Source organism: Pteronotus mesoamericanus, unplaced genomic scaffold (assembly GCF_021234165.1).
Source record: "Pteronotus mesoamericanus isolate MK-2021 breed Mesoamerican mustached bat unplaced genomic scaffold, CSHL_Meso_final scaffold_36, whole genome shotgun sequence".
Taxonomy (NCBI): domain Eukaryota; kingdom Metazoa; phylum Chordata; class Mammalia; order Chiroptera; family Mormoopidae; genus Pteronotus; species Pteronotus mesoamericanus.
The window spans coordinates 9,513,179-9,575,072 of record NW_026555313.1 but is presented as its reverse complement, the minus strand read 5'-3'; the positions used below and the strand labels follow the sequence as shown (position 1 = coordinate 9,575,072).

Here is a 61,894-nt window from a genome sequence, read left to right as displayed (position 1 = left end):
CCATTTAGGCAACGTGAACATGTAGAGTCCACTGAAAGAAGAAATAAGGTTGCTTTCATTTTCACTGCTTTTATTGCCCAGGAAACCGAAGTAGCGATGGCGGGTGAGTGGCTACTGTTTTTCCATTGTTTATGGCTGTGTTTTCGGGGGGTTACAGCTCAGGAGGGGTGACGGAGAGATAAAAAGGTCCATAGGAGGGACACTCACCAGACAAAATCATTTTACTCTAGTATGTGGGTGATGATAGGAGCTTGGGTCACTGTAATGACTATGCTAACACGAACTATTTCAGTCAATAAGTTATGGCTTTTTGGACAGAGGAGAAAGTGTAAAATATCTGTTCCTATGTTCTTAAACCTTTCCTGTGATTTTAGGCTTTTCTTGTACTAATACGGACACAAAATTCTCACCCATGTTATGAGTGTCCTCTTGTTCGGATGACAGGCCTTGCTGTGGAACAGAGTAACTTGCATTTCCTCCATATTTCTCTCTCTGACATTAGATTGCCACAGCAAGCAAACCAGCTATGGTTTGCACTCTCAGTCTCTGCTAACAGAGCTGCCCTCAGCCCTGTCCATGAAAACAAAATGCATTCTTTTACTGGTGTAATTTGTTTATGCTTTACTGTTATACATGTTGAATATAATGTGTTTTTAAGTTAAGCATTGATAAATGTGACAGGAAATGAATAGATAATGGGTGATACAAAGACTGAACACAGTCAGCTATCATTAACCTCCTTAGTGAAGTTGCTTCAAGTCTCTGAAACTGTTTTCCCATTTATAAAAAGGCACAGACTTGAATAAGAGAGGTGTTATTTTAAATGTGGTCTTTGGCATCATCTCAGGAATTGTTAGAAATGAAAATTAATGGAAATGAAATAGAATTAAATGCAAATTTGATAGATCCACCCTGATTTATCAAATCAATTTTTTGAGAGAGAGAGAGAGACAGGGAGAGAGAGAGATCTATTTGTTGTTCCATTTATACACTCATTGTTGCTCCTTGGAAATACCCTGACTGGAGATTGAACCCGCAACCTTGGTGTATCAGGAGGATGCTCTAACCAACTGAGCTACTCGGTCAGGGACTATCAAATCAGAATTTTTGTGAATGGGGTATCAAATCAGAATTTTTGTGATAGGCAGTTCTGCTAATCAAGCTTTTTCTCTGGCACAATGAAATTTGAGAACCACTGGCCTAGAACCAGATATAGAAGGTCCTGTCTACATGTAAAATCCTATCTTTCTCACAGAAAAGGGACCTCAAGAAGATCCTATCGACATGGTTAAGTCAGTTGCAAGGAACTTCCTGGATGGCATTTTTGATGATTTTATGGAAAAAAATGTGTTAAATAGGGATAAGTTACAAAGAATAGGGAAAGGAGTGAACCTCATCGTGAACAGTACTGAAAGCCTAGTTGAAGATCTCACTGAGAAAACTGAAGTGGCAGGCAAAATATTGATGAATCGGCTCTTCCAAACCAAGAAGCAGATAAAATTAGGTGAGTATCTCAGGCCAAAGGGCTAATAATTTGTTCTCCATCTACAATCTTTACACCCATTGTCTTCTTATTTCTAATTGCATGTGGAGAAAAAACTATCCACATCTCTAGTATCTTCTTTGCCTGACTTTCTCATTTAATACTTCAAAATGCCCTGATCTACTTTAGTCCCTGTTCCAACATCCCCAGTCAGTTTTCAATGATGCACATTTTCTTTTTTCCTTTTTTAAAGTGATTGTCACTTTCATTCATTCTATAACATTTACTTATTCTTTCTATTATATGTCTCCCGGCTAAAATGTAAGTTCCATGAGGCACGTATGTTTGCTTTGTTCAGGAATATACGCCAAACTGATAGAAATGGCACCTGATAGGTGCTGAGTAAATATTTGTCAAATGAATCAATGGTACTGGAGTTGTATAACATTTAATTAGAATTATCCAACCTGTGCTACTCTGGCTGTACACTGTGGACTTTAGAGTCATTCCCAAACATATAATATTCAGTACAAAAAAAAAATCCATTACCTTCTGCTTAGCATGGCTTATTACAGGGATAAATCTCTAAGAACCTGTATTTCTCCTTGTTAAAGGAGGACAGTAGGCAATTTCAGGCTAGAATACAAATGTGTCTTTCTAAAACATGGGTGACCACACTTTTTCTTATAAAGGATAGATAGTATCCTAAGCTTTTTGGACCATATGGTCTCTGTCACAATTACTCAAATCTTCTGCTGTAGCATGAAATCAGCAACATATTGTATAATAAGTACAAAATGAGTGTGGATGTGTTCCAATAAACCTTTATTTACAACAATAGGTCTTAGGTTGAGTTGAGCCCTCAGGCTATAGTTTGCTGACCCTTACTTTAAAGTAAAATATATACATGGGAAATATTCTAAATCTTTGGAACATCACTCCAGGATTATATCTTGGTTGTTGAAAGACTAATTTCTGTAAAAACATGTATTTTCCCTCCTCAGAATAAAAAAATGCTTTTGCAGAAAAGCCTTGATGAAAGAATGTATTCCTTGTAGTATATAAATAGGAAGATAATGAGCCCTTCCTTGTTCCTCAGAAAGTCTGCCCCTTTTTTCATTTGGCAGAATATTACAATTCTCTAAAAAAACTCAAAACCAAAAAAAAAAAAAACCCAAAACCCTTGGAGTTTAGAGAATGAGCGAATCTCCGTGCTTTATAAGGTAGCCCCACACTGAACATAGTCCTTTCCTTATTGGTGCAAGGAAAAACAGTTTGACGTGTGTAGGTTTGAGAAATTTACTTCTGCTAATAAATTTTTATTTTATTTTATTTTGTTTCAGAGTCTGATCCTGAAAGTGAGGATGATGAATCTAAGGACAGTAAATCTTCTATTTCAACAGGTAACTGCCCCCAAATCTTACATCACAGTCAGAAACTCTGGGACTTCTAGTATTGTCAGAATGTATTCTGATAAGATCGAGGACATGTGTGTTCTCGGTCAATGTTTATCTTTGGAAATAACCTTTGAAGTGAGCATTGATGCTTAAGTTTTTGTTCATTCCAACTCAGAATCTGAAAGTGAAAGTGAAGAAAGTACAGATAAGGAAGAAGCTGGATCACTGCAGGCATTGGCTCTCCCTCTAACAGGTAACTGCCATTAAAACCCAATGGCTTTTGGGAGTCCTTATACATCACTTAGGAGAAGGCAGCTATACAGGGACCCTGTGTTATAGTGAAAAGACCATGAAATTTAGGTTTAGGAAGTAAGGTATTTCTTCTTTCTGCCCCTAACAAAGTTTCTCAAAAGTAAGATTAACACACACATACCTGCTCTTTCATGCTCCTAAGAATCTGGAAGTGAAAATGAAGATGCTAAACTTGAGGAGCATGCTGGATTGTGCCAGGCATTTGTTCTACCTCTGACAGGTAATATCATGGGCACATAATGACATTATTTAAGTTAAAGCATGTAAGAAAGTCTCTATGGTGTAATGGAAAGAGAAATGGGATAAAGCACAAGAAATCTGTACATTAAGCTCATCTCCCATTGACTAACCATACTCTCTGGTACACACACACACACACACACACATACCACACATCACAGCTTTTCTGAAGTTCATATTTTTAAATGGGATTAATAATATCTTTAAAGGGATTTATAAAGTATCTAAGATATAAGCAACTACCAACCTCACAAAACTGAAAATGGATGTGATTAAGAAAAGCACATTAAAAAAATAGTATGAATCGTGTATTCTATATGGTAACCAAAGAAACTGATGAAATATTGGGTCACTTTAAAGAATGATAATGTCTAGAAAGGGAGTAGTGACAGTGTTGTCTTGTGAGTAGCATATCTTCAAAGTTCCTGAACAAAGGAATAAAAACTTTATAATCTTTATTCATTTTGATATCTATTTATATATTATATATGTGCATATATTAGTTGAAAACTTACTGTATGCTATCCTAACTACTGGGTTTATAGCAAAAAGAAATACAAAAATCCTGCTTATATGGAGTTTGCAGTGTAGTGAGGGCAGATATAAAATAAACATCCAAAAAAATAAATAGTGCAATTTCAAGGAACATTCAAGAGAAAAGGGGATTAAGCCATAGAAAGTGATGTTGTTGGGATTGGTGAATGGTGCAAGCATGAGCCAGGGTGGATAGTTTTGAGAAGTCTTTTGAAGTGATATTTCAGTATATACCTGAACAATAGGAAGGGAGTTGTGACAGGTTCTAAATCAAAAGCATTCCATGGAAAGGGGAAACAAAAACAAAAACAAAAGCTCTGGATTTAGAATGATCTTGTCATAGAAAAGGCCAATCTGACTGGAGAATTGGAAATTAAGGGAGGAACATGGTAGGAGGAGCTGCTAAAGAGCCAGACTGTCATTGATATACCATTTAAAGATTTTTAGAAAGTGGAGAAGGATTTTAATTTTATTTGCAATGGAAAACCTTTCAGAAGTTTTTAAGCAGAGGAGAAATATACAAGCATAGAGACAAAAAGTCTAGTTAAAAGCCTTTTGCATGTATCAGTTGAGATAATAGCTTTTAGATTAGAGTTGTAGTAATAGAGATAGTGATAAGACATTAAATTTGGGATCTATTTTGGAGGTAGGGTCAACAGAAACTACAGATGGATTGGGTATGGGTTAATAAAAGAAATGAAGGAATCAACTGTGATTCTAGGATTTTTTTGGTTTGGCAGCTAGGAACAAGTTACTGAGATACAGAAAACTTGTGATTGAGAGTAAACTCAGGAGAAACAGATTTGCAGCAGTGGACAAATGCCAGGAGTCCTTTGTACATGTTTAGTTTGAAACATGTGCTACAACCAAGGGTACATGTTGAATAAACAGATGGATGTTCAACTGAGGAATTCAAAGAGGAATCAGGGATGGAAATAAATTTTTGAACTCATCATGTAAACAGAATTTAAAATGATGGGACTGAAAGGGGTCCTAGGGAGAAATGTTGATAGATAATAACAGAGGTCCCAACATAGAAAAACCCAACTTTTGGACATATGGCAGAAGATGAAATGCCAGCAATGAAGACAGATTTATAAAGATTGGCTGGAAAATGCAGCATCACAGAAGACTAGAAAACATCTTTTTTCAAGAAGCAAGATGTGTCTAACCATGTTAAATGCAAAGAAAGCAAAAATTGGTGAGTGTTAACCTTGATATCAAGTACTTCACTTAAGTGGTAAGGATTAGAACCAGTCTACATTGCATCCAGAAGAAAAAATTGAGTTGAAAAAAATAAAAAATAGTGAAAGTAGACAAAGCCTTTAAGGAATTATGCTGAGAAGTGGTTTCTGCTCCACTCCTCAGCATAATTCCTCAGATGGAGAAGAAACAGGGTCAAGGCAATGGTGTTTTTAAAAGGTACCTTGATATGAAGGCATGTTGATATGCCAATGGGGAATAACACAGTTGGAAGAGCACGAGAAATTGATGAAGTAGAATGCACAGCTGAATAAATGCCTGACTAAAGTCCTTGTGGGTGAGAGGGAATGGAACTCAGAGCATAAGTAGAGGTATCACTCTTATATAGGAAGAAGATTGTGTTTTTCTTTGCAGTAGGAGGAAAAACTAGAGTAAGTGTGTATAGATGTAGGTAAACTGATGGATTTGTTGATTAAGGTGAAATCATTCTTATGAAAAAAAATTTAAAAGGAACAGCGGCTTGTTGACCTAAGAAAAAACAAAGAATCAGGAGATACTTGGTAGCTATTTTCAAATCGAAGGCAACTGTTCATTGACAAGCAGTTATAAACCATGCAAGGTAACATTAATCTGTGCCAGATATCATGCTAGATACTGATAATACAAAGATTAAAGACACCTTCCCTGTCTTAATTAGGCTTACAGTACAATAAACACAAAATACAATAATTGTTTATATGGGGCATGTATATAAAATAATGGGGACATGTATTTAATTCATAGAGGAATTCATGAACTTTCACAGGGAAAGAAAGTAGATTTCTTTTCTTTCTTTTTTTTTTTTTTTATGCTCTCAATGTGGGAAATACATACCAGGACTTATAAGGTCCTTCAGAATGGTTCAAAAATGCTTTAGAATATTTTAAGTTCCCTGTTAGTGGAGATCTTTCAGAGAGTGGTAATAATAAAGAAGGGGTATTGAAAATGGAGTTAAATATGTGAATAATGACTTAACTAGGCTAAATGAACATTAGACTTCCTTCTAAATCTTACATACTGTGTTTATGTGAGTTTAATATGTTGGGTTTGAAAGACTAGTCAATGTCGTGACCACTAACAAAAACAGAAATATATGGTAGGGCCAGTAAGAGACAGAAAGAAAAAAAGAGGAATACTCAGGCTTTTGTTTTAGTCATTTTATATATAAAATATTTTGGTGGGGTGGCAGTAAGCATTTCTAAAGAATGAAAACCCACTCAAAAGGGCTGCACAATTGCAAAGTAGTGGATGTTACTGCTTAGTGAGGTTTTTGTTTTATTTTATTTTTTTCTTTTTCTTTTAGCTCCTCTGGGTGCCCAGGCTTCCCAACCCATTCATAAGTTAAAGCTTTGTCCTCCTGAATATTTCCATAAACTGAAGACAACAAAGGCAGCTGAGGTATTTTGCTTTGGAACAGGGAGACACACAGATTTGTTCACTCAAATAAGATACTGGGGACATACTGGGAATTTTAGTTCTTGTTATAAGGGCCTTAAGATAAAGACAAATGGCATAGAATGTTATCTAATTAAGTAAGTGATCCTTACATTGGATTTCCTGTCTCTTCCATATCATCCTGGAACACACTTTGAACTCCTACCCACCACCTAACCAAAGCCAAGTTCCTACTACATGTTTTCAGTCTGTGGTCCTTTCTCTTTCCTCTTGAGGACACAGTTCCATTCCCAAGCTCTCCAGCCACCAACTCTATAATTGTAAAGGCCTGTTTTGTAAAGACTTTAGAGGCAAAAGGGAGGATCCCTGGGGCGACTCACTTTGTGTCTGCTAATTTCAGATATATCCAGTGATGGAGAAGGAAGGCCGAACACGCCTGGCCCTCATCATCTGCAACAAAGAATTTGATCACCTTAGTAACCGATATGGTTCTGAAGTTGATCTTTCAGGGATGCAAGACCTACTTGAAAGCCTTGGATACTCAGTGGTTGTAAAAATGAATCTTACAGCTCTGGTAATGACTCAGCAGAGTGGGACAAGCTTCCTACCACCATAAACAGTTTTGAACTTTTTTCTTAACAGCTATAAGAACAAAATATATAAGAATTACATTTGCTCCAGAGTAGGATCTCCAGAATTTCAGTCTCCTCGAATGCACAGTCTCATATCAAATATTTAGATCACCTTTATGTACTAGTATTTCACTAAAAATGTAGGATCTTTCTAAAGGCCTCAGTCCAGGTGACATCTATTATTTTTAGTACAGGTGAGATGGAGGGCCTGGGCCCTGACATTGTCTGATACCTACATAAGGAGCTCATGAGACTTTTATAATGTCGATATCATGTGTCTAAATGTAAAACCGGATATGTAGTAAAAAAAAATTATACTCATACACAAAGTCATGATTCGGGCTCTCCCTAAAATACCTTGCATGATTTTAGACAAGCCATTTTAAACCTAACTTTCTGCTGTTCCATTTTAAAGAAACTTGTTAAGCGTTTATAGTTTTTGTCAGTAGAAAACTATTATCTCTTTTGGAATGAAAATTTATAGGAACTCCAACATGTAAAACGGATGAAAGCTAAGCCTTCCTACTGGAGACTCGTCATGTCACTTGCCCCTCATTATACTTTACCCCCCAGCAGCTTCCTAAATCCAAACCACCTGATTCTTTGGTGCCTGCAGCTTTTTTGTTAACGCCATCTGTTGTATTATTTGAGTACAAAGTATATATGGAGAGTGCCTTCATAATAATTATGGAGTCTCTTTTAGGAAATGGAAACAGCGTTATTACAGTTTGCTGCCCGGCAAGAACACCGATCTTCGGACAGTACATTCTTGGTGTTTATGTCTCATGGCATCCTGGAAGGAATCTGTGGGACAAAGCACACAGAACGAGAGCCAGATATACTTCACGATGATACAATCTTCCAGATTTTCAACAACCGTAACTGCCAGAGTCTAAGAGACAAACCCAAAATCATCATCATGCAAGCATGCAGAGGCAGTGAGTCTGAGTTGGGGAAACCCAGGGAGTGACCTTACCCTTTACTCTCTTAGCCTGATGTCAAGCCTTCATTTTCCTAAAGATGGGTGAGAAAAACAGCATTTTAGTACTACTCTTAGTCCAGTCCAGAAAATGTGTTAAGTCTATACCATTCCTAAAGAAATGATAAGTAGCCTAGAATAATTATGAATGCCCCGACCATTTGCAACCAGAAGTTCAACAAGTTTATTCCAAACTTAAGTGGTCTCTGTGTGGTTCATAGTCAGTGAGGTAGTTTTTCTAGTACTAAGATATTTTCATTTTTAATAAATTTTATGTTAAGACATACTGAAGTAATGGTAAAAAAAAAGATTGTGTGTGTGTGTGTGTGTGTGTGTGTGTGTGTACGTGTTTAAATATAACATCTTTCATATGACATGAATGTCTCCTCAGGAGGTGATGGGACTGTTTGGGTGGCTGACATGGGAAGATCCTTCGCGTATAGAGATGACCATACCTTTCAGTGTCACATCTGGAGTGATGCAGTTACAAAGACCCATGTGGAGAAGGACTTCATTGCGTTCAAATCTTCAACTCCACGTAAGTGAATTCAGAGAGAAAAATTTCTCAATTAGTTCCTAGATTACAGGCTAAAGTATGATCATATCTTATCACTAATAGAAGAACATTTCCTCTCTAATGAGATATTTTTCGTGGTAAATACATTTAAAATATTGAATTCATAAGTAAAAATTTAAGTCTTTATTTTGAAGGAAACTTTCAAACTAAACAGAAGTTCAGTGAAGATCCTGACTTCAAATAGCCTACCTACAAATAAAGTAAGAGGGTTTTTTTTTTCCTTTTTAAATATACCCAGGCACATAAATATATCACATTCTCATGGTTTGGTCCACCTGATCCTCTACTGGCAATTAAATGAGCCAGGAAAACTGTAATACTTGTTCCACATACTCTAGAACATATTGGCCTCTTATCTGAATATAGTCTCAGGAAATTAGTTAACATTCAAGTTCCTGCTTTCAGGATAATTTGCCAATGACCGAAAATCGTTCTTTGGTACAAAAGGCATAATAGAAGAGTAGAAGGTAAAAAAACAAAAAACAAAGAAACAAAAAACTATTCCTGACTCTTCATGGTCTAGTCTGTAGAAAATCTGCTTAACAGCCATCCACAACATTGTTTCAGCAACCATTTCGGTAATAAAGGCAGTTTTTAAAACCTGGTTTATACAGGTCACAGCTTTAAGTGCTCTAGGGTAGTAATTGCAAACTTTAATGTGCATAGAAATTATGTGGGCTTCTTATTAAAATGTAGATTTCTGATTCATCAGATCTGGGGCAGGGCCTGAGAGTCTACCTTTCAGAAAATCTCCATGGTGATGCCAGTGCTGTTGGTCCATGACCATAAGTGAGTAGCAAGGAACTAGAGGATCCTGAGAGTTTAGCCTGATGAAATAGGAAAAAAGTCCATGCACACCCCTGCACATCTGGAATAGTTCTACTTCAGTGTATTTTATACTTTGGAAACTATATATTTAAAAGAGGAGTTCCACATTAAAGTCACATACTCTAAGAGACTGTTTAATTTAGTTGAGAGAATAAAGCCTAATATATAAAATTCTTGCATTCATTTCTAATACACATAACTATGTGCTAGCACTGGGCTGGGTGCAGCACATATCATATACAACTATAACAGACATGGTTACTGCACCTCACAAAATGTACAGTCAAACCAGAGAGGGAGAAATTAATTGGGCGTGGGAGGATATACATGTAACATAACAGAAATAAATAATCACTGCCAACTGTGATAAGCGTTTCAAAGAAAAATCTGTGCTCACATTTGAAAGATGAAGGAGTTAACCACGCCAAGGGTAAGAGAGGAACATTCCGGACAGAAAAAGCAATGTGTACAGAGGACCTGAGAAAGAAAGGAGCTTGGAAAACAGGACCAGTGAGGCTGGTGCATGTAGCCAAGGGAGAGTGACCAAGGGGAAGTTTGGAGAGGTACCAGAAGCCATGTAACCTGAGGCCTCATAGGTCAGGGAAGGATTTGGTATGTTATACTAACATACTTTATTACTAATATTATTGTACACTAATAATTATTAGGAAATTTTGGTGAAATTTAAGCAAGGAAGTGATATTTTTATTTTTAAATGATCACTTTGGGGATTCTGTGGAGATTGGATTACAGCCTGGTAAAAGCAAATATAAGGAGACAGGTTTAAGTGCTATGGCAATATTACAAGGTAATAACAATAGTCCAGGAATGAGGTAAGTTGTTAGATCAAAGAAACAATTAGTAGATACGAATTAATATGACTTAGTGGTTTAATGGATATAACAGGTTAGGAAGAAGGGATAATAGAGGTGACTTGAGTTTATGAAGAGATGATTGTGATGCATTCATTGAAATAAGATGCTCTGGGCATATTTTAAGGTGAAATGAAGAGTAAAGAGTTATGCAGCTGTACTTTTCAGAGGAGAGATCTGTGGTAGAATTTTTGGAAATGCTTACTAAAGGATGATACTTGATATTCTAAAAATAGATATCATTGTTTGGAAACAGAGAACAGAGAAGAGACCCTACATGTGGGGCTTGAAGATCTCCTGAGTTCAAGATTAGAGATAGAAGTATTAATCATCAAACTAGACTCAGAAGTTATGGTCAGAGAATGAAAAAGAAAACTAAGAGTATGTGCTGTCAGAGTTACCAAGAAAAAATTCATTGGAGATAAAATAGTTTCTGATGTGAATAAAAGATCAGGTAAAGGTAAAGTCATCAGATTTAATGACTTGGAGGGCAGGGATGGCCTTGCAGAAAGTCATTTGGTAAATATAGTGTGGGAAGGAGAAGCTCGACAGGCGTGAACAAATGAGGAGAAAAATGAAGTTAGTGAGTAGAATATATTTGAGAAATTGAACTATTAAAGGGAAGGATAAATAGGATGGTAGCTGCAGATAAACTGATAATTAGAATATTTACTTTTTTATGATAGAAGATATTTGATCACATTGCAATGGTAAGGAGAAATAGTAATTCAAAAGATATTCACAAAACAAAAAGTATACTAGGAAATGGTATGGATGAAGAGAATACCCAGAATCAAAGAATGTTGAGTGCTGAATTTATATATATATTTATATATATATATATATATATATATATATATATATATAAAATAAGTTCTGAAAAAAAAGTTTTTTGTTCTTTTCTACTACTTGCAATCCAAAGGGTCATAACTTTGGCTGTGCTGGTAAGGAAATCAAGGGGATTGTGGTTGAGAGTCCAGGATGTTTTTCTTTGGGCTGCTATATAAACCTGTAGTCCCAGCTTTATCCAGATTTGACCTTCCTCTCTATCTCCTCCAAAACATCAAAATCAAACTTCATCCAACAGCTATGGGTTTAGGTGTCTTCCATACTTAAACAAAGGCCACCTCCCTCAATATTTTTATATTCTTTATTTGCAGATAATAGTTCTTGGAGAATGAGCACAAGTGGTTCGCTCTTCATTTCCCAAATTATCTACCACTTCAAAGAATATTCTCAGCATCATCATTTGGAGGAGATTTTTCGAAAGGTAAGGATCTTTTTGTCCTTTTAAACTATTTCCCTGAGAACTTTGTAGAAACATCTGCAAAACACTTTTAGAGTCCTGAAGCTTTAGGTCCTCTTGATGTTCCTTCCTATAGCCTACGTTTATTTAAAGAGGAAGTTTTATGAAGTACTACAAAGATCCAGTGTTTCTCCAATCCTGATAGCCTTGCTCATTCAGGAAACACTTATGTTCATACTAGTTCCCAGTGTATGCACTATATCCAAGGAAAAGCTAAAAATTTCTTTGTTCATACTATCTGGCAACAACCTTAATACATACAATAAATTTTAACATTTCTAAGTGAGAATGTCAGATTTCCTTTTTAGAAAATCTCTAAAGGCTTTCTTTATTATTTTAGGTTCAACGTGCATTTGAGACACCAAATATAGTGGCTCAGATGCCCACGATTGAAAGAGTATCTATGACACGGTATTTCTACCTCTTCCCCGGCAACTAAGACTATTATGAAGCTTCTCAGGTAAATGTACCCAAGAAGTGGATTTGGGTGTTTCCCGCTTCTATACATATAGTCCAGATAGAATGGAGGTCAACGATAGAGTGCGGCTGCACATTCATCACTAAGTTTCTCCTTGTCTGCCTTTTTTAATGGCCCTAGGGAAAACGCTGGCTCTGTTCACCTTTGACCATAATATAATGATTGCATAAGAAATTATAAGTCCAGATAGAAAACATTTCACCCCTTGTTTTTCCCAAAAACCTACTCAGTGAATAGAAAATATTTAGTTCTGATGCATACCCAAAAGAAAATAATTGGACAGGTTTTGTACAGCTGGTTTTTGGCTTCCTTCTCAAGAAGGCAGCTTTGCTGAGTCACATCCGTATTCTGTGAGCAGGCCTGTAGTACCATGGTGTAACTGACTACTGACGAATCTGAGCTGAGGATGTGAGGCCCTAGTACAGATCTTCCCATTTGAACATGATGGCCATACACACAGCCCTTTTGTGAAGATATATCTCACAGTGGAGATTAGCTCTATTTATATCTTATTTCCAGTTACTAATATTCATATTATTTTCTTACTTTTTCCAGGAAAAATGGAGGTATTATGGTCTCTACTATTTTACTAAAGAACTTACTACTTTAAAAAGTTAATTTTTGAACAAGGGTATTTTTGTATGGAGACTTGACTTGCGGTGCTGAACACAAAGTACAGTGTACAGATGATGTATTGTGAAATTGTTCACTGAAAACTGTATAATTTTGTTAACCAGTGTTACCCAATAAATTTCGGGAAAATAGAAGAAAAAGAATGCTTTTGTACCAAATTTCCAACTCCCCCCCTTCCCCAAATACCAGGCTAAAGTCACTATCATACTGTTGTTGAGTTAATGCTCAATAAAATTTTATTAAAAGTATTCTTGGCTTCTCATTTTATCATAAAGGTAAAACATACTCATTGAAAAACACATTTTAAGTACAGAGAAACATAAAAAGATGTTTAATGAAGAAATGACACTTCTTAATCTTTTTGTAACTCTATTTGTTAAAAAAATTCAACTTATTTTTATAAAAGTTCCTTAATTTGGAGCAATCAATTCTGCTTCTGTTTTCAGGACAACCTTCACTAATCACAGTAAAAAAAATTGCCCTAAATATTATTTTAAATTTTGTAACATTCCATCAGGCACTATAACATATATTGTTCAAACTTTACTTATTTTTTTAAAACTCTTCACAGGATATGTTTATTGATTTTAGAGAGGAAGCAAGAGGGGAGGGAAGAGTGAGAGAAGAAGAGAGAGAGAAACATCATCAATGTGAGAAACACCCATTAACCAATTGCCCCATTCACACCCCAACTGGGGATCAAACGCGCTGTCTTTTGGTACACCAGAAAAGGTTCCAAGCAACGGAGCCACTCAGCCAGGAATAAACTTTACTTACTTTTAATGTCTTTTTAAATATTTATTTTCTACACAGTGTGTGATGATATTTTTACACCTTTACTTTGTCTAGGTATAAGTTTATTTTCTTATAATGTATTTCTAAAGGTAGAATTTCTAGATGCAAGTATAAAATATTTTTACCTGTTTTATTGTCAAAATTTTATTCCAAACTATATGCACATAAGAAATCTAAGATAATGACTGACAAAAAATTAAAAAGTTTTTAATAGTTATTAATTTAATAAATAAAATAGTGAAATAGTCAATTTGACTCTTTTGTTATTATAATTGGATTTTTAACATTTTTATTATTTTTATGTGAATCATTAACTTATGTTATCTTTATTTTGTTATAAGTTTTCTGTGTTTTTTTTACTAATTTCTGTAAGGACTTTATAATAACATTACAGCTAATGGTCATATATTAGCAAACATTTTTCCGTTAGTTGTTTGGTAATAAATTTCATGTATGATACATGTAAAACACTCAAATTTTTAGTAATTCATTTACATTTCTTTTTGTTTTTGTTTGCTTCTATTTTTCAAACTTAAGTATGGTACTACTTCATCTATAATTTTTAATTGTTTTTTAAGATTTGTTTAATCCTCTAAAATATATAAGTTCTTTGCTGTGAACTATGGATTTTTATTACTGAGGATATTATTGAATTTCTTTCAATGAATGTAATACATACACAAGAATCATGCTTCATTTTCTAACGAATTGTCTTTAACATTACTGGGCTATTTGTTTTTGGAGGATATAAATACAGACACTAGATTTTGGTTTGTATGTTAAGGAATCTTTTGACTATAAGGGATTAAAATCCACTCAAATGAGCTTTAAAAAGTAAAATAAAACAATAGCCTTAATGTAAGCATACAATTGGTAATCTGACATTCCTTTAGAGAGAACACAAAAATAGGCAGGTGTCTGGAAATCTGGTTTAGAAAACAGAAACAAAAAAATCATTCTCTCTGATTAGCATCCTCAATATAGTACAAGTCTTTTTATATCCTGCATTTGTGAAATATTAATTGTGGCATTTTTAGAATAAATTAGTTAACCTCTCAGATGACAGTTTCCAGGTACAAAGTGTGTACACCAACACTTGATTCGTACAGAGCAGGTGTGATGGTTTGTGTATGTTTTGGCTCCCTGCTGTCCTGCCTGTCACATAATGAGCAACTGTTTATGGCAGAAGTCATACTGTTACATGAACTGATTTAACTATTAGGGCTCTACCGTGTTTTATAACTGTTAATCAGTGCGGTTTTATAATCTTCACTATTCTTCCTTTATTCACTTTTCTTATTTATGTTTGTACATGCTTCCAGGTGAAGTTTAGAAAGATATATACATTTTCTGGCAATTAAAATAGGATTTGAATGTGATGTGAAGATGAACATTTGGATACCTAGTGCTATGTTTTATGTAATCATTAAGCCATATATTATTTTTCATCTTTTTATAAAATTTTTATTCCTCATTTGAGGATATATTTATTGATTTTAGAGAGAAAGGAAGTAGGGGGAGAGAGAGAGATGTAAGAATGAAACATTGATTGGTTGTCTCCTCTACGTGTCCAGACAGGGGATAGAACCAACAACCCAGTACAGATTGATGCTGCAACAAAGTGAACCACCTGCCACGGCTTTTTATTATCTTTAAGAAATGGTTTGTATTTTTCTTTATATAACCTCCTCAAATTTTTAGATAAGAATATTCTTAGACAAATGTTATTTCCTTACTATTTTGAATGAAAATTTTTTTCTCTATAGTTTCAAACTAATTCATTGCTGTGAGTGTTAAAAGTAAATGACGGCCATTATTAATTCTTAAATATATATAGTTTAATTCATGATCTGAACTGACAATTCACTGATTTACAGAATTTTTCACTTAGTTTTCTCTAAAAAAAATCCATCAGTAAATGAGTGGATCATAAAACTGTGATGCATTTACACAATACCATACCACACAGCAAAAAGAAAGAAGGAGCTCCTACCCTGCACAAAAGCATGGATGGAACTGAAGAGTATGATGCTAAGTGAAAGGAGCTAGTCGATGAAAGACAAATACCATATGACCTCACCTGTGAGGTATCTATGAACAAGATAAACTAACAAACAAAATAAAACCACAGACATGGAAACATGCAACAGACTGCAAGGGACCTGAGGGGAGGGGGACAGGTGATAATCGTAGAAAGAAGAGAAAAGAACTAGTTATAGAACATGTATAAATGGCTCATGGGCATGAACAACAGTGTAGGGATTGACTGTGAGAGTCAGGGATGGGATGGGCAGAGGAGAGTAACGGGGGAAGAACCGAAACAACTGTAATATAATAACAATGAAAATGATTTAATAAAAATAAATAAATGAGATTAAAATTTAAAAAAACCTACATATAAAATTTCATCAACTGCAGATCTAGACTTGTCTCCACCTTGTCAATATTCACAGCTTTTATTTTACATTCATGAAGTTCTATATTTATTGTTTACTTTTAGATAAAATAAAATAATTAAAATAGTGATACTGGGCATCCTTAATTATTATTTTAATGGAAAGGCTTCCAGTAATTAATAACTAACTATAATACCTCTTGTTAATCTAAACTAATTTTTATAGTATATATTTGCCTTGTTATATTCATATAGTTTGTCTTCCTCTCAGTGGTGAATGCTATTTTGGGCCATTAAATGAAGGACCAAATAAAGTAAATAGAAAGAAAATATTATCTTTCTATTTGAACAACTGATATTACATTAATTAATAGGTATCCTGATATTAAGCAATGATTATATTCTTAGGATAAAATTTTCTTTGTCACCTAGAATCATTTATTGGCTCTCTAGTTGAAATATTACTAATATTTGATTTAGAATATCCATATTTATAAGTAAAGATTGAGCTCTCATTTATTTTAATTTTGATTTATAATAATTTATTTCTAACTTAGCCATAGGCTATTCTTAATATTTTTTCAATGAACTATGAGTCATTTTTAATGAACCTTAGAATATCTGAAAATGTTTATTTGTGAGCTCACTTATAGGCTCACCTAAAAACACATCTAAAAGCCAACCTGATTCCTCAGTAGTTGCTTTTAAAAATTATCAAAGTGTAAAAATTTAAAATATTACCAATATATTATGTCTGCATGCAAGTATTCATTATTTTAATTTTTAATCTGTAGATGAAAGCCAATTTATACAAGCACTGAAAATGCTTTACTTTGTTTTAATCTAAGGAACATTAAGACTATGTAAAATACACAATTATATTTGTAAGCTTTAAACAGAAAGTGAAAATCTGTGTTCTACAGAATGGTTTATTTTCTCTTTCTTTTTCATCTTGGTATCTCTCTCTCTCTCTCTCTCTCTCTCTCTCTCTCTCTCTCTCTCTTTCCATGTATACAGACTCTCACATAGATTTAGAAACATACTGTACAAGCTTTCCTATGGCATTTTTATTTTAAATGATTGCCTAGGATTAAAGTGAGTAGCAGAGACATAAAATATCAGTAATGGAAGCAACATAAGCTTAAAACTCTGGAGGAAAACATTCTAGGGCTGATTTGGTGGTGGTAAGGTGGTGCGGTCTGCATTGTGTGCCCTCACTCCTGGCCATCCACTCTACCACTTTTCAATGAGAGCCTTGATTTCAAAGTTCACTTCTTGGTTCAGTGAGGCTGCTGCAGCTACAGTCTTTCCTCTTATTAAAGCCCAGCACTCCAGTGAGTAAGAAAGAGGAAGAGATGGAAAAACACATGAACCCTCCCTTTCAGAAAACTGCTTCTTCCTATAGCCATTAACCATAACATAGTCACAAAGTAACTCATAGCTGCAATGAAAGCTGAGAAATGAAGAGTTTATTGCATGTTATCTCATGCCTAATTTTTAAAAAAAAGTGTTTCTATTAGAAAAAAAGACATTAGATCTCAAATATCTCTATCTGCCATAGATTATTCCCATAGTTAATGGCTGCCTAATAGACTATTAGTGGATGCATAGAATATATTTTAAATTAGGTAATTTCAAAATTTTGTTCTTAAGCAATTTTATATTAAATTTTTTCTTGTAAATGTATATTTAAGTTTCTTTCTGATAGCATTATTGTACTAAACTCTGAGAACTTAAAGTGACAGGGCCAAATGCATTAAAATTTACATTTTCCATGTAAGATATTGTTCAAAAAATTGTCCAAATGTGCACTTTCTATGAGTCAAATGTGCTATGGCCCATTTTATCACACTTTCACCAACATGATGCATCATCAATCTTATTAACTTGTCAAGGCCAAGACAGAATAAATAAATCTCATTTTTACTTATTTGCCTTATAAACTGGTTAAGCGTACTTTCCTAAGCTTGTTGGTCACTGTATAAAAGTGCCCCTTCTGGCCCACAAGTTCTACATAGATCTTCCTTAAATTCATGGGAACTGGCTCCTGTCTATGTCTCTGGCTTCAAGCCCTTCCAGGACTAATTCTCTTACTGGACGAGCACATTCTCAATTTAGAATTTAGATTGTTTCCAGTCTGAAACAATCTCCTCTCCTATTTCCTTATCAACAAGGCTTGCTACTGTAGCTGTGCTGCCTGGGGTCCAGTTACCTGTCACCATGTACAAACATAATATGAAGATTTGTGGGGAAGGAAAGAAATTTTTATTAATGGGGTTCCCAATTGGAGGGAGCTGGGAGATTCCTGCACTGAACCAACCTCTCCTGAAAAGCACAGAAATTACCTTGTTCTTAGAATGACTAAAGTCCAGCCCCATGCCCAGAAGTTTCCCATTATTGCTCATTTGCACTTTTGGAGACCCAAGACGGCTATACAAACGGGTCTCTATCCTCAGGCTGTCTCTCTTTGGTGCTCTCCTGCGGGTCTCAACATTGCCGTCACCTCCCACAGCATTCTCTCTCTCCTGGGATCTGGGATGCCCTGGCAGATCACTCCAGATGGCCATGGAGGGGAAGCTCCATCAGCAGGACCTTAGTGCCTGAGGCTGCCTGTGCCTCTGGAGCCAAGGAATATTTCCAGCCTATATCTCCATGTGCTGCTCTCAAGATAAGCCCAAGGGCTGGTGCCCCTTGAGGCATATCCTAGTGCAGGACTCAAACTCTGCTAGCTGTCTCTCGACCATGCAAAACCTAAGCCTCAAGCACTCCCACTTGCATGGGGCAAAGAAAGAGAGAGATGCTCCTGCCCACGTTGTGTTTTAAAGTCCCTTCCCAAAATTCCGCACACTGTGGGAATGTCCAGCTTTTCAACCAATGTGGGCCAATGTTGGTCATGTTTATTTTTGCTCATCTTCCAGCCTCCATGTTCCATAATGGGGCAGAATCCCTAGCCACATGAAAGACACAGTGTCTCAGGCTGCGGCGGGGTGTCTGGTGCCTACTGTGGCTGCTGACTTCCACCATACACGAATATATTAAGATTTTTGGCTGGCACATCCTCAGGTAAGCTCCCATTGGCTGGGTCACAAGCTGCTCAGTTGTCAAGGCAATGCACACTGATTTGTTTACAGTTAACTCGAGGCAACCTTCTCCTGCCACCCTTCTCTTCATAGAAGTCAAGCTCTCATAGTCTGCTGTTTTAATCTGCCTCCTCAGCATTTATCCCCGCCCTAGTCTTTTCCTTGTGTGGAAGCGGTGACAGATCGTGGTCCCCCCTGTTCCCCTACAATATGGCCCAACCTCCTTGTTGTACCGCTGCTCTTCTTTGAGTCTTTGTTAAATTAACATGTTATCAGTGAGGCTTTTCCCTACCACTCTAAGTAAAACAGCATGCCTTCTCCTGCCTCTGATATACCCTACATCCTTACCTGCTTCATTATTTTTCCACAGTACCGAATACCTTATGACACATCAAATAATTAGTTGCTTACTGATTATATGTCTGTAGCATAAGTGGAGGCAGTCTGGCTTCCTCACCCAGGTGCTTGGGTAACTAAGGGGAGCAGTTTCTCACAACCTTGAAGGAGTCTGATAAAACTGTGTTCTCATAGCTTTGAGCCTGAAACTCAGGCTGGGTGCAATAAACTGCCCTGTAGCCTTGAGTAGGCTCGCATGCACACTCATGCTAGGTTACTTCACTTTTTGGCCTGAAGCTGGCTTTGTTTGTGCTAGTACCTAAAGAGGTAGGGACTTCTCACAGAGAGAGTGAGTCGGGGTGCCAACATAGACATGGGCTTGTGGCCTGTGTGACACCTGGGGGTAAGGGGCACTGACAGATGTGGGCTTGTGGTCTGTGTGACTTCCCCAAATGAAGGCATGTCAAGCATTCCCACGGCTCCATGGATCTTCTTCTGTCCACCTGAATCTTGAGTGGACCTGCTCAGCTTAGGAAGGCTGTAAAACAATGCTTATCTTGACCATGAAAATATTAACCTCCATCAGGGCAATGACTTTGCTTTATTTGGTCTTTACAGATCTTAGAACAGTGCCTGGCACAGAAGCATTTATTTATTTATTTATTTATTTTTTGACTAGATGAATGAATCCATCTAGAAAATATCATTTTGTGGAACTATAGAGACAAAATATGTAATACACTTTGCAAATAGCTTTGCAATACAAACTTTTTTTTTACAATTCAAAACTTAGTTTTTGTTTTAGTTGAGGATTTTTCCCCTATTTTATCAAACCTACTCCATTTTTTCTAAGTTCTTCTTTGGGAACATCTATTATTTGTTAGAAATTCATAATACATTCTTTCACTCACAACCAAACATCATTCATTCCATAAATACGTTTTGTATGACTGTTTTCTCTCTGATTCAATAGTAGTTGTTGAGGATGTAACCATAAAAAGTCTTTCTACTTATATAGAGCTTATTTAATAATTATCTAAAACACCTAGCTATTAGCTAAATGTTTGAGTCTGCCCCCATTCATATGTTGAAATCTTAATGCCCAATAAGATGGTATTAGAACATGAGGCATTTGGTAAGTAATTAGGTTATGGGGTGGAGCCCTCAAGAATGGGATTAGTACCTTATGAAAGGGGCTCCAAAGAGCTCCCTTGCTTCTTTCCCTGTGTATAGATACAAGGAGAAATCTGTGACCCAGAAGATGACCTTCACTTGACCATCAGTTTACTATTCTTGATGCCCATTTACCATAAGTGGCCAAGTTCCAAGGTCCTCCAATTAAAGCTTGTCCACCAGAACTTCTGCATACCTGTTGTCCCTAACCCCTTAAAAGTTTTTACCCATATCCAGAGAGGAAGATGGATTTGAGGCACCATTAGTTCTCTCATCTTTTATGTTAGTGCCTTCTTTGTCAATAAACATTCCTTACTATAAACTCTGATGTTTTGAGTTTTTGTTTTTTGAAACATTGGACACAGAAACTTGGATTTGGTAAGAGAGTCATACTCCCACAGTAATAAGTAAGGACACAAATAATTAGAGGAGGAATAGATGTGAATTGTTTTGGAGACGGCAGAAAGTAATAGGAGTTTTAGAACATAGAATGCTGTCCTTCCACTTTTCCTTATCTTCTCCTTAGAGCCACATGGCTCTCATATAACTCTAACTCTTGTGCGGGTGTCTTGTGTGACCACAGCTTCTCTTCTGATGACACTTTTTGACTATGATCACATTTCTTCCAAATGAAAAATTGCAAATTTCTTCACTATGCCACTATTCAATGGCTTGTTGAGATTTATATTCTCCATTTTCTAATTTCTCCTCACCCTAAAGCTATTGTAATCTGACTCCTTTCACAACTATTTCACAAAAAATGTTCTTGTCAGAGTCACCAATTACACCTAAGCCCAAATTTAAAATGTTTAATTAATTGACTTCTCTCCAGCAAATTTCTTGGCTGTCTTTTAATCTATATATTTTGGATTCTGTGGCACTTTGCTCATGATTTCCCTAAAGGCAGACTCTTCTGCAACTCATTTTATATTCAGTGTTGCCAGCTCTTTTTTTCTAGGATTACTTGTTTTACACTTTACTAAGAATATCTTATTCACTTCTAAGGATTCAATGGTCATATATGTAGGCATAGCTCCAAAATCCATATTTCCTCAGCTCTAACCTCAAAATTCCAACTGTTTATTGAATATCTCCAGTGAATGTTGGCAAAAACAAGTTCAAATGTTGATGTCATCATAACCCTGAATAACTAAACTGCTGTACATTTTTATTTTTCTTTTTTTAAATTTTTTTATTTTAATTTATTTTTTCAAATACATTTGTCTCTGCCTACCCCCCACCACTTTCCCTTGCCCCCTCCCTCCTTCCCTCCCTCAGCTCTTCCCCTTTGGTTTTGTCCATGAGTCCTTGCTATATGTTCCTTGACTTTTTCTGTTGAAGTTAATGGTATGGGCATGAAGACCAGAAACAAGAAATCCTCCTTGTCTTTTTCCTCTTTCTCTCCATCCATATCAAATCAATCTTCAGATCCTATGTCTCTCAAAGTTGTCCATTATTTCCATCCTCATTGCCAGGATTTTCATTACGGACAATATTATCTCCCATAAACTTTTTTCATATCTCTTTACTAGACTCCTTGACTCTGTGATATTATTCTTTCTTTGAATTCTCCAATATTTTTCCAGAGTCCTTAGAATAAAATCTACCAGACATGATATAAGATCAATCATAGTCAAGCCCTGTCTTACCAAGCCTCCAGCTATTTTCTGCCTTCTACTGTAAGACCCAGTTGCAACCAATACTTTTTATCCCTTCATTATTCTTGCTTTCCCATAGACAAGCACCACAGTCTGCATGTGATAGTCGCCTGACATGCTTCTCTGATCCCCTTTGTTTTTATAACTTCTTACCATCATTTCAGTCATAATAGCAATCTATTTTCTAGTAAAAGCTTTTTATGATTCTCCTACTTTACCTATAGGACCTTTGGTTGTGAGCACTGTCAGAGCATTTATTATTCTCTACTTTAATTGTTGTTTAATGGCATAGCTCTCTATTAGATTAAAAGTGTTGGATTTGTCAAAAGTTAGTTCATTTTTTAAGTAAAAATAAAAGACACATTTTTTTTATTTTCACAAATAACTTTATTAGACAACAGTATCCACCATTCTGTTCCACTATCTTCTGCTATCTATCAGGCAAATCCATAATTCCATCTTGCCAAAACTTTTTATCTTTTTGAGCAAAGAACTCTTCCAGGTGCTTTTTGTAGTCTTTTAGGTAATTGAAAATTGTTTTCCATTAAGAAAATTTTGTTAAGACTGAAATAACTGGAAATTCATTGGTGCAATGTCTAGTAAATGCAGCAGATGAACCAGAATTTCCCAGCCAATCTGTAGCAGTTATTGCCTGGTCCTCAAAGAAACATGTGGTCTTGTATTATCCTGATGGAAGATTGTGTGTTTTCTGTTGACTAATTTTGGACACTTTTTGTAGAGTGCTTCTTTCCATTGGTCTAATTGAAAACATTTCTATTGCATATAAGTAGAGAATCACTTGCAGAAATATGGTTAAGAACATCAAAATGATTAATATAACCAAGCTGGTACAAATGATTTTCACTGCTTGCTTTGGGCATTTTGAGTATGTCAGTCATCTCCAATATTGTATAATGTTGATTGTTCTCAGTAATTGTCTCAATTTGATCGCTATCAACTTCACCTGGTTTTCCCAACCATGAAGTGTCATAAAGTGAGAAATCTTCAACACAAAACTTCACAAACCATTTATGACATGTTCAATCAGTCACAGCACCTTCTCTATACACTGCACACATCTTTTTGTTTTTTGCATTTCAGTTGCATTTTTACTTTTCTTGAAATAATAAAGCATAATATGACAAAATATTGCTTATTTTCTTTCATCTTCAATATTAAAATGACTATACAAAACTTCACCCATTTGATTTTTTTAAAAAATGTACAATGATATAACAGCTGTCACAATACAATCTAACGAAATTGTCTCAAATGAAATTAAAGAAAAGTAAGCACTACTAGAGCCATTTTACAGAAAAAAACTGAATGAAAGTTTTGGCCAACAAGAAAAACACTGTATACCTCTGATTACTAGCATAATACTTGAAACAGAATATTGGTTCAATAAGCAGTGAACAGATAGATACATTCATTAGTAAAAACTAAATGAATATTTTCTTTAACATGCAGAATGAAACAAAGTATACACATATGAATATATATGCCAATAGTGTAAAAATATATTGATTTATTCATTAAAATTTAAGTGGAAGCCTTGCATATTTGAGATATTCTGCTATGTGCTTCAAAAAAAAGAACAAAAAAAAAAAAAAAAACCGAAGTTTGTCCAGAAAGTATCCAGCCATGCGCTATGAAAAAGAGAGACATTTATTGAAGAAAATACAAGATATAAGAAACGTACATAGGAAAATTGTGCCTCAGTCCCCTTCAAGGTAGACACCTTGGGACTGCACATAATTCTTCCAATTCCAGCACAATGTTACTTCTGTTCTGGAGCAGAAATGGGGAACAAATTTTTCTACTACGTTTCATGCTAAGGTTTTGCGTCAAAATCTCAGACACAGTTTTTGGAATCTCCCCATCAGCTTCTAGTTCTTGCACTGTGAGCCACTGACCTCTGTTGACTGCAGCCCATATACATTTAATATTCTCAGGTGTTCTGCTTGTTGAAGGCCTTCCAGAAAATGGATCACTTTTAACAGATTCTCAACCGTCTCTGAAGCATTTGTGCCGCACTTTTATTTGCACTGCACTCATTGCATTGTCCCTGAAGGCCTTCTGAATCATCCAAATAGTTTCCATGAGGAATGTTCAAGCTTTATGCAAAATTTGATGCAGATTCGTTGCTCTACTTGCTCAGTCATTTTGAATGTGACAGCCACACAGTGCACATGCTCACTCAACGGCACCTACCACCCCGCTAACAAGTACAGTGACATCAACATTGTTCACTCATGTACATTCCAGTCCATTCCCCCTGGCTGCCAGGTTATATCAAGGTCACATAAACTGTTCTTGCTGTGTTAACAATGGCTAGACTTTTTCCAGACAGACCTCATAGAACCTTCCCTCAGAATATAAAGTCCAATTGATAAATGCTGCTCAAAAAATGTGATTATAAGATAATAACAATCACTATTTTATATTTAAGTGTAGTTACATCTACTCTCTGTTACAGCAGCACTATTTTTACCGAAAGTTAGCCTTCAGGCAGGAAAAAGCCTTTCTTGGCATTCGCCAAGAAAATATATACCGTAAATATTAGTGGAGTAAGGTATTGATAAATATTTTCTCTCTTTTAAGAGAGATAGAAGAAAAGTTTATTTTTATAAATCACAAACCATTCACTCCACATATTACCACTGAATATTTATTAACTAGTCTATCTTTTAGTTTTGAGTTTTTTATTCCTTGAAAATTCAATATTCTTCCTGCGTGCTCTCACCAAAACAATTCAGCAATGTGTCAGCTCATTCAGAGCTACATTCTCTGATTTTCAGAGTATGCTATTTAAGAAGAAACCAAAAAAATATAAGTATTCACAAATATTAATATATCTAAGACCACTGCCACTGTCATATGTCCAACCTGTCATAAGCAAAGACCTATGTTAAGCCCTTGATACACTCTCTTCAGAGGAGCATGACAAGGCACTTGCTGGAATGTTGGGTACACTAAATCCCTTTTGCTCTGAATGGAACAGTGAGTCATCATACGGGAATAAATAGATTTTCTTGGTTAAGTTTACATATATTTCCTATCCACAGAACCTAAAAAGAACACTATCTCAGGGACTATATACCCCTACCAGCCTATGATTCACACATAATACTGCATATGTCCAGGAACAAATTTTATAGCAAACGAAATGTAGAAATGGGTTTATGTGATCATAAAATCTGCCAGTTTTAAAACACGCTGCAATAAGCAAAAGCTGCCAATCTGAAAGAACAATAAAAGGGAGTTTTAAAGGTGCAGCAGAAGTACCAGTTGGGATATCATACTCTGTAAAAAGAGCACACCACCAGGCTGTAGACTATACCCTAAATCAAAAAAACAGTTTATAGTGCTATGTCCCCAAAAGGTAAAACATGTGAATCTTGGAATTACTGAGAAAGGTACGAGTAGCTCCATTTCCCAATATTCTTAATGACTCAATAGGAGAGGTTTTTCTTCCTGTTTCTACAGTTCAAATATATTTGGTTCTAGAAGTCTCCAAAAGAGAAATGCTTCTCCCAGAGCACCCAGCATCTCATTAAGTTTTAGCTATGACTACTCTATTGCTGGCTATTTTGTGCTCTCTATGCCAAAAGACTAGCAGACAAGGAATAGAGTCACCTTCTGCCACCTACTAGGTATGGGTAAATGACCTTGATACTCATAAGATACGGCTGATATCATACATCGGTAAAAGAGGACAGGGGAAATACATTTCGTATCTCTAGGGTCCATTTGGGCACCTTTTGGTACTCCTTTCTTCAATTTAGATAAAAAATAAAATACAGTATAAAAGTACAACAGCCAGAGCCTTAGAAGGATATTGGCGAATGGAACCTTGAATCCCTTAATGATGTGGGTCTGGGTCATGTCATCAGATAATTCTCCAAAACTAGTAGAGAAAATGTTTTAAATGATTTTAAAAGCCTGTCTCTAGAGCTTAACCTAATGTCAAAAAGACATGTAATCACCTCACTAATTGAGCAAAACAGAATATTATTAGGCATAAAAAGAATTCTGTAGTGTAAAAATAGTATGGAAAATAGAAACATAATATTTTTATTTCTTCTAGATTGATAGTTGAAGGTGATTAAAAACTGTAAAATATTTAGATCACTGCATGAACAATTTAACATATAGAAGAACTATGAATATGCATGCCCACATATAGAGAAAATATACTATTTAAACTCAATGTAACGTAAGGTCCATATTTACATTTATATCAGATTTGGCTGGCTGAACTACATTGAAATCTGCGAATTTCAAATGAGTTGACCAACTTGAATTTTTTGTGGTTGTGAAAGTCTGGTTTCTAATAGCAGATGCATTAAAACTGTTAAGTTACTTTGGGGGTATAGAAACAGTCCCAAAATAAAGTTCTTGTTTGAGAATATGGCAACATATTTTTTTTTCTTTTTATTTGACCCTTCCCCTTCCCCTCCTTGCTACCATCTTCCCTCCCTCCCATCCCTGTTGGTTTCTTCTTTCTTTCAATATTGCTGGTCGTATTTTCCTCGCTTGTTTGTTTTGTTGATTAGGTTCCACTTATAGGTGAGATCCTATGGTGTTTGTCTTTTACCCCCTGGCTTATTTCACTTAGTGTAATGCTCTCCAGTTCCATCCATGCTGTCGCAAAGCGTAGTAGCTTTTTCTTTCTTTCTGCTGCATAGTATTCCACTGTGTAAATGTACCATAGTTTTTTTGATCCACTCATTTACTGATGGGCTCTTAAGTTGCTTTCAGCACTTGGCTATTGTAAATTGTGCTGCTATGAACATTGTGCTGCTTTTGAATTGGTGTTTTGGGATTCCTAGAGTATAATCCTAGCAGTGGAATCACTGGATCAAAAGGCAGTTCCATTTTTAGCTTTTTGAGGAAATTTCAAGCTGTTTTCCACATTGGCTGCACCAGTCTGCATTCCCACCAACAGTGTACTAGGGTTCCCTTTTCTCCACAGCCTAGCCAGCACTTGTTGTTTGTTGATTTGCTTATGATGGCCATTCTGGCTGTTGTGAAATGGTATCTCATTGTGGTTTTACTTTGCATTTCTCTGATGGCTAGTGGTGATGAGCGTCCTTTCATATGTCTCTGGGCCCTGTGTATGTCTGCAAAATAATTTTTAAGTCAACTTTTTTCTCACCTTTTTCTTCCATTCTTTTCACTATAGCAAGTAGGCAGATGCCTTGCTTTATACATGCTTATAAAGTTTGTGGCAGGGTTTCTTGGCTATTTTCCAAGCACTGGAGAAAATCTACAAAGGAAGAGGGATTTGTAACATTAAAATCAAATTCCCTGAAATGGGAATACAGAGATACGTCTGTAGACCAGTAAGAAGCAAAGAAGAGAGACTGTTCCTTTCCGAGCCTGCAGGATGTGGGAGGATTACAGAGAAGAGGACAGTGTGGTGTGGTGTGCCAGGGCCCCTGGTTGCAGGCGTGGGACTCCCGTCCCTGTGTCTCCATAGGACAGAGCTGCAGAAGAGTCGCGGCTCTGAAGTGACTAAATAGGTCAGACAGGACAATGGGACTTCTAACAACAATTGGTGTCATCAGAGACCAGTCTCCAAGACAGAGCCAACAGCTCGGCTCCAAGTAAGACCCCCGAATTTAAGCAAACCTCATAAGCTGGGACAGAGCGGTGCAGTCCAAATAGTAACTAAAGGTGGATTTTCTTTCTGTTTAGGGGAAGGTGCTCAGAGTAGAAAATAAGTTAATTTACAAGAAATAAAAAATAATGTGGAAATAAATGTTCACCTGAGTTTGCAGATCAAAACTCATGTCTGCAACAGGTACATGGAAGTAATTGAACAATTATTGATGTATTTTCATTCCTAAATCAAAGAGGTCAAATTTTAAAATCATAAAATATATAGTTATAAAATATAAAATTTATGAATTTCATAAATTCATAATGCATTTCTAATACTGTTGACTCAATTAGGCTGATGTCCCTAAGTAATTTCCATGGTCCTTTGAAAGAATTATCTTCATACTGTTTTTTGGAAAAAAAACTAAAATTTTATATCTAAGTAGGTCAATGAGACACCTTTGAAATCAATTTGGAATTCAATTCTGCAATAAGGTACTAGCTGTTTTCAGTTCAGAGAAGACCCTTTTATTTTTCTGCAGATTTTTTCCATTTCCATGATTTTCCATAAGTCAATTCTCTCTGTTTTCATGGTTCAGTCACCAGCCATTTACTCTTCACTTCCTGAACAGAAACAGCTCACTTTGGTGGTCTGCTTAAATATTAATTTTCTAGTTTTTAATCTAGGTCATATTTTGATACATCCTATTCTCTGTCATTTTAAAAAGTATTAGAAATTGTTTGAAGCTTTTCAGTTTTATATAGTCTGAATCATTTATTTTTGCTTTAATTCCCTTGCCTTTAATGTCAAATTCATAAAATCCTCTCTAAGACCAAGGTCCATAAGTTTAGTACCTATGTTTTCTTTCATGTATTTTATTTTCTCAGGTCTTATACCTACATCTGTGATTCATTTTAAGTTAATTTTTAGGTACACTGATAAATAGCCGTCTAGTTTCATTCTTTTGCACGTGGCTTTCAAAATTTTGCCACATCATTTATTGAAAAGACTTTCTTTTCTCCATTGTATGTCTTTAGCTCCTTTGTCAAAAATATTTGTCCATATATATGTGGGTTATTTCTGGGTTCTCAATATGTTCCAATGGTCCTTGTGTCTTCTGCTGATACCATGCCATTTTGATTATTGTCATTGTGTACTGTAATGAAGCCAGAGCATGTGATATCTTCAACACTGGTGTTTTTTTCTTTTTTCAGTTTTTTTTGTTTTGTTTTTGCTAAGATTGTTTTAGTTTTTTAAGGTATTTTGTGATTCCATAAAACTCAGATGGTTTTTTGCTCTATTTTTTTTAAATGCCAGTGGGATTTTTGATTGGGACTGCATTAAATCTTTATATTGCTTTGGGTAATGTGGTTATTTAAACTATGTTTATTCTTTCAGTCCAAGTCTCTGCACAGCAAGAAACCATCAATGAAGCAAAACATCAAGCAACTAAAATGTAGAAGATATTTGCAAACAACACCTCTGATAAGAAGCTAATATCCAAAGTATATAAATAACTCATACAATTCAACAGCAAAAAGGCATACAATCCCATTTAAAAAGAAACAGAGGATATTATGACCAGTGTGCCTCAGTTGATAGGGCATCATCATGTAAAGCAAAAGGTTGCTAGTTTGATTCTGGGTCAGAACATGTACATGCCTGGCTTGTGGGTTTGGTCCCTGGCAGGGGTGCACATGAGAGGCAGCCAATCAAATTTTCTCTCCTATGTCAATATTTTTTCCCTCTCTTTCTTCCTCCCATCCCCTCTATATAAAGATAAATAAATAAAACCTATAAATCTAGAAAGAAAGAAAGAAAGAAAGAAAGAAAGAAAGAAAGAAAGAAAGAAAGAAAGAAAGAAAGAAAGAAAGAAGAAATGAAATGAAAAGAAAAAGTAGGGGACCTCAGAAGAAACTTTTCTCAAGAAGACACACTAATGACCAACAGATATATGAAAAGATGCTCAACTTCACTAGTTCTCAAGGAAATGCAAATCAAAAGCACAGTGAGATATTACCTCAACACTTGTTAGAATGGCTATTCTCAACAAGACAATCAATAACATGTGTTGGATCAAATTAAAAAAAAAGGAACATCCATACACTGCTGTTAAAAATGTAAACTGGAATAGACACTGTGGAAAAAGAGTAGTTTTCTAACAAAATTAAGAATAAAGTGACCATATACCTATCAATCCCTTTTCTGGGTATATACCCCAAATCTTTATTTATAAAGATATACAGACTCCTCTGTATATTGTAGCATTAGTCATGGTGAAAAAGATGTGAAAACAACTAGTGTCCTTTGATAGACAGTTTAAAGAATATATGTATACAATGGATTTCTAATCAGCTGTAAAAAATTATAAAATACTGCCGTTTTTGACAACATGGATAGAGATTGAGAATATTATGCTATGTGAAATATCAGACAGAAAAAGTCAAGAATCATATGATTTCACTCATATGTGATATAAAGCTGAAAATAACAATTGAACAAATAAAACAAATAACAAACAAAACTTATAGACAACAGTATGGTGGTTACCAGAGGGTAGGGGAGGGAAGGAAGTAGAGAAGGGTAAAGAAGGGCAAATACGTGGTGATGAAAGACTTGACTTTGGGTGGTCAACACACAATACAATATATAGATGATATATTATAGAATTGTGCACTTAAAACCTGTATGATTTTATTAATCAATACACCAAATAAATTTAGTAAAATTGAAAGTGGAAAAAAAGTAAAGAAATTCTCTGAGCTTGCTGAATATTTCACATTCTAAGAAACTTTTCTTTAAAATTAAAGACGACATGCATATTTTAATAGTGTTTCGTTAAAACTCTCTAACTCATCTTCATTGTGCTTACACAGGAGGTTCACCTTGAATAGTAGTTGATAGATTTCTACTTTCATTTTGCTCTGTTTGTTCATGAAAATTCAATAATTTCTTAAAATCAAGTTTGTTTGTTTTTTAAATATACAAGTCCATATCTCAAGGAGAGCTCTCTAATGTAGGCATTATCACATTTCTCACCAGTCTTACTTTGAGGAGGATTGTCCTTTTTTTAATGACAAACTTATTCTGTTGTGATCTGTATCCCAAATCCTATCATCAAAGGAGAAAACTGGGTACTTTCTCCCATTTTGTTTGAGTTTTTCCCAGGACTTCTCAGAGTGATTTTCTTGTACTCATTTACATGACTTTCTCACTAAACTTTGAATTGCAGGAGAGAAGAGTCATTTCCTATTAATTTGTATGGCTTCTTGTCATATCGTTATTGAATGTATGACTTGAAAAATACTTATTTGTATTTGCAAACATAAAATTTGCTACTTTGTTTTGTGACTTTAGACAAGATATGTAATCATATTAAACTGCACTTTCCTCATTGTAAACTAAAAACAATAATACTTCCTTAGTATACCTCAAAAAGTTTCTTGAATAACATAAAACATGGGGAAACACTTTGTAAATAGTAAAATATTATATAGATGTGAGTAGTATAAGAATTAGACCATCATAGAAATAAACTCAGATTACCTATATTGATATTGATCTTTTCGTTGCCAGAATATTTTTTCAGCTAAAGTACTAAAGTTAAATATGAAAAGTTTAACTGAGATTATATAGCAATACATAATTTTAAAAAGTATTAAAAGCCTAAAAGCAAATAGATATATTATGATTCTATTTATTTTAAATTGTGTACATTTAGAGGAACATGGAAAGATGATCAAATGTGTCAGTGGAACTTCAGATGAAGTTTTCATTAATTTTACAATGTTTTTGGATTTTTTAATCATTTACATTTATAATTTTACATACATGCAAAATTTTTACTAAAAATATATAGTATGTTAGGCAGTGAAAGTGCTATGAGAGAAAAAAAATAAGCCAGCAATAAAGCTAAGACGTATGTGTTTTTGAGAGGGTAGAATATAGCTGCTATTTTAAATGGGTGCTTAGTCTTTAGTGTGAAGGAAACATCTGAGCAGAGAGAAGGAGGCAAGACAAGCAGACTTCTGGGGGATTAGCTTTTCAGATAGAGAGAATGGTAGGAGCAAAGGCCCTGAAAAAGGAGTAGGCTTTACTTGCTATTTGAATAACAAGGCAGTTAGTGTGGCTGGTACCCTGTACCTATGGAAGAGAATAAAAGGACATGAGATGGAGAAATAATAGAGAACCCTAACAGGCCATATAAGGTCTTATAGTGAAATATGAAAAACCACTGAAGAGAAGTGATGTGGTAACTTTTAAAATGATCAGGGAGAAGATGGAGGAGGAGTGAATGGAAGTCATGCGGACCTCCTCCCAAGACCAAACTAGAATTGTGACTAAATTGTGGAGAAATCACCTGATAAACAATGGAAGGACAGAATGAGAGGAGCCTTGGAGTCGCAGACAGACAGTGGAATCAACTTTCACACATCCGAACTGGTGAGAAGTGCTGTGGAGGCTCGAGAGGGTGGGCCCACGGGAACCAGCACCAGAGAGACATTGAGACAGCCAGTTGGATCCCCCTGAGAAGAACAGGGTCTGAATCATAAGCAGGGACCCCCAGACTACAGTATCTAAAACCAGAAAAGCACACAGACAAAATGCAACCGTGAAAAGCTTAGGTGCACTCTCTGCCAGAGACAGGCGGCTGGAGATGCGGAGATGTTTAAAGGGCCAACACAAAAATTTACAGTGGCAGCTGCCTTCCTTAATCTCTGGGTAGAGGCAGCAACAGAGTGGGCTGGTGCCTGAGGAAAGATGGGTGAGGAAAACTTTGTGAAGAGAACTGAAACAGTGGCCAGCGGAGCCTCGGTGATAACGCACCTCCCACTCTGCAGCTACCATCTCGCTCAGGCATAAGGGAATCAATAAACTTGACTTCTGTGCGCTCTGCCCAAAGCTTGTGCATGTGTAGGCTGGGGTGCTGAGTGCAGCGTGGCCAGCAGAAATAGTGGATCCCTGGCCAAAGGGGACACAGAGCTGCACAGAGACCCTCGAGGAGAGACTGGAGACAGGTGTTAGGGAAAGAACTGGAGGAGTGGCCAGGGAGTCCTGGAGCTGACTCCTTCACCTTTCCGCAGTCTCCATTTTGCCTGGGCAGGCCATGCCCCAAAAGGCAGCAGAGGAAAAGGAAATAATAGCCCTGCCTGCAGTACAGTCCATCCTGGACAGTAGCTGCATGCAGGCCTTGGTGCTGAGTGCAGAGCTGCCTGCAGAGATAGTAGACCTCAGGCTAAAGGGGACACAGAGCTGCCTAGAGACTCTTGAGGAGAGACTGGAGGCAAAGGCTTTGGGGAGAGAACTAAGCGAGTAGCTGGGGTGGGGGGAGATTCTGGTGCTGACTCTTTCCCCATTCCATGTTCTCAATCTTGTGCAGGTGGACCACTTCCCTGAGTGAAAACAGCCTTTAAGGACATGATAGTCCCACACTCAGGAGGCACTGCCCCCTCCTGTAGTACCCAAGCCTGAGAGATGAGGGCAGAGTGACTAGATTAACAATTGCAAGAGACAGACACAGACAGTAGATTCCCCGAAGGCTCAAACAAATGGCCTAAGGGCAGACAGGGTCAAAACTAACATCATCAGAGGCAGATGAAAGAAAAGAAAAAAAGAAAGAAAGAAAGAAAGAAAGAAAGAAAGAAAGAAAGAAAGAAAGAAAGAAAGAAAGAAAGAAAGAAAGAAAGAAAGAAAGAAAGAAAGAAAGAAAGAAAGAAAGAAAGAAAGAAAGAAAGAAAGAAAGAAAGGAAGAAAGAAAAGAAAGAAAGAAAGAAAAGGAAAGAAGGAAAGAAAGAGAGAGAGAGAAAGAAAGAAAGAAAGAAAGAGAGAGAGAGAGAAAGAAAGAAAGAAAGAAAGGAAGGAAGGAAGGAAGGAAGGAAGGAAGGAAGGAAGGAAGGAAGGAAGGGAAGGAAGGAAGAAATTCGCCTACTACCATAGAAGTTTAATCCACAAAGTCAGGGAATCTAGACATATCAACTAAAGTAGAAGCGAAAAAAAAAAAAAAAGACTCTCACAAAACATGGGAAGTGGAAGAAATACCCCCCAAATGTCAGGAAAGGAGGAATCGCCACAGAGAGAGCTAAATGAAATAGAGACAAGTGAACTATCAGATATTGAATTCAAACAATGACTCTAAGGAAGCTCAATGAGCTCAGTGAGCTTAAAGAGAACTATGAGAAACCACAGGAAAATTATCAGGAACTTACTTTACTGCAAACTATATCAACCTGGAAAAGGACATAGAAACTATCAAGAAGACACAAGAGAAAAAGAAGAATACAATTTCTGAATTGAAGAACACAGTAGAAGGAATCAAAAGCAGACTAGGTGAAGCAGAGGGTCGAATCAATGAGCTAGAGTACAAGGTAGAAAAAAGATCCCCAAAAGACCAAGAAATGGAAAAAAGACTCAAAAAGAATGAAGAGGCATTTAGGAAAATGCAGCACAACCTTAAATGCAATAATATCCACATAATAGGGATACCAGAAGGAGAAGAAGAGGGGCAAGGGACAGAGAACCTGTTTGAAAAAGTAATGATGGAAAATTTCCCCAGTTGGAGGAGAGAAAAAGTCTCATGGGTGCAGGAAGCACAGAGGGCCCCATTCAAGAGGAACCCAGTGAGGTAAATTCCAAGACACATCGTCATTAAAATGGCAAATATCACAAAGAAAGAAAGAATTTTTAAGGCAGGAAGGGAGAAACAGGTAATAGCATATAAAGGAGCACTGATATGGCTAGCAGGTGACTTCTCAACAGAAACACTACAATTCAGAAGGGAATGGCAAGAAATATTCCAAGTATTGAAGAGCAAAGGCCTACAAACAAGACTGCTCTACCCAGCAAGACTTTCAATTATAATAGAAGGTTAAATAAGGAATTTCCCAGACAAAAGAAGGCTAAAAGAATATGTCTCCACCAAACCAGCACTCTAAGATATGCTAAGGGGACTGGTTTAAGAAGATGAAGAAAACGAGGGAGAAAGAAAACAGGTACAAAGATAATAATGAATAAATTTCTATCAATAATAACTCTCAATGTAAATGGACTAAATGTCTCAATCAAAAGACACAGGATAGCTGAATGGATAAGAAAATATGACCCACACATATGCTGCCTAGAAGAGACCCACCTCAGAACAAAGGACCTACACAGATTGAAAGTAAAGAGATGGAAAAAAATATTCCAAGCAAATGGGCAAGAGAAGAAAGCAGGGGTAGCAATACTTATATCAGACAAAGTAGATTTCAAAACAAAGGCCATAAAAAGAGACCCAGAGGGACACTTTATAATACTCAAAGGAAGAATCCATCAAAGACATAAACATTGTAAAATTTTATTAACCCCACATAGGAGCACCCAAATATAAAAGGAAAATCTTGAAGGATTTCAAAAAAGATTTTGACAGCAACACTATGATAGTAGGGGATTTCAACACCCCACTGTCAAAAATGGACAGATCTTCCAAACAAAACGTCAGCAAGGATATTGTGGAGCTGAATGATGCATTAAATCAACTGGACTTAACTGACATATATAGAACCTTACATCCCAAAGAAGCAAAATACACATACTTTTCAAATGCGCATGGAACTTTTTCAAAGATAGACCACATGATAGGGCACAAAGCAAGCCTCAGCAAATTCAGGAAAATCGAAATAATACTAAGCATTTTCTCAGATCACAAGGGCTTGAAACTGGAAATCAACCTCAAAGAGAAACTTCAAAAACTTGCAAACTCATGGAGACTGAACAGTAGACTATTAAACAATGAATGGGTCAATAATGAGATCAGAGAAGAAATCAGAAAATTTTCAGAAACAAATGAAAATGAACAGAGAACAGTCCAAAACCTATGGGACATAGCAAAGGCAGTCCTGAGAGGGAAGTTCATAGCAATACAGGTCTACCTAAAAAAGACAGAAACATTGCAAATAAATGACCTAACCCTTCAACTGCAAGAACTGGAGAAACAACATCAAATAAATCTCAGAGCAAGTAGAAGGAAGGAAATAGTCAAGATCAGAGCAGAATTGAATGACCTAGAGACAAAAAGAACAATTTAAAAGATCAACCAATCCAGGGGCTGGTTCTTTGAAAAGATAAATAAAATTGACAAGCCTTTAAGCAGACTCATCAAGAAAAAAAGGGAGGGGACCCAAATAAATAATATCAGAAATGAAAGTGGAGAAATAACAACTGATACCACAGAAATACAAAGGATTATAAAAAACTACTATGAACAATTACCTGTCAAGAAATTTGAAAACCTCGATGAAATGGAAAATTTCTAAAAAAGTATAATCTTCTAACACCGAATGAAAAAGAAGCAGAAAGTCTGAACGGACTGAAAGCAGCTGGGGAAATTGAATCAGTAATCAAGACATTCTCTGCACACAAAAGCCCTGGGCCAGATGGTTCCACAGGAGAATTTTACAAAACATTTAAGGAAGAGCTAATCCCTGTCTTTCTCAGACTATTCCAAAAAATCCAAGAGGAAGGAAGACTCCCAGACTCTTTTTATAAGGCCAGCATCACCCTGATCCCAAAACCAGATAAAGACCCAACAAAGAAAGAAAACTACAGGCCAATATCGCTGATGAACACAGACGCTAAAATCTTCAAAATATTGGCAAACCGCATACAGCAATACATTAAAAAGATTATCCACCACGATAAAGTGGGATTCATCCCAGGGATGCAGGGATGGTTCAATATACGCAAGTCAATAAACGTAATGCATCACATACAAAAATGAAAATGACAATGAAACCACATGGTCATCTTGATAGATGTAGAAAAAGTATTTGATAAGGTACAGCACTCATTTATGATCAAAACACTCAGCAAAATGGGAATAAAGGGGGCATACCTCAAAATAATGAAGGTCATATATGAAAAACCTACAGCCAACATCATATTCAATGGGCAAAAACTAAAAGCTTTCCCGCTAAGATCAGGAACAAGACAAGGGTGTCCGCTTTCACCACTTCTATTCAACCTAGTATTGGAAGTCCTAGCCACAGCGGTCAGACAAGAAAAAGAAATAAAAGGCATCCAAATTGGAAAGGAGGAAGTAAACCTATCATTTTTTGGAGATGACATGATAGTGTACATAGAAAACCCTGTAGACTCCACCAAAAAACTACTCAATGTAATAAGTGAATTTGGCAAAACAGCAGGATACAAAGTCAATATTAAAAAAATCAAAGGCATTTTTGTACACCAGCAATGAAATAGAAGAAAAAGAAAACAGAAAAAAATACCATTTGCAATAGTAGTAAGAAAAATAAAGAACCTAGGAATAAATTTAACCAAGGAGGTAAAAGACCCTACACAGAAAACTATACAACACTGAAGAAAGAAATTAAGGAAGACACAAATAAATGGAAGCATATACCGTGCTCATGGATTGGAAGAATTAATATCATCAAAATGTCCATCCTACCCAAAACAATTTATAGATTCAACACAATCCCTATTAAAATACCAATGATGTATTTCACAGAATAGAACAACACTTAAAAAATTTACATGGAACCATAAATGACCCCGAATAGCCGCAGCAATTTTGAGAAAGAAAAACAAAGTAGGAGGGATCACAATAGCTGACATCAAAATATATTACAAAGCCATTATAATCAAAACAATGTGGTACTGGCACAAGAACAAACCCATAGACCAGTGGGACAGAATAGAAAGCCTGAAATAAGCCCATGTCTATATGGTCAACTAATATTTGACAAAAGAGGGCAGAAGCATAAATTGGAATAAAAATAGCCTCTTCAACAAATGTGTTGGGAGAACTGGACAGCTACATGCAGAAATTGAAATTGGATCATCAGCTGATACCATACACAAAAATAAACTCAAGATGGATAAAAGACTTAAATATAAGTCACAACACCATAAAAGTCCTAGAGGAGAATATTGGCAGGAAACTCTCAGATATCCCACGCAGCAATATTTTCACCAGTTATGTCTCCTACAGCAAGGAACATAAAGGAAAGAATAAATTGGGACCTCATCAAAATAAGAAGCTTCTGCACGGCTAAAGAAAACATCAGCAAAATGAAAAAGGGAGCCAACCATATGGGAAAATATATTTGCTAATGATACATTAGATAGAGGTTTGATCCCCAAAATATATAAAGAACTCACATGACTTGACTCCAAGACAAATGATCCAATCAAAAAATGAGCAAAGGACCTGGGCAAACACTTTTCCAAGGAAGAGGTACAGAAGGCCTAGAGAAATTTGAAAGGACTACCAGCATCACTAGCCATCAGAGAAATGCAAATTAAAACCACCTTGAGGTACCACTTCACACCGGTCAGAATGGCTATCATAAACAGATCAACAAACAACACGTGTTGGTGAGGCTGTGGAGAGAAGGGAACCCTAGCACACTGTTGGTGGGAATGCAGACTGGTGCAGCCATTATGGAAAACAGTGTATAATTTCCTCAAAAAGCTAAAAATGGAACTGCTTTTTGACCCAATGGTTCCCCTGCTGGGACTTTATCCTAAGAATCCCAAAACACCAGTTCAAAAGAACCTATGCACCTCAATGTTCATAGCAGCACAATTTACAATAGCGAAGTGTTGGAGACAACCTAAGTGTCCATCAGTAGATGATTGGATCAAAAAACTATGGTACATTTACATAATGGAATACTACACAGCAGAAAGTAAGAAAGAGCTACTATGCTTCGTGACAGCATGGATGGAACTAGAGAGCATTATGCTAAGCGAAATAAGTCAGAGGTTGAAAGACAAATACCATATGATCTCGCTTATATTTGGAACCTAACCAACAAAACAAAGATGCAAGGAAAATATGATCAGCAAGGTTGAAAGAAAAAAGAAACCAACAGAATCAAGAAGGAAGGAGGGAAGGGTGCGCAGGGAAAAGGAAGGGAAGTGTCAAGTCAAGGAACATATAGCAGGGACTCATTGACAAAGCCAAAGTGGGGCAGGACTGAGGGAAGGAGATGGAGGAGGGGTGCAGGAGAAAGTGGTGGTGGGAAGGTGGAGACAAATGTATTTGAATAAATAAATAAATAAATAAATAAATAAATAAAAAGTTTGATAAAAGACTATGTACTATCATTTCAAAGCATGACACTATCTTTGTACCACTTAAAAGTTATGAAAAGATTTAATTATTAATGCTAAATTGCAATTATGTTTTGTTATTATGTTATCTAAAATTAAGTTTGTTTTAAACATTGAAAAAAATAAAATGATTATTTTTCTATTTTTATAGTTATAGAAGAGAAAGATGTAGGATATAAATGCAGGAAATAAGTTGTCTTCTTTAACTACTTTCCTTTCTCACATTTTATTCGTTCTTCAAAATTCTGCATTGTACTTGATCACCCCACCACTTTAGGAAAATACTCTTGCAGGGACACTAATGGTTATTTGGCTGCCAAATGCAATAGACTATTTTAAGTATATTTTATTGATTATGCTATTACAGTAGTCCCATTTTTATCTCCCTTTTATCCCCCTCTGTCCGTTACCCCCATCCCCTGCTGTATTCCACAGCCCTGCTTAGTTCTTGTCTGTGGGTTATACATACAAGCCTTTTAGTTTTTCCATTTCCTATAAAATTCTTTACTTCCCCCTGTCTATTTTGTACCTACCATATGTGTTTCTTATTCCCTGTACCTCTTTCCCCATTCTCTCCCCTCCCTCCTCCCCACTGATAACCCTCCATGTGATCTCTACTTTTGGAATTCTGTTCCCATTCTAGTTTGCTTTGTTTGTTTTTAGGTTTCATTGTTGATAGTTGTAAGTTTGTTGTCATATTGCTGTTTATGGTTTTGATATTCTTCTTAGATAAGTCCCTTTAACGTTTCATGTACTAAGGGCTTGGTAATGATGACCTCCTTTAGCTTTACCTTATCTGGGAAGCACGTTATCTGCCCTTCCATTCTAAATGATAGTTTTGCTGGATAGAGTCATCTTGGATGGAGGTCCTTCCATTTCATGACTTTGAACACCTCTTTCCTGCCTCTTCTTACCTGTAAGTTTTCTTTTGATAAATCAGCTGATTGTCTTATGGGAACTGCTTTGTAGGTAACTCTTTCCTTTTCTCTTGCTGTTTTTTAAGATTCTCTCCTTTTCTTTAATCTTGGGTAATTTAATTATGATGTGTCTTGGTGTGCTCCCCTTTGGGTCCAACTTCTCTAGAACTCTCTGAGATTCCTGGACTTGTACATTTATTTTCTTTATCAGATTGAGGAATTTCTCCTTCTTTTTTTTCAAATAAGTTTTCGATTTCTTTCTCTTCCTCTTCTTATTATGGTACCCCTACGGTTCAGATGTTGGAACATTCAAAATTATCCCAATGTTCTTAAGCCTCTCCCCATTTTTTGAATACTTGTTTCTTCATTCTGTTCCTGTTGAATGTTTATTTCTTCCTTTTATTCCAAATCACTGATTTGGGTCCACATTTCCTTCCTTTCACTGTGGTTCCCTGTATATCTTTCTTTATTTCACTTTGTAGAGACTTCACTTCTTCCTTCCTTTTATGGCCATACCCACAGGGTCCTAGTATGTACATAAGCCCACACACCCAGGAATAAGAACCAGGATAGCACCTGAAAGGGGACAATCCCATTTGGGTAGTGGTGGAAGTGACTGAAAGGGAGACAAGAGCCAAGCAAGGGACACTCTTCCCTCTTTGGCACCTCCCACACATATAGCACCACAATGCAGCAAAGTGGGTTGCCCGCCCTGGCGAATACCTAAGGTTCCACCCCTTGAAATGTAACAGATGAGCTAAGACAAAGAAATATGGCTCAAGTGAAAGAATAGAACAATAGACTCTTTAAAAAAATTCTTTCAACTTACCAGGTATCCCTGAGCTATGTGGCAATTCCCTCCTAAGACCTTTTCCTCTCTTGATCTCTGAAACATATCTTCATCTTTGTGTCTTTTTCCTTCTCAGAACAACCATTCAATTGTTATCTCTTCAGAAGTCTTTTCCTCCTTGTCTACTTAAAATTTTCAGTAAAGAGTAAAATCATGACATCCGTATAGGTATAAAAATGAACATATTTTAAAGACTTACTCATTTAGTGAGATAATCAGGCATGTTATGACAGGCTGAAAAGAGGGCTTATAAACAGATCCATTTATTGATCAGGAATATGGAAATGAATATGTGAACAACAGCAAGACTGGTTTCTCCACATGGTAAAAGGAAGATAATTGAACCTCCATCAGATAAGACAGAATTTGTGTATCTATCAGTGATCTACAGTTTACAAAACTGTAGAAATCTCAAAGTCAATGAAAGGTTACAATTATTCCTGGAAGGCTGTGCTGCCTGTAGACAACACATAATTTTCTGTTGACACTCAATTTTGTTCCTACAGTGACACATTAAATAATATTGTTTCTTCAAATTTTTATCTTTTCTCATTCTGAACATTCCATCTGCTTGTCCATACTGAACTTTGATACACTGACAAATACCAAGATTTTTTTTAAGAAACACTTAGAGACTGCTTTGGGGTCATTCAAATTTTTATGTCAATTTTAATTACATCAAATCACACTTGATCATGATGCATGATTGTGCATGATTGTTTTGGTGTTGTTGAATTTGGTTTGTTAATATTTTGTTAAAAGACTTTATATATCCATGTTACTTAGGGATATTGGCCTGTAATTTTCTTTTCTTGTAGTGTCCTTGCCTGACTTTGTTTTCAGGGTAATGCTGGTCTCATGAAATAAGTAATTTTGGAAGTATCCCCTTCTTTTTTATTTTTCAGTAAAGCTTGGGATACATTGGTATTATTTACATGTTTAGTAGAATTCACCATTGAAGACATTTGGTCCTGGACTAATTTTTGTTGTTATTGGGAATATTTTGATTACAGATTCAATCTCTTTACCAGTGATTGATTTGTTCCAATTTTCTATTTACTCTGAATTAAATCTTGGTAGATTTCTGTTTCTATAAATTGACTAATTTCTTCTTAGATTTTCCAATTTGTTGGCGTAGAATTGTTCATAGTAGCTTATTATAATAATTTGTTTTTCTGTGATATCTGTTTTAACAACTCCTCTTTCATTTATAATTTTATTAAAGAATTTTTTTCTTGGTGAGTCTGACTAAATATTTGCCTAACTTAATTGTCTTTTCCAAAAACTAGCTCTTAGTTTTATTCATAATTTCTATTGTCAATTTAATCTTTATTTTATTTCCACTATGATATTTGTTCTTTCCTTCCTTAGATTAACTTTAGGCTTAGTTTATTCTTCTTTTTCTCATTTATTGAGGTGTAATATTAGGTTGCTTATTTGAAATCCTTTTTCATTGCTTCATGTAGGTATTTATGACTAGGAACTTTCCTCTTAGAGCTTTTTTGCTGTGACTAATAAGTTTCGATATGTTGAGTCATCATTTGCATTTGTCTCAAGGTATTTTTTTGTTTGATCATTTGACTTCTTCTTTGACCTATTGGTTGCTCTGTAACATATTTAATCACTACATATTTGTGAATTTTCCAGTTTTCTTCTTGTAATAGATTTATAGTTTTGTAATGTTGTGGTTCGAAAAGATAATTGATATGATATCAATCTTCTTAAAGTTATTAAGCCTTGTTTTGTGGTCTAATATATAGTCTATCTGGACAATGTTTTCTGTGTACTTGAGAAAAGTGTGTACCCTGTTGTTGTTGATTGGAATGTTCTGTATTTGTGTGTGTTAGGTCCACTTGATATTATGTGAAGTTTAAGTCTTATATTTCCTTATAATTTTCTGTCTGAATGATGTCTCCATTGTTGAGAGTTGGGTACTGAAATCCCTTATTGTTATTGTATTGCTGTTTGGTTTTTCTTTTAGAATCTCTTAATTTTGCTTGGTGTATTTAGGTTCCCCTACAAGGCACATAAATATTTACAAGTGGTGTATCCTCATAATAAGCTGATGTTTTTTTATATTTTCTTCTTTCAAAGACTCTTATCATCATATAATTTCTTACTTCTCTTGTTAAAGTCTTTGGCTTAAATTCTGTTTTGTCAAGTGAGGTTTATGGAAGAGATACAGGTATGGTTCGATATACACAAATTAGTAAATATGACATATCACATTAAAAATGAAGGATAAAAGTCATATAATCATCTCAGTAAATGCAGAAAGGAGTTTTGACCTAATTAAATATTCCTACATGATTAAACTTCTCAACAAACTGCATACAGTGGCATTGTACCTCAACATAATCAAGGTCATATATAACAATCCTACAGCTGACATCATGCTCAATGTTGTAAAAGTGGAAAGTTTTTCTTGGAGTTTGGGAGCAAAGCAATGATATTTACTCTTATCACTTTGATTCAAAATAGTATTGGAAGTCAAGGCCAGACCAATTAGGCAAGAATAAAAGGAATTCAAACTGGAAAGTAAGAAGTAAAATGTCTATTTGTAAATGTCATAATATTAAATATAGAAAATCCTAAAAATTCCACCAAAAGATTGAAAGAACTCATAAAAAATTCAGTAAAGTTACAAAATACAAAATCAATATTAAAAGTCACTTGTGTTTCTACATACCAACAACAAACTATCAGGAAAAAAATAAGAAAAAAATTCATTCAATTGTAATTGCATCAAAAAGAATAAAATACACAGAAATAAATTTAACCAAGGGGGATGAAAATTTTTTAAACTGTAAACTACAGGACACTGATAAATTAAATGAAAGAAAAGACAAATGAATGGAAAGGTATTCCATGCTCATGGATTAGAAGAATTAATATTGTTAAAATGTGCATATTATCAAAATGATCTATAATTTAATTCAGTATATATGAAAATTTTAAAGGCATTTTTTCACAGAAATAGATAATAATCCTAAAATGTGTATGGAACTACAAAAGACCCTAAGTAGCCAAAACAATACTGAGAAAGAAGAACAGGGATAGAGGGATCGCATTTCCTCATTTCAAACTATACTACAAAGCTCTAATAACCAAAACAATACTGTACTGTCATAAAAACAGACACATTGGTCAGTGGCCCAGAGTAGAAAACTTAGAAATAAACTCATGCATATGGTCAATTAATTTAAAATAAAGGAGACAAAAATATATAACAAGTAAAGGATAGTCTCTTTAATAAATATTGTTAAGAAAACTGTGTAGCCACATGCAGAATAATGAAACTGGGCTTCTATCTTTCTATAGACATGAAAATCAACCCAAGTGAAATAAAAACTTACACATGAAATCTGAATCTAAAATTTCTAGAAGAAAATATTTGAGCTAAGATCCTTATTCTTTTAATGATTTTTGGATTTGACACCAAAAGCAAATGCAATAAAAGCAAAAGAGAAATAAGTGAACCTACATCAAAATGAAAAGCTTTTACACAGCAAAGAAAATCATCAACAAAATGCAAAAGCATCTTTGGAAGAAGAAATTTGCAAACCATATATCCAATAACAGGTTATATTAAAAATATAAGGAATTCATAAAACTCAATAGCAAAAAAAAATTTGGTTTCTAAAAATGAGTAAAGGCTCTGAATAGGCATTTTTTTCAAAGACACAAATGGCCAATGGTACATAAAAAAGTGATCAACATCTTTAATGGTCAGAAAAACATAAATTAAATCCACAATTTGATATTACCGCATATTTTTTAGGATTTCAGTATCAAAATACAAAAGATAATTAATGCTGGTGAAGATGTGGAGAAAAGGGAATTCTTGTGGAATGTTGGTGGAAATGTAAATTGGTACAGCCTGATGGAAAGCAATATAAAGGTTTTTCAAAAAATTTGAAACTAGAACTACCATATAATTCAGCAATCTCAGCTGAATCATATAGCCAAATATATATAATATTTTTATATTATATGATATATAATATATCATATAATATAATACATAATCAAAGCAAATATATAGTATATATAATATATAATTAATATATGTAATACATATTATATATAATATAATATATAACATAGTATTTAGCCAAAACAAACCAAACCACTTTTTCTAAGAGATACTTGTTCTCCCATGATCATTAGAGCATTATTATCAATAGCCAAGGTGTGGAAAAAACCTAAGTATTTGTTTACAGATTAATGTATAAAGAAAATATAGTACATATAGTATGGAATATTATTTAGCCTATAAAAAAGAGGGAAATCCTGTCATTCACAACAATTTGATATAACCTAGAGGGCACTATATAAAGTGATATAAGCCAGACAGAGGAAAACCACACACACACACACACACACACACACACACACACACACACAAAAGATAAACCCAGACACAGAATTTAGAAAAGTGGTTGCCAAGGAATGGAAGAAATAAGGAGAGGTTGGTAAAGGGTACAAACTGTTACTTGTAAGATTAATGAGGCCTAATGATCTAATGCAAAACATGGTGACTATAGTTAATAACACTGTATTACATAATTGAAATTAGCTAATAGAATATAACTTAAACGTCCCTATCAGAAAAAAGAAATACATATCAGGTCATGCATGTGTTAGTGTGTTAACTCAAAAGGGAAATACATTCAAATTGTATGTTCATATAAAATCATCATGTTACCACTTCAAATATCTTAAAATTTTGTCAATTATAACTTACTAAAACTTTTTTAAAAACTTATGAAGATAACATTACTAAACTGCACTGCACTCTTCAAAAATTATTCACATGATAAAGATGAAATAAAAATAAAATAGCTGTAGTGAGAAACGTTTTAAAAATTAGATTACTATAATAAGACAATACCTGTGTGGCATTTCCTGCATTTTGAAACCCTATTATGTCTCTTACCATATTTAATACTCACATAAACCCACGAACCAATAAGAATTTAGCATTTTGGAAATGAAGAAATGCATTTTACAAATAAAAATATTTGCTCAAAGTAATAAGTAACTTACCCAAAGTATTAGTTAATGATGTCTGTCTTGAAAAAGTATAGCCATTGTTAATATAATGAGAATGGTTTGCATGACAATGATGTAACCTGGCAGCCAAGGAGAGCAGGCTGGAATGTGCATGAGCAAACAGCAAAGACTTCACTGTACTAGTCAGTGGGGGTGGTAGATGCTGTTGAGTGAGCATGTGCACTGTGTGATCCTCACATTCAAAATGACTGAATGAACAGCAATGAATCTGCATCAAATTTTGTGCTAAGCTTGCACATTCTTCCATGGAAACTATTCTGATGCAGCCCTGGGCATCAGAATGAGCACCAGAAACTGGTGATTGGCAGTTTCATCAGGACAACACACTCGCTTAGGCATCACATCTCCTGAGAGGTTTTTGACAAAACATCACACATCACCCAGGTGACTCAGTCCCCTTACAGCCCAGATCTGGTGCTCTGTGACTTCTGGCTTTTACCAAAACTAAAATCACCTATGAAAGCAAAGAGATTTTTATATAGTTGATGAGATTCAGGAAAATATGACAGGGCAGCTGATGTGCGAAGTCCAAGGTGCCTGCTGTGACGGGGACTCAGGCATCATTGTCCTTTGTACAATGTTTCTTCTATCTTGTGTCTTCTTCAATAAATGTATCTATTTTTCATATTACATGGCTGGATACCTTCTGGATAGAACTCATATGCTGAAGGTTAAAGTGAGTTCTGTTAAATTTTTGTATATTTTGTTTTCTAACATTTTTCTTTTTTCTTTCATTTTAATTTAATCTTTATTGTATTTTTCCCGTTACCATTTAGTCCCCTTATGCCCCCTCCCTCCAGCAATAGGAACTGAAAATTAGAGTTAGGCTGCAGATATTTAAAAAAATATTTTCATACCCTTCTAATGTGGCTGGCAGGTATGCTTGAGAGCTACTTCTTACAAAGTCTTAAGAACTGAAAGGTCACTATGTTCCTTTTCAGTGAATTCTTTCTTAACAACCTATTTATTTGTAACAGTATTACATGCAGAAACCAATGTAATTTAAAAGACAGCTTTGCAGCTGTTTCACTGAGAAGCCTGAATACCTTAGGCTTTAGCCATAACTGCTCTTCCATTTTATTTAAATAACTACAGTTACATCAGTATTTTCTTTATACAAGAGTATACACTTTTGCAGTGGAGGAAAAAAACTCCACTATTTTGCATATATGATTTATAGCTATATAATTCAGTTTGTTTGTTTAAAGTATGTGCCCATGTGTCTAGTCTGCTGGTACTCTACAAGACAATACAAGTCCATACACATATCAAAATGATTTTAATTAATTATTTTGGATAACATATATTCTTAAGAGCTTCTGTTAATACTGTACTCTACAGATGCTAGCCATTAGTCATATATAATAATTTATATAAACAGTATTTAAATAAGACCAATGTCATAAACAGAAAACTTTCACATATCTAATGAAAAATAAAAGTACTTTTCATTCCGTCTTCTGTCTCTCCGAATAACAGACATAAAAAGATATATGTGCCTTCCTTCATCATTTCAATTGTTTAGTTCATCAATCTTGAAATTTTATTACCATCTATTATTATAGATTAGAGGAAGCTTTTAAATGATACCTGAATATACACAAATAAGTGGCATAACCTGTGTTCAGTTGCTATTAGTATGTGTACAGCACACATATATTTTGTTTTATTTTTTAGCAATGTAAAAATACACTATGTTCAATATTTGAAACAACATTTCTCTTTCTCATTTCTAGGCATATAAACTTATAATTTCTTTCTTTTCTAAAATGGTGCTATTAGAATGTGATATCTTCCTTCTGAGAAATCATAATATACTTAACAATCACATGAGTAAAGGCTAGAAAAATTCCACGGACCTGGATAGCCTTCTGCCCTGTATTCTAAAATGTAACAGCAGGCTGCCTGTTTACCTTAGGCCAAAATTGTCATTTGCACTATCTGGGCCACCACATTTCCTCTGGCTAACATTCTGCCTTATGTGTACTGGAGGCTTCTGTTAATGCTTGGAGTATACATTCTCTCTATGCTGAACTGGATTTCTGTCATCTCTTTGGGGATTAAATGTATTATATGTCTAGTTACTTTTGTCTTTAGCATCACATTATTCTAAATCTAAAATGAAAAACTCCATCACTGTCATGTCTGAGATCTAATTATTCAGAATTAACTGTTATTAGATATAGATATAGATAATGATATTGACATAAACATTATAAACTCCACAAAATTTTAATGCTAGGTAACAAAAGAATAAATTTAAGTGATTTCAAGGTCAATAAAAGATTCACTTCTATATAAATTGTTTTTGGAACTAAAGAAGATTCACATTGATTTATGTTGCTAAAATTACACTTTGTGCTTGATGTTTATACAATGGTTGGAGTGAGTTACATGAAGCACCATGCCTTTGGCAAAGCACATTCATGAAGACCCTTGTCCTAAATTGCCTTCAGCATTCTCACCCTTAGAGCAAGTAAATGGGAATGCATACAGCAGGCAAGCACTGGTTAGGAACCAGGATTCCCATTCCCGACTCTCCTTCTCAAAGTCAAAGGGAAAGAGGGGTTTAAGTAAGGAGTCCAAACAAAGGTACATTTCTTCAAGAGTAAAACGTGAATTTTGAATTCAATGATTATAAAGTTCTGTTCAGGTTTGTGAGTTTATGCTTCTATATTTATCTCAAGAATTAGTATAAGTAAATTATGGTGTATTACAATTAATCTATAGCCATCCGCAACACTGAATTCAACTCTTCAATAGGGCTGGATGAGTTACCCAAAGACATTTATTTTAGGGGAGATGGGAGATGTGGAAGAAATTGAAAACTTCTCTATATGTCCTCTAAGTATATTTTCTCAAATTTAAGCAGTAAATTGAGATACAGAACCAGATTTTACTTGATGTCAAATTAAACCTTTGGTACAGTATTGGCTAGCTAGCATTCTTTACATTTGCGTAGAGTAAAAGTTCGACCTAATTGCCTCACTTGTGGAAACAGTAACCAGCTTACTAGGAGGTGATTCTTCCTGAAAAGAGTAAAAGCTACTTTTGTTTGCTTTTTTTTAATGGGTTCTATAATAAGCCAGTTACTGTTCTAAATATTTTACAGGTATAATCTCATTTAATCTTCATAACAACATAGTGAAATTAATACTGTTTTTATTCCCATTTTACATATGGGGAAAATTATGGCCCGGAAAAGTAACTTTCCCAAGATTACAAAGGTAGAAGTGGCAGAGCCAGGAATTACCTAGAGGGTCTTTCTTGAGTTTTAAGCCCTAACTCTGACAGGTGGTCTGATGTTGTTTCTCTGGCCATCATCTGTGGTCAGTGCAGATCATTTCAATGGATGCACACATTTTTTTTCCCAGCTACTGACTGTAGCATAGAGCAAAAGACACACTTGCCTCGAGGCTCTATCTTCCAGAAACAGTAATTTGTGTTCCAAGAAAGAATAGGCATTTATTTACTCCTGGTCATGGAAATAAGAAAATGTGTACCCTAGCCTATGCGACTAATAGTAAAATATAACCCAATGGCCAAAAATAATTTGGAGCACTTTCAGTCATAGACATTTCACTCCCATTAGTTTGTAACTCTCCAAGCTCTTTATGTATTATGCTCACTCACTGACTCTACTCTCTTCACCCTCAACAGGAGCTCAAATATCAACTGGGAAAAGAATAAAGCCATAACAGCAAGTAGAATAGCAGATCCCAAATCCTTAGTGACCTACTCTCAGTCATGCCTCTTGAGCAGCATTTAATTTGTTTTAGCCTTAAATCAATCAACTGCCTCCTCTTTCTATATGATCTAAAAATCTTTAAAATCTCAATTATATTTTAGGTTCAGATAGTAAAGTTCTGCTTGGGGAAAGTGGTGGCAGGTAAATGGAGACAAATGTATTTGGACAATAAACATTTTTTAAATAAAAATAAAAAGATACCTCTTCTAAGAAAAAAAAAGAAAACACTTATTGAGAACTCACTGTGTGTGTCAAACACTGTCTTATCTGCTAGGGACGCAGAGAGGAATGACTAGACACAGATCCTTGGTAAATTTATAATACAGGGTCTTATCTCCAGTCCACCACAGTTCACAAACAACGATTATTTGGGGTCAATGACAGCAGCAACTATGACAATAGAACAGTGACTGCTAAATATTTATTGAATGAATATTCTGGGCTATGTATTATCATAGAACTTTGGAAAATTATCTTGGTATATCTACATGATGGTCAAATAAAAAAAGTTTTATTTCCCTTATGTTGTAAATGAAGAAAGTTGGGAACACAGAGATTGGATAATTTGGTCACAGTTACACAGTCTGAACTCCTAATCACCAAGGAAAATAATTCAGGACAGATCTTTTTATTCCTAAAATAACTTAAAAACCAATATTAAATTCTTAGATAAGCCAGTTGTCACTTAGAGATTTACACGGGACTGGTTACAAGAGGTAAAGATACAGTATAACCATATTTTAACTAAATAAAGGGGTCCTTGAGCTTTGAGGATCATGACAAGAATACACTACACACAACATGGATAGACTTGAGAATATCACACTAAGAGAAATAACTCTGACAGAAAAAGTCAAGAACTATACAAGTTCTGTCCAGAAGGTAGCCAGCCATGTAATATGAAAAATGGAGACATTTATTGAAGAAGACACAAGGTACAAGAAACATTGTACACAGGACAAATACTCTCTTGAATTCCCTTCAGAGTAAGGCACCTTGGGGCCTCTCACAGCTCTCCCAATTGCCATCAGCTGTCTTGTCATATTTTCTTGAATCTCATCAACTATATGAAATCTCTCCTCTTTCACAGGTGATTTTAGTTTTGGTAAAAGCCAGAAGTCACAGGAAGCCAAATCTGGGCTGTAGGAGGGCTGAGTCACCTAGATGATGTGATGTTTTACCAAAAAACTCTTTATGAGATGTGATGCATGAGCGGACATGTTATCGTGATGAAACTGCTAATCACGGGTTGCCCAGGGCTGCATCAGAATAGTTTCCATGGAGGAATGTTCAAGCTTAGCACAAAATTTGACACAGATTCATTACTGTTCATTCAGTCATTTTGAATGTGATGACCACACAGTGCACATGTTCACTCAACAGCATCTACCACCCTCACTGACTAGTACAGTGAAGTTGTCATTGTTCACCCATGCACATTCCAGTCCACTCTCCTTGGCTGCAATGTGTGCAAACCTTTCTCCTTATGTTAATAGTGGTTGGACTTTTCCTAGACAGATCTTGCTATGATTTCACTTATATATGGGATATAAAATTGAAAGCAAAAAAAGAACAAAGAAGGTAAAGAAATAAACAAAATCTCATAGAACAGACAGCAATATGATTATTACTAGAGGTAAAGACGTAGGAGGAGATAGTAAAAGTTAAAGGGGGTCAAATACATGGTGATAGATAGAACTTTGACTTCAGATGGTAAACACTCAATGCAAAATACAGATGATACAGAATCGTACACTTTAAACCTATATAATTTTTTAACCAATGGCACCACAATAAATTTAATAAAAAATTAAAGAAAATTAGACTGCAGAGCACACTGACAAGCTCTCTGCAAAGTCAAGTGGAATGAACACTTATTAGTTTTCTGGGCTATTATTTTGGGTACCTTAAAGTAATTGAAAGGAATTTCTTTCCTCTATGCACCTAACATTTTAGATTAGTTAGAATGCCTTATACTATGATTGTTTTGTTGTGGAAGATGTCTTGGGATTACTTTTATACTTTAGGTAATAAAATAAATCACTATTTATGGTAACTGCCTTACAATATTTGCTCTTTGATTTTATATATTTATTTTTTTTTATTTATAAATCATGTTAATTCTATTACAGTTGTCTCAATTTTTCTCCCTTTATCCCGTTCCACCCATTCCACCCCCACCCGCTACTCCAACAGTCAATTCCCACTCTGTGGTCCATGTCCATGGGTCATTCATATATGTTCTTTGTCTAGTTCCTTCCCCTTCTTTCCACCATTGTCCTCTTTCCTCCTCCCCTCTGGTCACTTCAAGTCTGCTCCATACTTCTGTGTATGTGGTTTATTTTGTTCATTACTTTATTTTGTTGAATAGAGTTCATTTATAGGTGAGATCATATGGTATTTGTCTTTCATCAACTGGCTTATTTCACTTAGCTTAATATTCTCCACTTCCATCCATGCTGTCGCAAAAAAGTAGGAGTTCCATCTCTCTCTCTCCCTTTCTTTCTTAAATGTAGATTGATTTTATTTATTTTTTAAATGTCAAAATTAATTATAAAATATTTAAAAAAATTAAAACCATTATAAAGTCTCAGCAATTAAGCCAACATGACACCAGCACAGAAATAATCAAGTAGATCAATGAAATATAATGAACATTCTAGAGACAAATGTATATATCTGATTAACATGTGTATAATTAAGTTGATATTTCAAATCAATGGGGAAAATAAGGCTTATTCCACAAATAAGGTGCATGGGCCACTATTACTTGAAATAAAACAAATATAGGGCCCTATTTCACACATTATACAAGAAATATGCAGGTGAGTTAAAAATCAATATGTAGAATCTAAGGAGTTTTAGAAGAAAATAGAACTAATATTTTTCATGACCTGAAGTAAAATATTCAAACCCAGAAGCTATAAAATAAAATATTGACAATGTGACTATATTAAACATTTAACTATATAGTAATATACATATAAAAAAAGTTAGAGGACAAGGAATAGAAAAGTATTTGCAACACATCTAAAACATGGTTAATAGGTTTTTTGTTTCTTGGTTCTTTTTTTGGGGGGGGGAGTTCTACAAACCTTTAATCAATAAATGGATAAAGAATACCAAAAAGTCATTTAAAGTTACCAAAAAGTCATTTAAAGTTTTTATTTAAAAAAATAATAGAAATAGGCAAGAAATATACAAAAACAGGTTTAGTTTCAACAAATAGTAAAGGAACAATTAAAATAACGTCATGGTCACAATCAGATTAATGACTATTAAAAATATTGGTAATATCAAGTATTGGCAACTCTGAAAGGAATTGGGTATTAGTGGAAAGTTTTTCTTCATCTTAAAGCAGTCCCTTTAGCATATTTTGCAATGCTGGTTTGCTGGAGGTGTACTCTTTTAGCCTTCTTTTGTCTGGGAAACTCCTTATTTCACCTTCCATTTTAATTGAGAGCGTTGCTGGGTAGAGAAGTCTTGGTTGCAGGTCTTTCCTTTTCATGGCTTGGAATATTTTTTGCCATTCCCCTCTGGCTTGCAGTGTTTCTGTTCAGAAGTCAGCTGCTAGTCGTATCGGGGCTCTCTTATATGTTACTACCTCTTTCTCTCTTGCTCGCTTTAAGATTTTCTGTTTGTCTTTGATAGTTGCCATTTTAATGATGATGTGTCTTGGAGGGGTCCTCGTTGGATTCCTCTCGAATGGGACCCTCTCTGCTTCCTGGACTTGGGTGACATTTTCTCTCCCCCAATTAGGGAAGTTTTCCATCATGACTTTTTCAAACCAGTTCTCTATCCCTTCCTCATCCTCTTCTCCTGTTTGTATCCCTATTATATGGATATTATTATGTTTCAGGTGTCCTGCATTTCTCTAAATGCCTCCTCATTCTTTTTGAGTCTTTTTTCCATTTCTTGCTCTTTTTGGGAGCTTTTTTCCACCATGTCCTCCAGCTCACTGACTCGGTCCTCAGCTTCATCTAGCTTGCTTTGGATTCCTTCTACTGTGTTCTTCAATTCAGAAATTGTATTCTTCATTTCCTCTTGTCTCTTATTGATAGTTTCTATATCCTTTTTCATGCTGATATAGTTTGCAGTTAGTTCTTCATAGTTTCCCTGTAGTTTTTGGTAACTCTCTCTGAACTCACTGAGCTCATTGAGCTTCCTTAAAACCGTTGTCCGGAACTCAATATCTGATCATTTACTTGCCTCTATTTCATTTAGTTCTCTTTGTGGGGATTCCTCCTTTCCTTTTGAGTGGGGCGTATTTCTTTGTCTTCCCATTATTTGTGAGACTCTTCTCCTTTGCTTCTGCTTCTTAAGTTGATCTGTCTTGATTTCCTGACTTTGTGATGTGAACTTCTATGATTGGAGACTACTGTTTTTACTTTCTGGATCTGCCTCTGACGATGTGAGATGTTGGCTCTGTCTGACCTTAGGCAGTCTGTTGGAGACTTCCAGGAATCTACTATTTATGGCTGTCTCTTTCAGCTGTTTATCTATTCACTCTGCATTCAGCAGGGTTCCTTAGACAGCTCAGGGCAGAGCAGAGTACTTCTTGGGGGTGGGGTTATTGGGTTCTTTCACTCTGCTGCCATATGGGGGATGGGGAGTCTGCACTGGGATACCGCGGGCTACTCTCTCAGTTCTCTCCACAAAGCCTCCTTCCCCATCTCTCCTCTGGTGTATCTAGTCCACTCTGCCCCTGCCTTTGTCAGAGACCGGGGTAAGTGGCTGCAAAGAAAAATTTTGCATTGGCCCTATAGAAGGCTCTTTGCATCTCCTGCCACCCATCTCTGGCAGAGAACAACCCTGCCACTTTGCAGCTGGCTGTTTTCTGTGTGCTTTTTGGGCTCTGGGCCTGTGGACTAGAGATCCCCACATTTGATCCCGCATTTCTCAGGGGGAACCAATTGGTCGATTCAATATCCTTCTGGTGCTGCCACCCCTGGGCCCCCCGCCCTCCTTCTCAGGTCTGTACTGCACTCCTTACCAGATAGATTGCACTAAGGCTGATTCTTCTGTTTCCAAGGTTACAAGCCTCCTCTCTCGCTATTGTTCAGTTGTCTGTTTCAGGTGATTTCTCCCCAATTTAGTTGTAATTCCAGGTTGGTTCTGGGACTTGGTCAGTTTGATTTCCACTCTTACGCGATCTTGATTCTCGATTTTCTATATTTTTTTATTGTTGTTCCAATACAGTTGTCTCCATTTTCTTGCCACCACTTTCCTCTGCCCCACCCACCTCCACCTCCCACCCTCAATCCTACTCTCCGTTTTTACATTTTTTTTCTAACTATTCTTCTCTTCACACTTCCCTCTCACTCTTCTTGCTTTCTTCAAGATTATTATCATATGACTTGTTTTGAGTTTGAAAATGGGCCCATAGTTGTATCATGTAGGCCACTTTTGTACATTGCAAACATCTTCAGAAAAACAGTTTAGCTCTGCTAAGCAGTGTTATTTTTAGTGTGTTTACCTTTTAATGCATAAAACAGGTGATGTGTGTGCCTATTTCATAAAGAGTCACTTACGGAAATTTAATGGCACTACAGCTTTGATTTCCCCGCCTATGGCAGCCTGAACAGCTGCCTGATCCACATCCTCACCTCATTCCTTTCTCTAATAAGCAGAGTAAGGCTACATTTCATAGATGTTGCATGTACTTTTCTTTGTACAGCATATATTAGAAATAATTGCTTACTCCACACAAATTACTAGGTTTTTGCATATGAGATTAAGAAAGCAACACATTAATCATGGAAATTATCATGTGATTTATTAGTAAACCAATGAGTCATTTCTATTTCCTCAATCATTTTTTAGAATATTGTATGGACTTCTAGTAAAAGTTGTTAAAATACTTTCACTGTTTTTAATACAGTTAAAAAACTAGTATTGTTGGTGGGAAAGCAGTCTGGTATAGCCACTGTGGAAGCAATATAGAGTATCCTCAAAAAAATTCAAAATGAAACTCCCTTTTGACCCAGTATTTGAAGTCCTGGAAAGATATCCTAAGAATCCCAAAAAAACCAATTACACACACACACACACACACACACACACACACACACACACACACCTTATGTTCATAGCAGTGCTATTTACAATAGCCAAGATCTGAAAACAGCCTAAGTTCCTATCTCTATATGAGTGGATTAAAAATCTGTGGTACATTTATACAATAGAATAGTACACAGCGGTAAAAAAGAAGAAATTCTTACCTTTTGTGACAGCATGGATGGACCTGGAGAATATTACGCTAAGTGAAATAAGCCAGTCAGTGAAAGACAACTATCACATCATCTCACATATATGGAGAATCTAATGAACATAATAAACTAACAAATGAAATAGAAACAGGAGCATATGTATATATAACAGACAGACAGTGTCCAGAGGGGAAGGTCGAGGACTGAATAAAGATGGTGAAGAAATTAACGACAGAACATTTATGCATGACCCATGGAAACAGAAAAAAATATGGGGATTGATTTAAGGAGGAGAGAGCCTGGGGCTGGGTAGAGGTGAGGAAATAAGGAAAAGCAGGAAAAACTGTAATTTCATAAACAATACAAAATAAAAAGAAAGAAATAAGATAAGTGTACACTTTTATCACTTTGTCACATTTGACTCACAATTTCTCAAATTTCTAATATTTACTGGAAAAATAACCATGGAATCAGAGGAAATTTACTAGATGAAACATTTTATTAGTTAAAAAAATGTTTTCTAGAATCCAGGGCAGATGTAATTTTAGGCTTGAAATCAGGATGATGCTGAAGACAGCATTCTTCCTCCTTGACCTTCTTCTGAAAACAGATTGCTTTAAGGTTCTGAAAATGGAAATGTGAAAAAAAAGAAGTGCCAATTTTTACAAGACAAGCAAGGATATTAAATGTAGCCTGATTTGAGTGATAAATCATCTTGTACACTTATCAAAAAGTATCTTGTTTTTATAATTCTTAGAGTTTTTTAGCCTCTTCTAAAACCCACTTTTATTAACACATGAATTGAGCACAGATGATAGAAAAACATACATTTAGAATAAATAACTAAATATTTGGATGAAATGTAAATATCTCATGATAAATTAAACTATTCCATAGATCTTCACATTGCTTTCAGTAAAAGGTCATATACTGGAACTTGATTATGGCAATACACAGGTAGTGAGATCAAGGATTAATTCTCCCCATATTTACATATCTAGAGAAACACTGTGAATTTCCTGATTCACAGAAATGAACTCAAATGGAGTCAGTAACAAAAATTATGTTCCAAAAAAACACGCACTTATACATGGCAATAGCTACAGGTGAGACTGACAGATGAGCTGACGATCACTTCTCTTCTGCCTGCTCCTGGAAATGGTGACCTTAACCATCATAAGCTTTCTTCCTTCAAACCAGTATGTTTCCATGTTGGCTTTAATTTTTGCATAATAATCATATTGCTGATTTCTCAACTAATCTTTTTCTTGAGATCCAAAATTCAAGAAAAAGCATAAATTTCTTGGAAAAGAAAACACATGGAAATTTACATGGATACACTAAAAGTCTATATTGTTCTTTAAAAAGTGTAACTGCGATGTAGTAAGAATATGGATGCCATAATTCATTTTTATTTGGTATAACATCATCTTTTTAATAGTAAAGATATGTTCCTATTGAGATAATCTTACAGATGATGAAAAATTTAAATTGCTATTTATTTAAATATTTAATTATAAATATCAATATATACTATATGAAATGAGATTAGGGACAAAATTTTAATGAAGTACTAGAGTGCTCCAAACATAATTTGTTTTCGCTTTCTATTAAATGTCTCTCCAATGAGTCCTTTCATCTCTTGCTCTTCTATATAAATGCAACCTATTCTTTAAGAACTGGTTTCAAGTCTGTAATTGTGAAGTTTTTATTTACTACTCCAACTTGTGGTGATTACCTACCCCAAATCCTTTATTTCTTTGGGGCTCACATCCTCACAGATTTAAAAAAACTGTATTGTGCCCACCAAGACTTTACAAAATGGCTGGGAGCTAAATGAATTTTTGGCATGTTTGACGCCTTTACTGCAATCCCAAATACAGATTTAGAATAATAGCTCAATAAGGATAAGCTGATAAATTTAGAGCTTCCAATAGACTTTTTTCATTATAATTTGCACAAGAATTTTAAATAATTTTACATAATTTTGACAAAACTTAGGAAAAATACATACTCTAGTTATTGAATTTTAAAAAAATCTCAGTTTAATTTGATGACCATCAGATAACTTCCTTCTTCTCATTCCTTTTACCTCTTCTAATATGGAAGTCATAACAATGCTTTATTGAATATGCTCTTTTTCCCTAAAATCTGTATGCCTCTATATTGGATACTTCAGAAAGGTCCTCCATTCTCCATTATTTTAATTTTGTAACACTTTCAAAGTACCTGAGCTGTTTTTCTATTAAAGTAAAATATATTTTTTAAGATATAAGGCCATTAAAAAATGGCATCCATTTACTTGTTTATAAGGTCTATCTGCTTAAAAAAAGTAATTGGCTCTCATTCTATCTCAATAAGTTATATAGACTTTATTTCTATTATGCATGATTGACTGTGGGGTTTAATATTGAATAAAATAGCTGCCACAACTGCTCAAAATAAGTATAAATCAAGAGTTTTCACTCTCAGTGGCACATCATATTGTAAGAACCTAATTTAAACTGGAAGGCAGTGTGTCCATGGAGAAAGATTTGCCCCAGGTAAAAAGCGGGAAGCAGCACAAATGGATCTATAACACAGCTCTAGCCATGAGCATTTCTCTCCCTTTTATTTTTTTGGCATTAGAGCCAGTCAGTGAGCAAAATATGTGAGTTGTCAATTCATTTTCTCTAAACTTAGGAATTACTCCTTCTCAAACATATATTCACCTTAAAAAATTTACCAAAGAACATAATGATCGGGGCTTGTTGGTTTTTTTCTTTTTAAACAGCTTTATTGGAGTATAATTTGCATATATAAAATTATTCCATTTTAAGTCTATAATTTTATAAAGAGTGTGGGAAGGCCATTTTTGTGGAAGAGAGATCTTGGAGCAAAAACTCAAGATAATTTTTATTGAATGGCACCACCAAATCTACTCACAGATGAAGCTTTTAACTGCATCCTTTGTTCAACTATATACCTTCACATAGATTTTTAAAACTTTCTTGTAACTGGATAGTTCCTACAATATTTACATTATTCACTTCAAATTAGGATTAAAGTCGCTTAATGAATATGAGGGTGTTTTTAAAATAATGGTATCCAAATATATTTTTATAGTAAATGATGATTTGTCATGCATTCTCCAAGAGAACAGATAAATTGAAGACCATTTTTAACACAGAAAATTTAGCATCTGTGGAAAAGCTCCAGAACTGAACAAAGAAGAAATTTGATGAGAATTTGATTCTGAAAATGAAACAGCTAAGCAAAACAAGTTTCAAAATATAGGCTCAGATACACAAAACCTCCATGCAACCACTTCAAAACACTGCAGTTTTCCATCTGTGATCTCAGACTACCCTCCTCTTCAGCAGAACACCAGAAAGGAAGAGAAAAAAAATGTAAAACTCATTTATAATGCCACAATTCTTGGATAAGCATGTACCGAGGGTACAGTCTTCAAGTTTTTAGACCATATATATATGTTTTATGTGTGTGGACATATAATTTAATTTACATTTTGACATTATTTTTCTCTTAAAAATACTGAAACATTTTGTGATACTAAACATTTTTTCTAAAACAGAAATGTGAATAGTTTAACAAGATGAATGTATAAATTTCATATTATACCATACTTAACAACTTTTTTTCTTTTTTGTTAATAGACAATGTTTTAATGAATGCAATTCTAGATTAATCTTTGGCAATTTTGCTGGTTATAATCTTAGATTTTAAATGCCATGGAATTATTTTTTCAATGAAATCAGCCTTTAAAACTTTTTATGTAATTTCCTCAAATCGACCTCCAAAAAGTTTTTTACCACTTTACAGTCTCACCTGACAATGTTTCAAAAAAAAAAAAGGTCAATCTCTATATTTTTTGGCCAGTTCTGAACACTGTCACTTCTTTATCGTTTGCTAATTAGCTGGACAGAAATTTTTAAAGGCATTTCATTCTTACATTAAATTATATTTCTGTAGCAGAATGGTTAAGATCATTGTGGTACTGGAATTTATCAGCTCTAGATTTGGGATCCAACTCTACCCAATAAGTAACTATGGACAATATAATGTCCCAGGTTTATCATTTATAAAGTAGGTTTTATAATAATACTTACATCTGCTATGATGTTTAAGTGGTAAAATTTAGCATGGTGCCTAAAATATATTAAAAGTTTAATGAATGATAGACACTATTTTGCTGTTACTACTAGAATTATTACTACTCTAACATTGATTTGAAGTTCTCTTTACACTCTTGAATATGTTTATCTATTTATCTGTGAATTTTATATCTACTTTTAAGATATTTCAAAATTATGAGGATATTATTTTGTATTGATTTGTATAAGTGTTTTACTTTTAAGGTGTATTAACTTTTTACAATATCACATATGATACAACTGTTATTCCTATTTTCCTTTATTCTTTTCATATGGTTTATGATGTTTTCTGAACTTCAGAATTTTCTAATTTTCTTTGGCAAAAAGGAGTGACTTTTTTTTCTTTGCCAATTATGCCTTTCATTGTACACCCACAAAGGCTTTTGCCACACTAAGATCATTAATGGATATCAATATTGAACCAAGACTTCTAATTAAAATATATTATGTTCTAAAAAAAATCTAGGAGCCAGAAAGATATTATGACCAAGAAACTACATTATTTCCATTCGAATTTCTGAAAGCTCCTAAATATATTTGATTCTATCATTGTGCTTGTGCATAGAAACAATCAAAGTATTAGTGAAAACAGACACCAGTGTCTACTGGATGGTAAAATTCAAGAACACTCTAATCCAAACAAGGATTAGGCTCATGTCAAAAGTTATTCTGGGAGTTTCATAAACAGTGAGGACAAATGCACATTTAAGTAAAGATTTATTCCAGTTTCATGCTTCTATCTTATATTGTCCAAGAAATTGTTCTCTTTAGTCTCTAAATTTCAAATTTGAGTAGACTAAAGAAAAATAAACTAAATGCAATTCATGATTCAGGATTGGGAAATCCTGCTATAAAGGACATTGTTGAGACAATAGGGTAAAATTATATGAGGTCTAAAAATTAAATGGTATAATGTATTAATATTCATTTCCTCATTTTGATGGTTGTGCTGTATAATAACCCTTATTTATACAAAGTATTACAAAGTGTACAATTGTGATGAGGTACCAGTTTAGCTCGTTTATTGCAAATGCTTCAGCTCAAACAATTACATGTTTGTACTATGTGCAAAAAAAATTTGTATTTTTAAGAATATTTTCAATAAAGAAGTTGCAATGAAAAAATGATGTGCCAAGTTTTTACATATGTAAAAAATATAACTTTCTTGAAATTATTAACACAATTGAAAAGGTAAAAAATAAAATAGGAATCATTTGAGGCAAATATTAATATATATCAATAATATTTATGCAGTAAAATATAAGACTTACTACAATCAAAGTAGGAGTCAATGTAAGAGATTTGAGGAGCTGGGAGAATGAAACCAATTCCAGCAGGGTTATCGGAATCAGGAAGTGCAGGGAGTACCACATGCCACTCTCTGTAACATCAATTGTCTATGGAAACAAAACAGACCATTCGTAAAAGGGTATTCTGAAACCTTTGGTAACACTTCATGTTTGTACTCTGTTGGAGACCATATGCCTGTGACCCTACTTTAGCAGAAGAAACAATGGCTTCTCTTTCTTCCACCTTCCAAATCTTGCATGAATGTTTCACGTTGCTAGAATTTAACTCAATATCATGCTGGCAGGCATTCTGGGAAATATAGTTCTTAGGCTTCCAAACCCTAATATATAGAAGAACACATAGAAGAGAGAAAACTATACTTAGTTAATAGTAGATAATCCAAAATATAATAACAGTATTAATATACTAAGACTTTAATTAATTAAAATAAGTGAAAGTCCAATTCAAATATTTTTGCAAGATACAAAAAGTACAGAAATACATAAATTATTAATAAATATGACAAAGAAGTAGGGTACATTTTTTCACATTCATTATGTAAAATTAAATTTATATTTGGCT

The 61,894-nt window shown here is 35.0% G+C and overlaps 1 protein-coding gene across 1 annotated transcript; it reads left to right on the top strand.

Moving 5' to 3' along the window:
• The first annotated feature begins 1,268 nt into the window (after positions 1-1,268).
• Positions 1,269-15,302, top strand: LOC129086067 (inactive caspase-12-like). The gene is given in 8 exon segments (XM_054592585.1): positions 1,269-1,504; positions 7,004-7,044; positions 7,046-7,177; positions 7,939-8,173; positions 8,606-8,752; positions 11,652-11,761; positions 12,138-12,257; positions 15,278-15,302. Coding segments are annotated over 7 exon segments (984 nt in total). The 5' UTR covers positions 1,269-1,284; the 3' UTR covers positions 12,237-12,257; positions 15,278-15,302.
• Positions 15,303-61,894: the final 46,592 nt, after the last annotated feature.